We start from the raw sequence: 72,089 nt of genomic DNA, 5'->3' as shown, positions 1-72,089 counted from the left end.
CAGACCCCGCATGAATGCCAGGCCTCCACACACCATTCACACAGAAACACTCGTGCTTCCTGTTGTAATCAACAGCATTTAGTGATGGTGACCTGGAAGACACCTAGAGGTGCCATCTCAGCCCCCAGCAAACTGGGCAGCTGAATTTACCTGTGGGAAATCCATGACATCTTGTAACTTCATGTCACCTATGTCTACCACTGGTGCGATTTAATGGCCCACCCTGTCAGATACAAACAGTACCTGAGCATGTCCAAACCTCTGTGTCCTACTATGTGCAGACAGAAAGTCCTTCCTCCTCGGGATGCCACTGTGTGCTTAAAGTGGCAGGAGGCCCAGAGCCCTCTGGTCTACAGGAAGCCTGTGTATCCATCCTCCCTTTTCCTCCCTTGCCTTTGCCCCAACTGCAGCTTGAGGCGCAGATACAGACATTCCTCACACTTCATAGATAAGCTGGTGACTACCAAGGTAGTGTGGGGAGCCCAGCCTGTGGCTGCAGGAGACAGCGTTAGCACCGGGGTGCTCACACAGCTGACTTTGTGAGGTGCGAGGCTCCTCCACAGAATTAGCTTGGCTCTTCACTTGACCTGCTTCCCTCCCAGCTAGTTTCCTCTCACGTCCTCTTGTGAAGGCCTAATGGCATGAGCTTTGATGTCCCAGAGCAGAATCACGAAGGTCCCCAGCAGGTCAGAGGCCGCCTATGTGACTGACCCTGGCCAGCCCCTTCCTGCTCTTGATACTACCTTTGTGTCCTTGAGGTGACTTTCCTTTAGGCTTCTTTCAGACCGATACTGGGACCATGACAGGCAAAGCACACCCTGGCTTTGGATTGGTCCACTCAGACCTGCGATCCACCTCCAGCATGAGCCTTGGCACATTAGTGAACCCCAGGGCCTGAGTCTCTTTGACTGTGAAATGGTAGCAACACAAGTTCCCTGGGGACGGAAGAGAAAATGCGTCGGTAGCAGTCCTCCCTCCATGGCTGGCACACAGCAGCCACGTGGAGCTGTGGGTCCTGCTGGCTGTCCTCTTCCCAATCACAGGCATCAGCCAGCACTGCCAGCATCTGCCCCTTCTGCTATGAAAGGTCATTGTGTCAGCTTCACCCTAGAGCTCTGATTGCCTCTCTGGCACCTTCAGCCTCTCCTGCCCAGTTTCTCACTCTCTCGGACAGCTTAACAGCCTGGCATGTTATTTCATTATCTAATTCATCGTTAACTGCGGCCTGTGGAGGTTGGAGTCCCTGGAACATAAGGGCCTGAAGGGTCAGGCGTGAGAGCGTAACCATGTCCAACAATCAGTTTGCAGAGCAGGAGCTGCAGTTTGCAAAGAGCTTTAGACGGTTGGGGCCTCTACTGTGAAACAGCTCGGATGGTAGCAAAGGCCTGGTTGAGGGCTGCAGCAGATCATGGTGTTGACAGATTTCAGAGTGAAGTTGGAGGACAGGCAGGAGAAAAGCAGACATACAGTTTGTGTCGCATTCGTGCTCCAACAAATTATGGTGCTGCCCAGGGAAGACTGAAGCTATATCTGTTCATCACGCCAAGGCTCTCCAAGACACGGTAGGTGGGAAGACAATTAGGAAATGAAATCTTAGAGCACGCAGAGTACAGCTTTCTGTGCTGTGTGTGCTTCTTGGAAGGCTTGCATGCAGGCCCCTAGACTCGCATCTCTGGGAGCCCGGCCCTCAGGGCAGCAGTGACTCGCACGTCTCCACAGTGAGGCTGGGTGTGTGGCTGAGAGCTGTGGATCCTGAGTGCCCTGGTTGGTGTTCTCTGTGGGATGTAATTACAGCTCTCCCTCACACCGCATCTGTGTGTCACCCAGCTGCATGCTGGCCCGCTGCCCACCCTCCCCAGGGCTCTCACAGATCACCAAGACCTCATTTTCATCTGGATTTACTTCAGTGCTGAGTACTGCAAGGTCATTTCCAGGGCAGCACCATTTCTTTCTCTAAAATGTTCAGCTACAGTTTAATTTTCAGCCCTTAGCAGTAGACTTCATCACATGGCAAGAAACCTGCTGTAACTTGGCACCAAGTCGCTCTCCTCCTCTCTGAGTTGTTGCATGATGGGATGGTTTGGGTCACACTGCCCGGGTTTTGTGACCCCCATTTTCTTTTTAACTTAAATTGCGATTTTTTTTGAAAAGTTCATATGTATTTACATCTCTTCCACCATTTCCTCACATCCCCCAACTCTTCCCTCTCTGATTCATGAGAATTTTATTATTGTTGCTTATTCATTGTTACATGTATAAATGCTTCAAGTGTACACATGCATGCATGCATGCCACCTACTGAATCCATTTAGTGTCATTTGTGTGCACATGTGTTTATTGGTCACTATGGCTGGATAACCTGCCAAGGAACTTGTCCCTGGAGAAACCTGGTTTCTTCTCAGCAATCATCCATTGCATGTAGCCTTCTTTCTAGGGGTAGAGTCTCATAGAATTGTCCTCATCCACACTGGCAGGTCGACTGATAGTGCCATGGTACGGATCTTGCTTAGACAGCCATATTGTTGTGATTTCTTGGGTCCAGCCTCCCTATAATGACTAGAAAATACTACCTTGCAGCAGGCATCTTGCTGTTTGACTCCTACAGTCTTTCCAACCCCTTTTCTATGATCTTCCTTGAGCCCAGGGTTAGAGGTAGCATTGTAGATGTGCAGTGAATTGGGCGCTGCCGCAGAAGACTAGGGTGAGAAGTTATACTGGTTTAGGAAAGTTAGCAGGAGTCACTAGGTCTGTAGTACCAGGCGCGAATTCCCTCTGTAAGTAGTCCGTAAGTCCAAGTGGACAGTCAGGATGGCTGGCCAATCAATAAAAGAACCGACAACAACTGTTGATGAGGATGTGGAAATACAGACAGCCCTCATTCACCTCTGGCGGTGCTACAAACTGCTGCAGCCTCTGAGGAAATCAGTGCTGAATTCCTAAATAAACAAACAAAGCAGATGTGTCCCCGTAGGAAAGGACCAACACTCTACTCCAGACTCCTGCGCAGCCATGTTCACTTCCTCTCTAGTCACAGGAAATGGGAACATAAAGGTTGCTTCCGCTGAGCTAACAGGAATGTGGTGCACAGCGAGGCTATGACTTGGTTTGGTGTCCTGCCTTTCTGAAACTGCTACTCCTTTCCAGAGGCTTTCGGGTGGAGTCCTCGCTGCTCTCACTTCTGCTTTGTGTGTGACACTGATTTGGCAAGTCAGTTTCTCTGCCCGGCATCTCTGCACTGAATCTTCTTCCCCGTGGGGCTGTTTTCTGGCCTCTAGTTGGCTGTGCTGGTTTGTTTGATTCGCACTAGAAGTCAGTAAACAGCACGGTGTTCCTTGAAGCTCTCCTGACCTGAATGCCCATTGTCTCCCATTGCCCACATCCCCTGCATGGTAACTCTGCAAAGTAGAGTTTCACAGACAACAACGCAGACTGAGAAAAGCTAAATACCTCCAGAGCCTCATCCCTGCGGCCTGGGCACTGGGCGGGCTTCAACACTCCTTTTATTTCTAGGTCTCTGGTCACATTAGGAAGGGGCCACATGAGGCACATGATAGCGAACTGTGCGCACAGGCCTGGAGGCCAGCTGTGTACTCTACGTGCCAGCCCTGTGCGAGCTCTTGGAGCCCTGGGCACGGCTTTCCTTACTCCTTAGCCAGCCTGTGCTGGAAGCGCTGATCTCTGTGTTACTGAACGTCAAAATCACCCTATCTTATTTGGAGGCTAGTAATTGTTAAAGGCAGTTTCTCTTCCACACAGGGACTTAGCACAGACCTCTAGCCCAGGCCTCTGTAGTGGCACAGGCCTTGTTTGGTGATTTTTTTTTCCTGATGTTTAAAAATAACACTTTCTTCAAACTTAGTTAAGTAAAATAAAATTGATGGTTTGGCCAATACATAAGACAAACTCGCCCGAGACCATGGGGACCGCTACAAAGTGCAGTTGTAGAATCGACAGCTCGGAATGAGTCAGGAAGTGGGTTTTAGCAGGTGTTTATTGAACAGATTTTGGGGTAGGTGTGGTGACCCAGTCAGAGCCCCCCCTCTCTGCTGAACTGTTCTTTACTGATGGCTCAGGGGTGAGGGAAGCGCTGCCTTCACTGGCTCCTACCAGACTACACTTCTAATCCAGTGAGCATGCAGATGGCCCTGGCTGGACAAAACCAACCCAGAAGTCACAAACCTGGGGAAAGAACTAGTAAAGGTGAGAAGGGCGTGACAGGAATGGGAGGAGACAAAAGAGGATGTGTGGAAGAGAATCATCAGCTATACGCTAAGCGTGTCCTGTCACCCTCAGGACGCCATGAGGAGCCGTGTAGTCACCACCTGCTCAGCTGTCGAGGTGCATGTCTTCAAACACCACCCCATACCTGCTACCCCAAATCTGCTTTCATTACTAAAATGTTTTTTAAGAGCGTCTCACCGTGTGTCCCAGACTGGCCTAGAACAAAGTATCCTCCTGCCTTGGCCCCCACATTCTGAGATTTCCATTGGAATCAGCATTTAACAACATCCGCTGGGTCAGCAATCATGGAATGGACTTTACTTGAGATTTCTGCACTTCTGACTCAGCCAGCAAACTCCCAAGGGCAGGCCCTGGTGTATCCCTGCCCAGAATAGACCCACATGCTACCCAGTATTTCCCAAGGGTCAATGGTGCAGTTCTGTTTTTAGCAATAGCTTTCTCCTATCCTGTGGCGTGCCCTTCACTTTCCTAAAAGGATCTTAGTTGCCTCCAAAAGATAGCTGCCAGAATAAGACGAGTATATGAGAAAAATCTAGATTTTGGAAAAACTGCATGTTTATGAGAAATAATATGAAACCAAGTCAGTGTTTATGTCAGCTTATAGAAATAGCTGCCACCAAGTTCCTTCGTCACTGTTTCTCTGGCTGCAGACCTTTAGTCTAAACAGGTCTAAACCAGTCTGGCACACACGGCACACAGCTGCTCAGGAGGCAGAGGTGGGCCTAATGTATGTCTGAGGCCAATGTTGGCTTCACAGTGAGGCCTAGTTGAATGGAGGGGAGGAGTGGGTGAGGAAGGGAGGGAGGAAGGGAAAGGAAGGAAGGAAGAAGACAATTAGTAACAAAACTTAAGAGATGCCAGCGCCCAGCACAGCTTTTCTAATTACAGGGTCTGGGGAATCTCAGTAATGTTCAGACATGGCCAGCACCATCTGAAACACCCTCGTCTCCACTATCATTTTCTGTCATGATTCTCCACGAGACGTAGTTTCCTGAGATTTGATGCATGGCTTAACACCCCTCAAGGCCAAAGGCAGGTGTCTCCATTAGGGGACAGCGTTTCCTGCTCTTACTGCTCTGCCATGTGTTAATTTGACCTATGAAAGTCTCTTTTTATTATTATTTTTTATTGATTCTTAGTGAATTTTCCATCATGTACCCCAATCCCACTCATCTCCCCATCCCTCCATATCCACTCTCTGCCCTTGCAACCTCCCCCACAAATAAAAACAAAATAACTTAAATGAAGTTTAAAACTAAAAAAATCTAGTTGTGGAAGATGCAGTGTCACTGTGTGTCACACGGCACACCCTTTTGTCCACACGTCTTTGCTTGCCAAAGCTCATTGCAATGAGGTCTCATTCGAGGCCTCTGGCTTCTGCTACACTGTCAATACTGGATCCTCACTGGGGATCCTCGGATAACCTGGTGTCGCCCTGTGTCATGAGATCCTGAGCTTTGGGTCTGCAGGACTGGCCTTGGTCCCTTCGTGCGGCCAAGCAGTTCACAGATGGGGCAGATGTGGGTGTGGGCCTGGCTGCCCTGAACACACACTGGGGCCAGCTCTCCTGCGCGCCTTGAGGCTCCTTCTGCACTCTGTGTATCCCGACTCCTCACCACATACTTGCTCATCGTAGCGCCCTCCAGCGCTGAGGCGGGGTGCCTCTGGTGTCTTTTGCCTGTTCCTCTGCAGTCTTTTTAAGAGGCCTTCTGTCCCCGTGTTTCCCTGGGCCCTTCTGTTCAGTCTGCTTCCTGTGAACTCTCCTTCCTGAGCTCCCTGTGCTGCTTAGTGTTAACTTTCAGCTTGACTCCACCCAGAGTCTTGATGAAGAATTAATCTCAGTCTGTGGGCGTGTCTGTGGAGGCCTGTCTTCCTTGTTAACAGATATCAAGGGCCCTGCCCACTGTGGACTACACGGGTCCCTAACCCCCATACTCCCATCCCCTAACCCCCACCGCCAACAGTGGGTCCTGAGAAGAAAAAGCTAGTTTTAAGCCAGCAAGGATGATGTGTTTATGCTGTCTGCTCCTGACTGCTTCCTGCCTTGACTTAGATGAAGAAATGGACTGAAATTTAGATTGTAAACCTAATAGTTCTGCTCTAAGTAGCTTTCGTCAGGGTATTTGTCGCAGTAACAGAAATGAAACCAGAGCACCTTGTCACATGATAACCAGAGCTGGTGCTTTGTATGGGATGTGGCAGGGGTGTAGAGTGGTCAGTTCAGGACAAGTACCCCTCCCCCATCCCGCTATGCACTCTAACCCTGCCCTGCCCCCAGCCTGTGGCACTAGTGCTAACGGGATCTGAAAGCAGTGCTGGGTCAGACTTTGCAGTGGTTGTGTCCTAACAGTGATGACGTTTCCCTCTTGGACTTTGGTTTGAGCCTAGTTTGGTATATTTATCAGACCTTCTGATCTTAGGATCTCCTTCAGCATCTTATGAAGTCTGTCAGAAGTATCATGTTTCTTCTTCTCAATTAGCATTGAGGCCAACGGTTCTTAAAAAGTGTCCAGGCAGCTTTAACACTCTCAGGTTGTGGTGGACTCCTCCTACTGTCTGCAAGAACCAGTGAAGTGAGTGTAGCCACGTGAGAGGGCACCCAAGAGACCTTGCCTCACATCTGCTCTGTATTGCCTCAGAGTCACCACCTCAGTCAGCCTATTGTCAAGTGCATCAAGAACTGAGGTAGCCAGAAGCTAGACCAGCTGTGACATCTTGTTTGGGACCCTAGAAACCCAGGAGATCTGAGCCCTCTTCTCTTGGCTGCCGCTTTCTGGGGCTTCAAACTTCCTTTTCCTCCCGCTGGAAGACAGCCATGGCACCTGCGGGCCAGGCCAGCAAGGCGGGCAGCACAGTTTCCCTCCCTAGCCTGCTCCCTTATAGAACCCAAGACCACCAGCCCAGGGATGGCACAAGGAGCCCTACCCCCTGCATCACTGATTGAGAAAATGCCCCACAGCTGGATCTCACGGAAGCACTTCCCCAACGGAAGCTCCTTCCTCTGTGATAACTCCAGCCTGTGTCAAGTTGACACACAGAACCAGTACCTAGCCTGACTCAGCTGTTTCCTGAGGGCGGTGGAAATGTTAGGGAAGAAGCAGAGCCATTTCGAGAAGACAAATCCAACTTACAGAACTCTTAAAGGTTCTGAGTGTCATACTATCTAAAGGTCACACCAGGGTCAGCAAGATGCCTCCTTACTGGGTAAAGGCTGCCTCTGCCTCCCCAAACTGGGCTCCATCCTTAGAACTCACAGAGCAGAAAACGGACTCCTTTAAGCTGGCCTCTGACCTCCGTTCAGGCACAATGGCGTCCACACACACCCCTAATTCATGAATTACAGTTAATATCCTTCCTGGTGGGAGATGAATCTGCCAGGACCTTTCTTACAGAGTGCTTTGAGGACTTGGTGAGATGGCCCGCGGGTGGCACACAGCAGACAGGGCTCTGCTGTGCCGTTACATGCGGTTGTATCTGCGCTAGGCCTCAGGGCTTACCCTCTAGCTTACACGTGAAAACCAAGTACTTCAGCACCAGAGCTCTTCCGGTCACCCATGTGGGGTGGGTGTGTGTGTGTGTGTGAGTGTGTGTGTGTGTGTGTGTGTGTGTGTGAGAGAGAGAGAGAGAGAGAGAGAGAGAGAGAGAGAGAGAGAGACCCTTTTCCTTTCTGCCTAAGAGGTTCATAGTGCAAGGCAAGAACAGACAGTTTTTACTAGCCTTTGCACAGAACCTGACATAAACCTCTAACCAGTGGTGTCTCAAAGGCTTAGTTACAGCAGCTGGCATAACCGAGCTCTGCTGGTGGGAGGCAGAATATCATCTAACTTTAATGATCAGTGACCTCTCAAGGGTCACCTCCAGGGTCAGGGGAATGAAAGGACTCTCCAAGGTCATGTGGTGTGAGAGCTGGTGTTCAAATAACATGGCCCACTGCAGCACTGGCGGGATCCTCCATGGGGCAGGAGGGGAAGGTGCAACACGTCAGGGACCACTCACTCTTCAAACAGTGTAGACTGGTCTTTCAGCCAAAGTTATAACAAACAAGGACATGGCAAAGAAGGGGTCTCTGTGAGAGCCATCGAGTGATGAATATGGGGGTACAACAGCGAATGGACCAAAGGTCCTCTGAAGCCCTTGAGGGAGGCTTAGACATAATGATAGGGAAAGGTCCACTAATAGAGGATCCAGCTGGGAGGAGCAGCCAAGCAGGCCTTGGGGAGGCCAAAGCCAGATCTTCCAAATGCTCAAACAAATCCCCCAGTTGCCAGGGGCATCATTTTCTTCAGACGCATGAGGGAACTGCCAGGTCTTGCTTTATCCGTCCGTGTAAGGAAGGTCAGAGGCTGCTCAGGGACAGACATGTCATCATTAATCTGATCATTCTTCTATTCCCTAGGCAAACTCAGAACCTGTTCTGGACCCACAGCAAATGCAAGCCTTTGATCAGCTCTGCCGGCTCTACCGAGGAAGCTCTAGGGTAACGTTTGTGTGATTGATGTTTCCCATTGGGAATTTGCTGTTTGCGGAAGGCAGTGTCCTAGAGTCCTGCGTCCAGCCCTAGCTCAGAACGTGCCTGTCACACCTGTTCCACCACATGGCCCACAGGTCCTGGCCCCACAGCACTCAGAATGTGTCGAAAGGGTAATAGAAAGGGATTTATTACTTGCTGCCCCCCTCCACCGGGCTGTGAGGACCCAGAAGGCCCATGTCTGGCTGTCTCCACAGAGAGCAAGCCAGAAGCTGATTGCCTCCTTCAGGAGGCCATTAGATCCGTGACCACCTAGCTATCTGCAGTGTATACTGGGAGACTGGACATCTTTAAAACTGCGGGAGAAGGGTGCAGACTCGGAGCTACCAGTACTGCGTGGGCACCCCTGGCCAACCCAGGTGCTCCCTGGGCTCTGCCTGCCTCAAGAATGGATCATGCCCCAGCCAGTCATTGGGAGCACGGGCCCGGCAGCATCTTGGGCTCAGCCCTCATCCTGAGGAGGTCCTGGAAGCAGCTTTTCTGGACCCCTAGACAGTTTCCCTCCAGACTGCCTGTGCTCTGGGTAAGAGTTCCTCATTCCCACAGAGGCCACGCACGTCCCGCTGCTACGCTCCCTTCTTGTCTGTTCCGTTCTGTGTGGGCCACGCTGGCTCCCAGCCCCTTGAGGGAGGAAACGAGAACTTCCCAGCACCTGCACTCCAGGGCACACCCAGATCCCCAGCCCAGTGGTTTTCTGAGCTTGTCTAGCCCAGCCGTCTCTGGGCATGTCAGCCCTGCTCTCCCTGAAGCAGACACTGAGGGAAACCAGCACTTCCTCTTGAACCGTTGGCCTGGACAGAGGTTCTTCTGGAAACTTCCACAATATCCTAAGACCCTGCAGTTTAACTGAACTAACTGGTATCACTCGTCTCTTCCTGTTTGCTACCAAGTTCTGGCCAGGAACTGGCGACAGAGTCTCCATCTACTTCACGTTCTGAGCCTTACTCAGGGTCTGTGTCCTAGTCACTAAGTTCCAGGAGGAAGTACAGTAAGGATTTAAGAAGTAGAAGCCATGGCTTGTGGTTGGTCTCTCTGCCTTAGTGTTGGATGTAGACACCCTTGTATAGCATCAGGTTTCTGTTAGAAACCCCGGGCATGGTCTCCTCAGGCACTGGTCACAGGCTGACCGGATTACAGAGGTAGGAAGTCCAAGCTGAAGCGTCCCTTCCCTGCAGGGTGTGCTTGGAAGGAAGCCCAAGCCTTTGTGTGAGCCAGCCTCCACGCGCCACCTCAGGATGGAGGCTCACCCTCAGAGTGTAAGCATGCAGCTCTGGTGTGCTGTCAGCTGCACACCATGACCAAAAGCAATCAGGGAGGAAAGGGTTTACTATAGCCGCAGATTACAGTCCTCCTTCAGAGGAACTCAGGGCGGGACCCTCAGGCAGGACCTGAAGCAGAGACCAGAGAAGAGTGCTGCTTTCTGGTTTCCTCTGCCTCCCTTCTGTAGCCCAGGCTCACCTGCCTGCCGGTAGCACCAGGTATAGTTGGCTAGACCCACAGGATCCATTAACAAGAGGAAATGCCCCCCAGACCTCCCCAGAGGCCAGTCTGGCGGAGGCAGTTCTGTTGTGGCTCACCCTTCCCAGGTGACTGGCTGGCTGTCTCAGGGGGACAGCTGAGGCTGACCGGGACAGTGAGTGTGCATTTGACTGTGGCTGTGTTGCTGAGCCAGGGCTGGGGGCTTCCCTGGTTCTCCTGGTGTTGTGGCCAACGGTTCTGCTGTCAGCCAGCTGGCAAATGAACTCTGTCCATACTGCTCATGTGATGGGAGTGTCCTCACCAGAATCAGAGCAGAGAGGAGTCGGAGCAGGCAAGTGGGGCAGAGGTGATGGCCTGTGACCTCCAGAAGGCAGCTTGGCCGAACAGGGATTGCCACTTGGATCTGAGTTTGAATCCTACCCTAGCACTGGCAGCCAAGCGAGTCATTCTTGAAAAGCACCCAGCCTGTCTGGCCCTCAAAAGACTGTGGCCTGCAGACATTCCAGGACTGCCAGGAGACAGAAGCACACAGTCCCCTAAGGCACTCGAAGGCTTGCTTGCTACATCACCCTACAGAATACGGCCAGGCCATTGCCGTCCCATGAAGAGTAAGAGCAGGGCACCGTGCTGTGTCTCCAGGCCCCATCCACTGTGCCAGGAAGCTTGCATCTTGGCCCTGAGTTTGTGCTCAGCAGGCCGGAGGTCTGGGCTCCTGGATCTGTGCTCATCTCTTCTGCTTGTCGAGGGCATCTGACGCCGGCTGCCTGACAGGCTCCGACTTACAGAAAGCCAGCTGGGTGAGAGGGGGCACCTGAGGTACACGGCCAGGCTTCTCAGTGGGCCGGCAGGGATGCTTCCTCCTGGCAGACTTTCCAGAAGGAGACCACTGACTGGCTAGGGTGCTGGCAAAGCCACCGGCAGATAGATGGATGCCACTGCAGGTAGGGAGGGTGAGTTTGAGGAGAGGGGATCTGAGTGCTGTTCTGGAGCCCAGACTGCCAAAGACAACTCTGGCCTGGGCGCTCCAGAGAGAAGGCATGGCAGTTGTGCTAAGGACAGGGGTCTGCCTATAGGGAGGCTGTGCTCAGGGAGGGCAGCTGTGCCTGGTGGAGACCCCACCCAGGCAGCCCCTTCTCATGCCCAGGGGTGCACCCCTTTCCTGAGACATTCACTCCTCCCACAGGGTAGGCTCTCTTTCCCATGGCCAGAGGAACAGTACCCTCTTGGCATTTGTCCCCGCACAGGGCTGTGCCCTAAGCCCTCACGTATGCTCTCCTCTCCGCAGCTGGCTCTCCTAATGGAGCTCTCCCAGAGCCGAGGCGGCGACAGCTACAGGCCGTTCGCGGGCTCCCAGAGCGGGCCTGCTTTCCACAGCATCTTCCAGAACGAGAACTTCCAGCTGCAGCTTGCGCCTCCACCTGTGACGGAAGACTGAGGCCTCCCTGGAAGAGCTCGGGCTGAGGAGGCGGGCCACCCACTGCACAGGCTCCGTCTCTGCCTCCCACACTCCCGCACGCACGGAGGCCCAGGGCAGCCAGAGCTGGCCTGCCTTCTCCCCTCACAACGCAGTCTCCCGCGGACGAGCGGTTTCACTCAGAATATTACTTAGTTCTACCCAGCCCTCTAGAAAATAACATTTACCCAACCACATTGGGTGTAACAAGAGGTTTGGGGGAGCACATCAACTGTGAAAAAGGTTGGCCTGGGGAGAGCAGCAGTCTGGGAAGCAGGTATGTCTGTTGACATGTTTGTGTTAAAACCTGTGTAAACAGAAGACCTGCCTTTTGAAATAATAAATGTCTCAGTGTCTGAGTCCTGCATGCCTGCCTGTCTCCTGGTTGTCAGTCTGTCCAATCAAAGACCCTAACACTGTTCAGACAATAGCTCCAGCACAGGCTCCACGTGGGCCTCAACTCTCAGGTGTTCCTGTGGCCGGGAAGGGCAGTCAAGGAGCGTAGGGCCTGGGCCTGTTGGGTCCTGGACCTTGATGTCATCCTGTAGAAGACATGGCAACTCATTATACCAGAGACTCAGATGGCGCAAGCCATTGGTTCAGCCCTTCTGAACAGCTAAGCAAGCCCACGAGCAGTCAGTGTGCAGAGCAGAGGGGAGCCGCTCATGGGGTAGCACCTCCCAAGAGCCCTCTGTCTGCAGAAGAGGGTGTGGGGTGTCACTTCCCGCCTGAGGGATTGCATGGAGACTCACTGGCCAGTCAAGGCTGAGACAAGTGCTTTAACCAACAGACGTAGAGAAGAAACAGTAGGAGTAGGGTGGGCTTTCAAGCCCCTCCCCGGCTCATCTGGAGTGGGTGAGGTGTCCCCTCTGAGTGCCAGGCCCTAGTGTAGTAGGGTTGCAGCAAGCTGAGCTGAGGCCCCAGGCCCCACCTGGAAACCCGCCCCATCCCCTCTTCTAGCATTTAACCAGAGGCTCTACCAAGTGGTATCTTGAGGCTCCAATTCAAAATGTTGTGTGGGAGCCGGGAAGTGGTGGCACACGTCTTTAATCCCAGCACTTGGGAGGCAGAGGCAGGTGGATTTCTGAGTTTGAGGCCAGCCTGGTGTACAGAGTGAGTTCCAGGACAGCCAGGACTACACAGAGAAACCCTGTCTCAAAAAAAAAAAAAATGTTGTGTGGGGACTGATGCTGACGATACTGACATTGTGATGCTGGTATTCTAGGAGGGGAGAGGTGTGGGGCCCAGCTCAGAAGGTGGACCAACTCCCCAGGACCAGCTTCCAGCTGTCTGTCTCTCCTGTTTGTTTTCCTCTGTGCGCATGCCCAGGTTGCTCTCTGCTTTGCCTCAGGACAGATCTTCCCCTGAAGCAGAGCTCAGTGATTGGCTAAGCTCGCTGACAGGAGAGCTCCGAGGATCCATCCACCTGTCTCTGCCCCTCTCTGCCGGAGTTCCAGGCACGTGCAGTCGCACCAACCTGTTCTATAGGTCCTGGGGATGGAGACTCAGGCCCTCTCACGCACAGGACCGGCTCCCTACCCACCCCACAACCACATTTCTGGGTCCTATTGCTGCCCCATAGTCCCTTAAGAGGGAGAGATAGCCCAGAGACCCTTAAGCTACACTTTGAGGGACAGGCAGGCTAAGCCACACTGGCACCTGGGGTGGTGAGGGCATGCCACATGGTCAGAAACATCAGTGTGGCCACAGCTCTCGAGGGCAGAGACCAGAGAAAATGCTGCTGAAATGCTCCAAAGAGACAGGCCATAAGGGACAGCCCTGGGCTGCCAGCCAGGGGCTGGGCTCTAGGCTCAGCCCACACTGCCCCCTCAGCCACCCTTTTACAAAGGTGTGGCCCAATATGGCTGCCAGGAGGCAGGGAGAGGAGCACCAGCGCATCCGTGGAGAATGCTCTAGTGGATAAATAATTCAGGACTTTGGGGATCCATTTAGAACAGTGTTTCCTCCCAGCTTTGTCTGCAGAAAATGGTTCCCAAAGCTGCGGCTGCACCCAGAGCACAAGCAAGGCCTCCTGTTGTGTGGCCTTCCTGGTAAAGTCGGGGCCACTTCAGGGAAGGCCAGAGCACTACCGAGCTCCTGGGGCTGCCCTGCCCCCCGGAAGTGCTATCCTCTCCTCCCCAGCACACTCAGTCCCTCATTGTGCTCCAGGCTTCTCTGTACATCCTGTGAAGGCCTTCTCAGCCCCTCACCACTCCCACCCCAGGAAGACAGCGTCTGGCTCTCACCTTGTCAGTGCTCCAGGGAGCACTGCCCATGGTGCTGTTCATGGGCCTCTCTGCCTGCTTCCGCTCAGGACGGGGTGTGCTCTTGTTCTGTTGGCACAGTCAGTAGATTAAGAGTGCCAAGCACGTGCCAGGTTCTGCTTCAAGCAGGAGGTGCCACTATTATTTCCTAAAGTCACCGTGTTTTCTCAGGTGTAAACAGAAATGTTCACAAACTCTGTATCACAAGAACATATCAGCTCAAGCACGTAGAGGCAACCTGCAAGGCAGATTCTCCAGCCCAGGCCAACCAATATCCTGACTCCTAATAGCACGGATATTTGCATATCAGTGGGAATTATAAACAAGTTCTCTCTCTCTCTCTCTCTCTCTCTCTCTCTCTCTCTCTCACTCTCTCACTGTCTGTCTCTGTGTGTGTGTGCCCATGTCATACACCCTCACTCCTGAATAGCATCCCATTGTGACTAGACTAACTCATTCCACTTCCGGTGTGTTTGTGGGCCTCCCGGGCAGTAACGGCTGGCCTGTTGCCATTCTTGAGTCTGACTTTGTGAACATACATCTCTCCTAGTTATGAACTCAAGATCTTTTGCAGTGCCGAGGGGCAGGTTGGCGATGCTTAGTAACTTTCTGAATGTCCACATGAACTTACAGCCTCAGAACTGGGCAGATGGAAATAGCTCGCCTACCACCTACCCCAGACTTCTCTCCTGAGTTTACCTCTAAAAGCAAGGCTCTGTCATCGGACTCCTGTCCCCATCACAGCCACAGACTAGCTGGCAGGGTCCACCGTGAAGCCGCCACAGCTGGAGTGGAGAGCTGGGTGGGTGGGGTGAACAGTAGCTTCCCACTACAGCATTTCCTGTAACGGAGAAATTCTGCACATGCACACAGCATCCCTGGCATCTGCTCCCTTAGAACAGGAAAGTTGTGACTTGGTTCTAAGAGACTTAAAATGTCACATGGCAGCCCTCATAGGCCCTGGAAACCTTGTAGCCTGCCTAATCTGGACCTTCCTCTAGAAGGATGAGTGATCCCAGCACTTAGCACTCGGTGCCTACTTCAACTTTACCACATTGGCGGTTTCCAGCCAACTCCCAGCTGACCCCCCAGGGCTGCGGCAGACTGGGGTCCACATAGATTATCAGGGCAAACAGGACAGATCAAGCATTCATGACTTCTCAGTGACTCTTGGACATGTTGATTGTAGGGAGATAACAGCTTGCGGACTAGAATCAACCCCTCTTAGACTCCCAGCAGTCTGAAGGAACCACGGTAAATTCTAGTTGGACCCAGGTGACCTCTCCTGACCTCACAGTGATTTGTCTACAGATGCCCAGTGTTGGCTACATGTTCACCCAGGGTCCGAAGTTCCTTGAGAAACTCTATTCCATGCTGCCTCTAAATTATGCTGGGGTCATCTCATTATTCTAGATTCAGATATACTAGATGCCCCATAAAAATAATGCCCAGGCTTGCAGGCCTTGCTGAAATCATGTGGGTACCATGTGGCCTTGTTTTCCCGTGGGTTCTTGGGCTCTGTCCAGCCTCTTAGAGCAGCCTTACCGATACTGTTACAGCCTGCTATGAAGTAACCCCCAACGTCCACTTGTTGACAGCTTGCTTTCTGATGCAGGGACGTCCAAGGGCAGAGCTCAGGGAGCGCCTGGATCCCGAGGGCTCTGATCTCACCAGTAGGATAATTTCCCCGTTGATGACACCGTTGGGAGGTGGGGCATATCCTAGAAAGATACATCGAAGCCTAGGTCCTTCCATGTCTCTGCTTCCTGGCTGCCAACTTGAGCAGCTCTTCCCTCTGCCACACCCTCTGCCACACCCTCTGCCATGCTGCTCTGCCTCACTGCAGCCCTGGACTGAAACTGAGCGCTACTCCTGTGGTTGTATATTATATCACACGGGAGCTGACTAACACAGGCTGCAGTGGCTCCTACGGATGACTAGGGGGTGGACATTGGCTTTATGCACACTGGCAGCATGGTCTGCACAGGCAGATCCTAGACCCAGGGTAGAACCTCTGGGCTTCTGCTCAGGGCCAGGCTCCAGCAGGTGCTCAGAGCAGGCGAGCTGTCCCCTGGAGCATTCTAACACCTAGAGTGACCTGAGGTGTAGTGACACTGGGGAGTAAGCGGAGGGAAGGAAGCAGCTGGCCGCGGTAACCTGGTGAGGACAGAAGGGGCAAGTGGGAGCACCTGATGCCCAAAGCGCTGCGATTGAAGCCCAGCTCCCCAAAGTGGCTGTTAGATCACCCCGAAGAAGACGGAATCCAAGTCTTGAGAGAGACCAGACCCTGGTCAAAACAGCCTGGCAGGAAGCCTGCTACCTGGTAACAACCCTGGAGGCTGGGGGTGGTTCCTTCAACACCCCACACTCCTCCAAGGATGTTCTCTTCGGTGACCCAAGTGCGAGGCCACAGCAGCCGTGGGCCAGGCCTGAGTGAAGGGATGGGAACCTGCAGGGCCACAGTGAGGGCCGCACTGAGAATCCGGGCTCGGCCCGGCTGTCCCGCCATGTGAGCTCTGCATCTGACTTAAGTCTTGTGCTTCAGTCAATACACACACACACACACACACACAGAGAGAGAGAGAGAGAGACAGACAGACAGACAGAGACAGAGAGAGACAGAGAGAGACAGAGAGAGAGAGACACGAGAGAGAGAGAGAGAGAGAGAGAGAGAGAGAGTCTACAACCTGCAGCACTCCACAAGTCTACAACGCTAGCATTGGTCTTCATCTTACAGAGAACCAGATCTCTGTGCTGAGAGAGATTGGAGTTTCACACCAGGTGACAGGCTAGAGGCCAACACACTCAAACATTCCCCAAAGCCCAACCTTTCTAATCCTCCATCTCCAATCTCCAGCTGGAAACCAAGGAAGACCTTCCCCGGCCCACAGGGGTCCAACCATGATTGGAGCCCCTGGGAACAACTCATTCTTCAGCAGATGCTCCACGCTCCTAGCCATGCCCTAGATGCTCAACAGATACACAGTCATGTGGCCATTGCCTGGACACCCCCACTACCACCACAGACCCTGTGAAATGAGGGACCACCTGGACTCATTGGCTAGGACTTCCATTTACAAACTAAATGGTTTTTTAGCCAATGGAAATACAAGTTCATTTTAGAAAACTCAAAAAGGTAACAAAACCACCTGCATAACTCAGCATCCTCCTCCCCATGAGCAGTTCCAACATGTCTGCCTGGTTTCTAAGGACCTCCACCTGACCATCTCTCCTGGAACTCACTGCCAAGACACAGGCCCTATCGTACCCTCTTCATCCATCCTATGCTGTGCGGCACCATGAGAGTTAAGGGCATTGGTGGTTCCCAATGAGGACAAGATGCTAGCCTGGCTTACCGCAGAACAGCTGTAGGCAGTCAGCACTTGTAAGACTACAAACAGTAAGATGCCTTCCAGAATGTGGCAGCAAAATGCTGCAGAGTTAAATTACTGAGCCGTACATGCATGTGAGATCCACCGGAATTCCTAGGAAAAGCAGCTGGTGCTCTTGGAAGTAGAGCCAGCCTAGAGTGCAGGCCAAGGCGTGACCGAAATGGGAAAAGCAGTGGACCGATGATCTGAATGTGGAGCTGGAAGGAAACATGTGAGCACACATGCACCAGCAGAGAATCTGGTACACAGAAGGGGAGGCTAGACCACAGCCTTGTTCCAGCGCTTCTGTGGCTCTGAGGCTCCGGCAGTGGTCACTAGGTTGTAGGTAGCCATGGAGTAATACAAGAAAACAGCAATGAGTGTGGACTCCTGGGCCAGGGTGCTGGGTTCAGACGGGAACCTGACCAGTGAGTGGTGCTGCTGTAGCGCTTTCTGAGATGCCCTTGTCTCCTTGTGGGATGTTAGGAAGACCACATTGGAAACGGTAAGGCAGTGTCAAACTCATGAAGGCATGACTGTTGGTATGTTCAGCTGCGGTCCCTGGGGGCAGCTCTTCCATGGACCCAAGCCCAGAAGCTGACAGGCTGAATCAAACCAGAGTTTCTGGGGCCTCGTGCACAACTCTGGTTCCTCAGAGGACCCAGGTTCAAGTCCCAGCACCCATGTGGCCGCTCCACCTTGGGTTTGTCTTAGACCTGAGACAATTCCTCCTCCTCTTCCTCCTCCTTCCTCCTCTGTAACTCCAGCTCCAAGAGATCCAATACCCTCATACAGAAATCTATACAGGCAGGCAAAATAAAACAAAAGCACATAAAATAGAAAGAATTTAAAAAACAAAAAATTATTCAGGACTGGCCACACTGAAGCTTGACCCTGGGCCTTGGCGATCAAGTGACCCTGACCGCCATGGGGTAGCAGCCTCCTTCACTGAACCTGGATCTGCAGCTGTCTTACACAGCACTCAGGAACTGAAGCAGGGGCCTACATTGTTGTGGAAAAAATGTTATTTATAAGATCATGGTCTTTTACTTCATAAACATGATGGGAGCCAACACAAGGTTTTACATGCAGTTCCAGGAATTAACACAAGTGGCGAGACACACACGAAGATCTGGAAAATTTGAATGGGTGAGGAGTATGAATTGCTTATTCCCTAACACACAGTAAACACTCAATACAAAAAAACCCCAACAACAGTCTTGTTCTAGTACAAAAGAAAATCACGTTTATTGTACAGCAGTACTTTCCTAAAGTTGAGCTGTCTTAGGACAACGGTGTAATTTTAGGAAATTACAGAAGGGTCAACATTGTGCTTAACTTCAAAACAGATTTCAAAAGAACCCAGCACAGCAGGTGACGACTGCAAGGTACAGACAGCTTTAGCACACGAGCAAACACAGTGCCCTGGAGGTGCCATTCAAACTCCAGACAGGCTCCAACTGCCTTACCCTCGAGCAAACCGCTCCTCCCTGGACTGCGCCCGCTCTTCCAGGACATCCGTGTTCAGGCACCACAGTCACGACAAAGTGAGATTTAAAAACAAATTCATTCTGAGGAATGCCCTTGTATTTATACTGAGGTTTAAGATGGTGCTCTGGGCTGTGTGGTACAGAGAAAGGGCACAGTGACACCCTCCCCACAAAGCCCAGGTTACCTGGCCTCCACCCACAGTTCTAGTTCACAGCACCGCTGGACGAACAGGAAGGAAAGAGACCAGTTAGAATATTTTCCTCAAGTAAAAAGCCAAAACCACGGCAGTAAAGTTTTGCAAATAGGATTTGGGGACAATCAAGAGCAGATGACATAAATAGTATTTTATTTAAATTTGTGCTTTTTTTTTTTCCTTACATGGCAGTATCTACACTACCACGCATATATGGATATTTTGACTTTCTAAAGTGTCTGGTTGCAATCAATTTTGCATAAGAATAATTTGTTCTGATCAACCCTAGAAGAACAAGTTATTTCAACCAGGCAAGCAGGTGAGGTGAAGTCGTCGAGACAATCAGATTCTAGATCCTATCCTGAAACAGTCACGTGGTTGCTCTGGACTTGACGGCTCAGTGTTGTGTTGTCATTTTGCTATTATGCTGTGTTTGTGGCCTGTTGGGAACCGGCTCTGTAATACACTGTGTTGTGCTGTATTGGGTTTGGACACTGTGGCTCAGGTTTTAGTCTGTTCTGTATGTGTCACCTTGAGGCATGAGTCTTTTCTTCTAGGAAACCAACTTTTTCTTCAGGGTTGTCCTCAAATTCTCATTATTTCTTAAATGTTAAAGGCAAAAAACACCCAGGTTTTAAAGTTTGTTTGTTTGTTTGTTTTTAAGATATCAAATAGTTATCCCAAAAAGGACTTTAATTGCTTTGCCATTTCTCAAAAAAAAAAAAAAAAAAGTTATGGACACACTTGAAACTTAAAATCTTGGCTAGGTAAGAAAAGTGTACTCCACATTTAGTGGGATTACCCTGGTACCCAACAACCTTTCATAAGTGTTAACAGTGCCAGAATCCCACAGAAACTCATTCATGTGGCCCAAGCCTCGCTCCAGACAAGCATCCTGTAAGGTCCAGATGCAAGCTTTTGTCTCTCTCACTGTACAAGTGTTAGTTAGTCAAAAGCCTATTTAACACAACTGTGCTTACCGCCTATAGTGCATGTTGTGTCTAAGTATTTCTAAAGTGCCTATGAGTACGCATATACAAATCAGCACTATAATATCAGGATTATAGAGAAATTCTTTCAAAGAACAAAGAACAGAATAGACCTAGAATTGCAGTTATGCTATACATTTTCTATAGTCTTCAGCTGATTTCACAATGCAAGCATAGCGGAAGGATTCTGGCTTAATCATATTCCAGACAGTTACTGGTATGAACACCGTTAGAAGAAAATCAAAGACCTCTCGGCTGTGCTTATTTAGAAAAGGCTGTTTTGAGATCCAAGAACGCGAGGGAACGTGTCCAATTTTATAAAACGGCAAGTGAAGCTTAGTGAGTGGAATTATAAAGAGACTGTGCAAATATTTAACGTGATCATCAATTGTTATTAAATCCAAAATGTCCCATCACAATGGTGGTAAATCTGAGTGGCAGCTTCAGGGGTTTAGAAAACGGGACCCTAGACAAAAGTCACAGATGTTACTGAAAAGCAACCAAGGCCAAGACGCAGCTAACCTTCAGAACTTTGGCTATGACCACGGGTTTTCATGGCTTTGGAGCCCAGGTTCTAACCTCAGTTAGTTTAGTATTCGTGGCAGTGACCCTGTAGCAAAAAAAAGTAGATAGGAAAGGTGCAGGAGTAAGCCCTCTGCGTGCCTGCCTCTCCGCCTGGGGTCTGAGGAGCTTGCCCACGGCACGTTGGAGGATGGCGCCACTGCTGTCCACCACAGCCCTGCGTACAGGGTGAGGGATTTGTGGCTCATGGGTTTTCTTTCCATACAAGCGAGGCACCACGACCCTCAGGCAGGACCCCCCAGGTGTCACCAGACCATCCCAGGCCAGCAGAATGACCCACTAACCCAGACATGGCAGCTCCCACCTGCCCTCCCTGTCCCTGCTGGTCCTTGGTGTGAGTCCTCAAATTTAAGTATTTGGGGGGTGCGGGGCTACATTCTCATCTTGCACAGGACATTTTAACGAATGCTTTCCAGAGGAAGGCTTGTTTTCTGCCTCCTGAACACTATGGGTGTTTGGGGCTAGTCAGCCTAAAGATGGTTCTAGTAGTAACCACTGGGACTCCATATCCAATTGGGGAAGCAGAGTCTTCCTTGAGTACATAAAGAAGAACCCCCAACGAGGAGGCCTAGGGAGCACAGTCTCCTTGCCTGCAGTCCAGTGAGACAGAGGATGTACAGATGCTGACCAGACAGCAAGGCGTGCTCCCTGCTCAGACAGCCAGGGTCTAAGGTGGCGCCCCCTGCAGCTCTGGGACTCTTGTTTTATGACAGCATATGTTAAGACGTCCCAGATTTGTACTCTACCTCACAGATAGATTTTGGGAAATGGCAGATAATGAGATCACATGAGAATACACAGTTGATAGCAAATTAGGAACAGGGTTTTGAAGAAATCTACGTAAGAATTACTATTTTGTGTGTGAGAGAGAGAACACACAATGTGTGTGGATTCCAGTGTAGTAAAGTGTTACATAAAACATCTTCCTGACTCAGCAGTGAGCTATCTCAACTGGTTTTGCATTTGCATAAAATCCATGCATCGTACAAAATTCTAGTCCATTTCTCATCTAAGCCACTCTAATGCTTCATACAACCAAGCGAAGCAGAATCATCAAACCTATTAGATTCATTCCTAATCCCTAAAGGACTTCTTCTGTCTCTTAGCATTTTCATGCTAACTAAAACTATTGTGTACTTTTTTCTTAAAAGATGTCAGATGTGTTGCCTCCTAAATAAAATACCTACGAACACTAAGTGCTTCTCCCTGAACTGTAAGCCCATCAAGAAGGGCAGTGGACGCTGTAGGACCCAGCCGGGGCCAGCTCAGACACGAGCAACATTGTCAGCCAGCCCGGGCCAGTCCGCCTCTCCTTCCCCCATCCCAACATCCTCCTGGCGCAGCAAGCTGCTTCACCTGTGTCCTGAACTACAATGTGGCCCCTTCAAGGGGAGAACCAGGACTGAGTCCTCCCGAATCCCCGCTGCACGGGACACAAACTGGAGAGACCCTTTCAGTCACAGAGGCTGTGACACGGCCATCACCAGGAGTCAAAGGGCCTCCAAGGACCTTCTAGAAGTAGCAGAAGCTACTCTTGTCCTGAGCCAATGTGGGTGGCAACCAGAAGAGGAACCAGGAGTGGGGACCACACTGGTGCAACACTGTTTCCGGAAGTGAGCTGCTTCCCCACCCAGAAACCATGGCACCACGCCAAAGGGAAGCTGGACTGACTGAGCTAGAGCCTTCCTTCACAAAGGACAGGCCCCTGGCAAAGGACGGTTACTTCCACTCTGGGGAGCTCTTCCATGTGACCTATGATACGCTGTGGTCACCACCGCTCTCAAAGTTCTCAGTGAAATTAAGGCTGGGTCACAACGCATGACACCAGATGCTACATAGAAAGCAAGATACAAAAGGAAACAATGTCATTACAAGGTAATAGAAGGGGACGCCCCCGCAGACCGCTGGACTGCTAATGTTAGTAATAGGGCTTGGGAAATGCCAAGAGTATTGGAAAAGGACTCGTCAGATCAAAGAACAGAAGAAGCTCTGTGTGGATCCCAGCCGCAGTCCCCAGCTGCCTACACAGTGGTCTCCATCGTTTCAATCACTTCCAGATCAGACTGCGAAGGGGAGAGCAGGGTGCACTCATCCGGTTCCCAGCTGCTCTCAGGGCTGTAATCTTCCTCGGAACTCAGCTCCGCCCCTTCTTCTGTGTCCTCATCACAGGATTCCACATAGTGAGCCCCAATTGCGTTGATCCCCGAGTCCTCAGAACCGGAAGGGGAGGAGCAGTGACCCAGTTTCGGAGTGTCACTCTCTTTAGAAATTAAGGCATCGTGTGCAGAGACCTCCTCAGGGCTCAGCTTCTGGGAATGGGGCGCCTGCTGCTTCTGCACATAGCACATCTTCCCGTTAATACATTTAACCTGATAGTTGTCGATGAAGAGATCGGAAATCATACAGTACCTCGGCGAGTCAGGGGGAAGCGGAGGCTGGAAGACAGACGCAAATTTCAAAAAGTGTTCAGTGAGGGAGACGGAGATTTGAATGGTGTTGGTCGGCTCTCGCGGCCTTGCAGGGATCTCTGTGCTTGGGAGCCGCTCCACGGGGGTCATAGGCTGGTACACATATTTGCCTGTGGGACACATAAGACACAGCTGAAACCTAGACCCACTGCGCAAGCCGTATTAGCATAGCTGAGTAAACAGAACTCTACAGAGCATGTTCTCTATTTTGGTGACATCCAGATTGAACCGGTAACATCACCATCACTTGACACAGTCACGTCCACATTACTGGCACTTCAGATCCTGTGTGTCACCCAACATACAGTCTGAAATTTAACTTAAGTGATACTCTGAAAGAATGCCTACCCAGCATGTGTTGGGCCTTGGATTCAATCACCAATGCTTAAATATAAATAATAAATAAATAAATAAATAAATAAATCTGCTGCTGTGTGCATCTGGAGTGGGCAGATAATCCTGTAACCCCCATTTTAAACGAGTCACCCACCCACTGGACACAGTGCCCAGAAACAATATGGCAAACATAAGCTGAAAAGAAACCAAAAGACTACAGAACTGTAACTTCATTTTTAATTCTAGTAGTAGGTAAATCCATACTAATATGTTTAAAAACTAGAAGTACTTAAATGTATTACTAAAAATTATGGGGAACCTTCTTTCTAGGTTTTTGTGTTTTGTCCTTGGGGAGCAGCCACTGACCCTCACCGGAGGCCCTAGGTGGTAGGTTTCAGGCAGTGTGCACACATGTATGTAGCAGGTAACAGCCTACTGGACTGTCCTGACCACAGCATGGCTGGCTGAGGCGGAATCTGTCTAGAGACCCAAGTGGATCAATTGCTGTCTCCAGACGTGAATGCCGTGGCCATGTCAGAACGGAACCCCGACGGTGCACACTGGGCAACCCGGCCCTCTCTCATCGCTGTCTCTTCCCCTCTGCTCTCAGCCCTCAACTGTCTCTCAGAGTGAGAAATACGATGGAGTCATTCATAATGTATCCCTTTCCATGCTCCCTTTAGTTCTTTCTTACATCTAGAAAGTCTTTCAAGTGCCAACTGCTAAGGAAATATATAAAAAATTTGCAGTTTATAAGTCTAAAATAATAATAATAATATAATAATAATATAATAAAATAATAATAACAATAATAATAGTAATGTTATTATTATTAGAGACAGGGTCTTACAATGTGGCCCCAACTATCCTGGAACTTTCTATGTAGACCAGGCTGGGCTCAAACTCAGAGAGCCACCCACATCTACCTCCTGACTACCAGGATTAAAACTATTGCTACCATACTCAGCTTCTAAGTCTAAAATTATTTCATAATAAAAGAAATTGCAATACAACCTTCATGACCTAAGTTCAGTTTCCCAGAACCCATGTAAAAGCCAGGTGTGTGGCCTGTGTGTAATCCACACAACCTCAGGGAGAAGGGAGAGAGAGAGGAAGGGCTCCCAGGAGCTTAAGGTCAGCTAACCCGGGGTGCACAGAACAGCAGTAAACAAGGGAAGACCCTCCTTCAAACAGCTGGTGATGGACACCGGAGATTATCCTCTGACCTTCAACCACGGGTGGGTAACAGCACATACTATCTATCTATCTATCTATCTACCATCTAGCATCTACCTATCATCCATCTATCATGTACCAATTATCCACCTATTTATCAATCATCCATCATCCATAATCCATCCATCAATCATCCATCTATCATCCATCTATCATCCATCCATCATCCATCACCCATCTACCAATCATCCATCTATTTATCTATCATCCATCCATTTCCCTATCATATATATTTTAAGTGCAAAGGAAGAGGGAAGATTTGAAAACTCCAGAGCCAGGAGCCGCTCCTGTGGGCATCCTCTCGGATGACTGGGTTAAGTCAGGCTGGGTTTCATCCTTCACACACATTGTAGCTGCTTTTAAACCTTAGTACCTCTGGGATTTTACCAGATCATCCTTTCCTGGGGCTATCAAGGTGTACCACAAGAGGGTTAGCCTGTTCTCTTACCATTAATTGGACATAACAACTCCCCCTTAGACAATTAAAAAAGATGCTAAGCAAGAGTTAGGCGCAGTGGTTTAATCCTAGCACTCGGGAAAACAGAAGCAGATCTCTGAGTTTGAAGTCAGCTGGTCTACATCATGAGTTCCAGGCCAGCCAGGGCTCTAGAGTAAAACACTATTTCAGAAGGAAAGAAGGAAGGAAGGGAGAGAGGGAGGGAGGGAGGGAGGGAGGGAAGGAAGGGAAGGAGGGAGGAAGAAAGGGAAGGAAGGAAGGGAAAGAAAGAAGGAGGGAAGGAAGGAAAGAAGGAAGGAGGGAGAGAAGAAAAGAAGAGTAAAGAACACCATGCCAATAAGAACGCAGAGCAGGCCAGGTCTACCAGTTGGCCTGCACAGGATCCCAGTCTCCAAGTACTGTGGACAGAGAGGAAGCGGGACTTAAAGATGTCTTGGCCCATGATTGTTTCCTGTCTAGAAGGGAATGGGCAAAAGGGAATCCAGTTTTTAATTTTTTCTGCCTGACTCTTAAGCTTGGGCGGAAAATGCTCAAAAAACTCACTACAAGGAGTTGAGTTCACCCACATGACATCGGTTTAGTTACCACTTGGCACCACTGTAGGAGTGTGGCAGTTGATGCTTTCTTCTAGAACCATCCTCAGCCCCGCGGGGAGTGGATGCCTCTGCTTAGTTCAAAGATGAGGGAAGAGGTGAAGCAGCCATTCAGGGCTGTGATCTCTCTCCCAGCCTTGACACTCCCTTGTCCACTCTTCTCCCTTTCCCTTCTTTATGATCTTCATTATTTTTTATTTTCTCTCCTCTTGCCTGTTCGACCTTTCTTCCTCTAGTCCCCCTCTCGCCAAGCTGTTTTCCCTTCTTGAAGTATGGCGCCGGGGATGACTGCTGAGGCCCACATTCATGTATTAACGCCCTGATTACCAACCTGATGTTCACGAGTGATAAGTGGATCTACAGGAGATGGAAGCCCCCATGGGTTTCACGTCCTCAAAGAAGAGGAGAGCCCAGAGCCTCTCTCCCTTCCGCTTCTGTAGCCCGGATGGGTGAGTGTCCTCAACAGACAAGCATCCACTAAACTTTCATTAGACGTCCCAGCCGGGCTGACAAAACAGATGTCGGTTAAACCATCTAGTCCATGACAAGTGTGTGTGTTCATGTGTGTATGTGTGTGTTTTCATGGGATGTGTGTGTGTATGTGTGTGTGTGGTGCAAGGGGTGTTTGTGTAGTATATGTGTGTTTGCAGTGTGTATTGTGATCTGTGGGGTGGGATGTGGGTGTGTTGTGCCCCTGAGTAAGCAGGTATACACAGACAGAACAGTCTGCTGAGGGCCTTCTGCATCACTCTCTGACGTATGCTGTGGGACAGAATCTCTCACTAAAGCCGAAACTCAGTGTTAAGCGACTGGCTGGCAAGTGAGCTCTTAGGATCTTCCTGTCTTCACCCCCATCCCCCAATGCTGAGGGATCATGGGAACATCCAGCCATGCCCGGCTCTCCCACTCATGAGTCCTGGAGATTCAAACTTGGATGCTCATCTTGCATAGCAAGTGCTCAGTCTGTGGCCCTGGACTAAAGCAGTCTGAACTGACCTACCCATGCAGTGAAAGAAGCCAGCTGGGAGATGCATTGTGCTTCAGAGCGCAGCCCTGTCTCACTCTGGACTGGGCAAAGTCCGTGATCTGGGAACACAGATGCAAAGACAAAGGATGGGAAAGAGGCCACAGCTCCAAGACAAATTATCCCAGAACACTGCATCGTTTGATTTCTTCACAGAAATAGTGAAAAGTCCGACTGGAGGCGTGGCACGGTGGCAAATCGCCCGCTGAGAAGTCACATGATCCTGGGCTCCATCTCCAGCCCCACAATAAATAAGTTAAAAAAAGAAAATTAACTCATAGGAAAGCCCTGACTCAAAGAGGAGCAGAAGGAGAGTAAATTATCTCCAAATTTCACTTCTGGACACACACACAAAGGTACGAAAGACAGAGTCTCACAGAGCAATGTCTATACATCTCTGTACATACAGTGTTACCCACACTGTGTTTATCAACAGACAGATAAATAAAAGCACAAACATGCACGTGTAACAGAGCATTCAGCATGCCAAGCATGGCTCACTGGAGGACACTGTGCTGAGGGAGACAAGCCAGTCCCAGCAAGATATCATCTTATCTGATCATCCACCCGAGAGAAGCCCAGAGCAGTCCATTCACACAGACGGAAGGTAGGGTGTGTTTCCTGGGGGTGGGGAATAAGCAGGAACTATATCGAAAGTAATTTCAGTTTACAGGTCACAAAGTGCTGTGAAGACAGACGGTGGCGACAGCTGCTCAATATGAATGTCACTCAACACATACTCGGGAAAGTGCCCAGTGACATTCGTCACTGGAGACACAGATCAACAAGAATGGCTGTGATCAAGGGAGAAGGAGATGGCCAGCACTGGTGAGCATGTCAAAAAGCAAGGCTCTCCTGAACTCTTGAAAAGAAGGAAAGTTCAAACAATCATTACAACGGCAGCGGGAAGGTTACTCAAAACTGATGAAGGGCTGGCCCTTCCTTTAAGATACGCATGTCTGTGGGAGCATGCATACTCAGCTTGGGTGAGCCTGGGTCCAATCTCCAGCTAGCAGCAATGAAACACAACTAGGAACGAACCTCTCTTTTTGTATTCTGGGTTTTTTGTTTGTTTGGTTTTGGTTTTTGTTTTTGAGACAGAGTCCGCACTTTGTAGCCCTGGCTAGCCTGAAACTCACTATATAGACTAGGATGGCCTCAAACTCAGAGATGCCTGTGCCTGCCTCTGCCTCCCAAGTGTTGATTAGAGGTGTTACACCTCCATGCCTGGCAAAAATGAATTTCTATATGATCCAGCAATGGCTGCTGGCTACACACATCCCGTAGGCTGGGAACCAGGAGGCAGCAGCATGTAATTTAGCCATGAAAGTGTACAACGGGTGGTGTGACGTTGAATAAAATAAACCAGAAGACGGTATGGCAAAGGCTCTCTGGAATGTGGAGGATAAACAGTTGGTCTCACAGAAGCAGGGACTATTAATAGTAGCAGAGAATTGAAAAGCCAGACGGAGGGTGGCTAATGAGTGCTGCTGGGTAGCAGCGATTCCTGACGCTCAGAGCAGACTGACTGCAGTCGACAATCACTATTTCAAAATAGCTGATGGAATTCTCAGACCAAAAAAAACCATGTCTGAGGTGACTGACACATCCTGTGATGGTTTGTATATGCTTGGCCCAAGGAGTGGCACTATTAGGAGGTGTGGCCCTGTTGGAGTAGGTGGGTCACTGTGGGCGTGGGCTTTGAGACCCTCATCCTAGCTGCCTGGAAGCCAGTATTCTGCTAGCAGTCTTTAGATGAAGACGTAGAACTCTCTTCTACATCTCCTCCTGCACCAGGCCTGCCTGGATGCTGCCACGCTCCCTCCTTGATGACAATGGACTGAACCTCTGAGCCTGTAAGGCAGCCTGAAATAAATTCTGGCCTTTAAACCCTTCACAGAAGTAAAACCCTGACTAAGACAAGTCTGTCCTTCTAATCTGATTTAGCACACTGAAATTCCATAATTTTAAAATATATTTAAAAGGTAACCAGAAAATAAGAAATAATTGTATTAGTAATTTTTAAAATAAAAACTGCTATCCCTTTTAAATAATGAAACTAAAATTAAACACAGGACATGATTAAATGCACACACACACAAAAGCAATTGTTACCAACAGGTGAAAAATGTATTTCAGATACCTCACTTGTTTGGGAGGATCTCCTTCAACATTTTCCCAAAGATCAATCAAGTACCACTCAAGTACCTCAGTGAGTCTTCTGAATCTCTATTGATGACATGTCTGATTTGAGGAGCAGTAGCATTGTGGCCACTTGCCCACCAGACCTCAGACACACATGGAGGGATTCACGTTATCCTGCATAAACAGAAGCAGGGCAGTGTCACGCTGTCAGGCGAGGGTCTAGAGTGAGGTGGCAGCCCCTGTCCTTCTCCAGGGCTCACTGTAAGCCTGTGCAAGCCGTCGGCAGACCACGCCCTTCACCTGACACTCCACGTGTGGCACAGAGTGATTACACAGCAGAAACAGGTTTTTGAAGCTGTTTCATTTTCTTGGTTATGGAGCACAAAGTGGAGAAAACAAAACAAAAGTGCAATACCAAAATACCCAAATCAAGGAGGTCAGCCCATATATGTTTCCATGCCCTGGTAAGCCGCAGTGTGATCCTAGTTACCTGTTTTGCTTTATATAGAGCCATACATTTGATACTTAAAAAAAAAAAAAAAAAAAAAAAAAAACTTCTGAAAGAAATATAAGCGTTTTTTTCCTTTGCAGAGAAATTGATGTTTGTTAACTGTGTGTCTCCCTTAACACAGGAAATACCCTGCTCTCATGAATACAGAGCAACTTTAATATTAGCCCAAGCAAAAATTGATTAGAAAGGTAAATGTGCAGAGGAAAGGTGGTGGCCTGGGGCAGGCTGCGTGCCTGGCTCAGACACGTGATTTTCATCAAATCACAACTGTTTATGTTAGCTGGGGTACTCAATATCCTGAAAGAAATGCTATCCAGTGTGCATCTGTCACCGAGCTGAGAGGCAACTCACAATGAAAGTCAATGGAAACATTACTGAGGCAGAACTCCCCACCCAGCCCACAGAAGTCATCTGTATCCATTGTGTGCTCCAGGGGAATACAGAAGAGCACACACTTTACAGTGTGTTGAAGCCTATAGTTGTTAGAATATGCTTATCCCAGGGAGAGGCACGATTAGGAGGTGTAGCCATGTTGGAGTGGGTGTGTCACCATAGAGGTGGGCTATAAAACCCTCCTCCTAGCTGCCTGGAAGCCAGTCTTCTCCTAGCAGCCTTCAGATGAAGATGTAGATCTCTCAGCTCCTCCTGCACCAATGCCTGCCTGGACGCTGCCATGCTCCTGCCTTGATGATAATGGACTGAACCTCTGAACTTGTAAGTCATCCCTAATTAAATGTTGTCCTTGAAAGAGTTGCCTTGGTCATGGTGTCTGTTCACAGCAGTAAAACCCTAACTAAAACAAAGCCCTAATTAGAAATGTGAGCAACATCCTACTTTCTTACTTACAGCCCATGCCATCGTTAGATCTCATTCAATATGAAACAAGTCCCTGGTGTGACGGCCCAGCAAGCATATCTACTCCCTCCATGAGGACTTACTGAATGGCCACCGTGCGTACTCAGTCAAATGCCACAGGGGAAAGAAAACACTGTACAAGACGCGGGTGGTATTTCTGGGAGCAAGTGGGTTGGAGCCAAGTGTAAAGAAGCAAAACCACGTCAGGGCAATGTCAAGCACAGAAACACGCAGAATGATTCCGCACAGGCCGAGGACCGGCTCTGGGGGGCTCTGTCAAGGCTGGGCACACGGCAGCTGCGCAGCGGCAAGCAGATTATTCCAGACTAGTGTTAGAGCTAGGGTGAGTTCAGAGTGGGGTTCAGACAGCAGGCGTGTGGCTGGGTGGGTCCTGGAGCTCAAGGCCACAGCACCCACTAAGGGTACCACAGTGAACGGTGAAGAGCTCGGAGAGGCAGGGCAGGCAAGTGCAGAGAAAACAGGGTGTGCTGATGAACAAGGAAGAGATGGGAGTGAAGAAGAGGCTGTAAGAGATGCTGGACTATGAAGTTCTCATCTAAGCTGTGGAGAGAAAGGAAATAGGAGACACACTCCCAGGAAAGTAGCCAGCTGCAGGAGGTGATTGAAGACCGGACTGAAGACATCCCAGTGAGCCCCAAAATGTGCTCTTCCTCTGCTCGCAAATTTCACAACATAGTTAACATTCTTACAGTTGATGTTCCCTGGTGTACAAGTGATTAAGGTATTGACTTCAGACAGATGTTGAAGGACTCACCATGAAAATGTCTCCAAGCCTCAGCGTGGTGCCCAGAGCACCATAAGTTTCCACCCTTCTTGTTTATAGACCTTATCTGGCCACCATTTGGCCAGCCTCAGACCTCTGAGACTCTGCTATACCCCATATGCAGAGTCCTACAGTCGATGGTCTGACCCAGCGCTGTGACACCCCACTTTCTGCACTTGTGCCCACTTCTACTTTAATACTAATAGAGTGAACCTTAACTGTGTGCTGGGCACTGGGCACAGTTTAAACAACTGACCTCTGAGCCACTGTGTATGCAAATCAGGAAAGATCCCACTCAGCAACTCACCCCAGGAAAACACATAATTACAAACTATTAAGAGCGATGCCGGCAAAGTGAGAGGAGGGCAAAATCTGCCACGCGGAGCTGCACCTGTGCTGTTGCTCGGCCTGTGCAGCCAGGGATGACATCATTCAGTGCACATCACCTCAGGATAGGGGCAAAAGGGCAGAGGAGGCCTAAGGTGGCCGGATTAAAAGGGTGGTAGGGACCAGACACTGCAGCACTGAGGCGATGTTGGTAGCTAGAGGGCAGGTTCTAAGGAGAAAGCAGCCACACCTACCTTGGTCTTCTGCCTCCGCCTCCCTCACTAAAGGCCTCAGACAAATCTAACTAAAACCCCAGTCGGGTATCAACCATCAAACTACACCCTTCCCTAGGATCCAACTTAAATCTGGCTTCCAGTCAAACAGGTAAGAGATGGATGGGTAGTAAGGCTGTTCGTGGCCACAGGAGACTCAGCCGCTCTGCTGCTCTCCTTGCTTCTAAAAGCAAGCACCATAAAGCAACCTGTGTAGGGCAAGTCCTTTAACAATGGACTTCTGTAATCCCCACCACCGTGGGCCACACCTCAACCCCTCTAGAGCACAGCAACCAGTGGGGCCTGCGCATCGTGGAGGAGATGCCCAGCTCACTTAGGAATTGTTGGGTTTAGGGGAGAGCATCCATTCATTAACACAAACACCACACACACACACACACACACACACACACACTCACACACACACACACACACACACACACACTCACACACTGCAGGAGAGGGAAGCAAAGGACCTGGCTACAAACTATGCATAGTGTTCAGAGAAAAGCAAAGGCTGAAAGAGCTACAAAGGGCTCCACAGAAAGCACTGAGTACAAACTGGAGGGAAGCTAGGCCCTGAGGACAGAGGGGAGTGGCCTGCCTTATGCAGAAGCCCCAAGTGTGAGGGAGGGAGCTGGTACCCAAGGAATGGAGAGGGAAGCAGCAGAGAGGCAGACTCCCCTGTGGCCACGACAACCAGTCGTATTACCCAGATTACTGAAAAATAAGTGGCGTGCCCAAAAGCCACCCTGCTGCATAAACGGGCACCACAGAACCCTTTGACTACATGGGCGCTGGCAATTCCAGCTAGAATCCTAGTGCTATGTAAGTTCAGCTAAAACAGGCCACATACAGGTGGTGCAGAGCAAGAACTCTTCAGCGTCTATTTCCTTTTCAGTAGCCAGACAGGGTAGTTTTAACTGTCAACTTGACACAAGGGAAGAGAAGCGTTATTGAAGTATCTAGATCAAGTCAGCCAGCAGGGGATCACCTAGATTGACCCCGCCCACTATAGGTGGCGCCATTCCCTAGGCTGAGCTCTTAACTGTAGATAAGTGAAGAGAGCCGGCTGCGTGTGCAAGAAGGCACCATTAGGTTCTCTCTGCTCTTGACTGTGGATGTGATGTGAGTAGCTGCGTGAGATCCCGCCCCGACTTCCCTTCAATGACAGACTGTAACCTGGAATTGTGAACCAAATAATATTTTTCTTCCCTAAGTTGCTTTGGTTAAGATATTCTATCACAGTAAGAGAAATGAAGCCAGAGCAGTGGGCAAATCAGGGCTTTGTATAGTGGCTATGTCTACCTCTTTCATTTCCTCAGAAAGCCCTACTTGTCTGAAGAACTGATGGAGTAGAGTAGTGGTTATAGACCAGGGCTGAGTGAGTCCTTTCTGCAGGATTGGTCACTGGGGTTGGCAAGAAACAGGAAAACCACATGTTTAGAGAAAGGCTGTTTGCAGTGGAGGAAGATACGCTCAGAATGGCAGATGGTAGGAAAGAGGACTGAACAGGGTGGGAAAAGCTATGTGCACAACCTCAGGAACACTAAAACTGGTCAGCCCTATTGCCGATCTTCTACAATAGCATACCTCAACCTTACAGACATTTTTATAAGACCATTTCTGCCACTTACAGAGCCTGAGTCACCAAACTGGAGAGCAGATTTCTAAATCTGCAGTTTGGAAACTCCATTCATAAACAAAGAAATTTGATCCTTCAGTGGGGAGTACAGTGGAACTTGAGCCTGCCTGTCCTGAGCCTGGCTGTCCAGGATGGCTGTCTGTTCAGGGTGGCTGTCTGTCCAGGGTGGCCGTCTGTCATGCCACCAGCACAGGGCTGTAGACTTCTTCAGATCTCCAGGAATGTTACCCAGAGCCACTCATTTAACAGACAGGAACTACTGACAAACTAAAGCAAGGGAAACAGACATGAGACATCTACCATGCTTCTTTATTGTGCTGGGAAGTGCACAGATTCACGAGAAACGGACACTAACTCCACGGGCTGACTCAGGAGCAGTAAGATCTGGAGTGTCTGTGCTTAGCACGGCTCGGCAGGGCTCAGGAAATGTGTGCTGCACTTCGGATATAACTCTTAAAGGTTATTTTTTTTATATAGATGCCATGTCTGTTTATTATTCATGAAACTCATTTTGAAAAAAATACAAACTAATATAGTATTCCAGAACTTTATACTTTAAAAACCAGGGGCTGGAGAGATGGCTCAGCAGTTAGGAGCATTTTTTACCCTTGTAGAGGACCTGGGTTTTATTCCCAGTTTGCAGTTGATGGTCTCAACTATCTGTAATTCCAGTTCCATGCAAACCATGGCCTCTTCTGACCTCCTCAAGCATAAAGCATGCATGTTGTGCACATACATACATGTATGCAAAGTACTCATACATATAAAATAAAATGTATACATCTAATTTAAAAATGCTTAAATAAAGTACAATTTTAAATTAAAAAGTCATAATAATAAAACACTCTATCAGTGAGATATTTTTAAACCAAACTACTATCATTTATGGGCATGAATTATATAGTCCTTAACTAAAGAAAATATACTTATCATGCTGTTGTGTTTTTTCCTAACCAGATGTAATAATTACCTGTATTTTCTCTTACAACCTATAGTTAGGTTAGCTGATTTAAAAATTGATGCCACTGGAGACATCTCAAGAATTATGGGCAAGAAGTAACAGAGTTAGTAGTTACAAGATAACTAGTGTGTTTTCTTCACTGTCCATTTACCCACTGCCTGAGGAGAGAAGCCCAGACAGAGGCACCAAAAGCCGATGTGATTAGGCCTTTGTGCAAGGGCGTCCTCTCATGCAGCAGGAATGCTATGTAGTCACCTCACAGCCAATGCTGAACAAGAAAGACTGAGTACAGGGTCCAATGAGACTACAGATGCACTAGTTTTCAGTGTGTGGCCTTTCAACTCAAACTGTAAGACTTGGCCAGTCTTACCTTACTGGACCCCCTGAGTAGACCACTCGGAGACGGAAATCGATGCAAAATGCACAAGGAATTTTTATTAACAAAACTAGCATGCTAGGGCCGCTCTGCATAAGAAGAGAGAACGACCTCACGCCTAGTGTTGTGTGGGCTTTTATGCCCTCTTCAGGGCTGTCGCCATTAAGCCCAATGGCAGAGCAGTGTTACATATAAACTAATTGGTTGTCAGGTGATGGGGTAGGTGGCCAACGGTCAGGTCAGTCCTTCGGAATGTGTCCCCACCCCTAGGTCCGTGTCCCCACTCCTAGGTCCGTCTCTCCCTCCCCCTTGTGGTCTGAGGAATGCAACCCAGCCCCTGACCCTTTTGAAGTTCTTGAGTTAACTCTTTCCTTACACAAGTGCTCAGACAGAACTCTGAAGCCACTTCCTGTGACTTTACCCCAGTGTCCCCAGGAACCACAGATGCCTTCCTCATATACGCTAATCACTTCTTAGATCGCTGAATAGTTAGATGAAATAGTTAGACTGCTTTAGTTAGATGAAATGCCCTCTTTACTCAGTCTATGGTCTACGTTGCTCAATTGGAAACAAAATGGCTCGATAACCATGAAAGGGTGATGAGTCAGGCTGACTCCATGACAGGTTTCAAATTGACATTTCAGGAGACTAGGCCTAAAACTATGTTTCCAAGAACTGGGCAAGTCCAAGCAAGTCAGTCAGTGGAAAAGCGCATCAGGCAGCCAATCAGAAACTGCCCTGCCAGGAGAAGCTGCCCCACCACCTGGCCTGAGGCAAGGACAATGGGTCAACAGCAGTTTCCAGTCTTTCCTAGCAACAGTTTAAACCCCCCAAGCTCCAGCAATAGTTCTGTAATGTCCCTAGAGATAGAGCAAACAGATTAAGCTAAAGGTCACCTACCCCTCCCTGGAATTCCCCTAAGGTGCTTTAAATCAGGCCTGCAAGCTCCCTGGGCTACCTCCATCTTGGTAGACGGTGGACCCCAGCGCGCTGGACTTCTGCAGAATAAAATGCTCTTTGCTTTTGCGTGCTATTTGAGTCCGAGGTATCATTCTTAGGCAAATTATGCACCCTTAGAGGTGGGTAGCCATTTTCTGAGTGTCTACTGAGGAACCCAGCAGTTTAAGGTGGGAATGTGGCCCAGTGGTAGGACACTTGCCTGGCATATGTAACAAATCCCAGGATTCAAAACCAAACCAACAAAAAGAAACTGGCCAGTTTATATATTTGGAACGTATATTAATGAGGGAATGAACGCTATGTAATAGTACAAATAACATTCCAGAATTTAAGATAATGCATCCTACAATCTATTTCTTTTAAGAATATGACCTCTGTCGCTTGCGTATTTCTTTATCAACAATAGTGATCAAAAAATTAAGAAAACCAAAGAAATCTTTTATTGAATACACTTGGCTAGTCTCTCTCCCAAACAATGTCATGCAAAACTATAAATGCTTCTGTTAGCATTCTGTCTAAACTCTACCCCAAAGTTACCTGGCAACGGCCAGGTATGCTCCTCCCCACGGTTACCTGGCAACCACCAGGTAGGCCTGGTCCACTACAAACGGGGCTGCTTGCCCCTCCTCCCTCTCTTGTTCTCTAGCTTCTCTGTTGCCCTCTTGGGCTCTTCTTTTTCCCCCTCCCTTCCCCATTCCCTTCCCCCTCTCTCCACTTGTTCATGGCCGGCCTCTACTTCTCTACTTTCTCCCTCTCTGTCTTTCTCTGCCTCTAGTACCCTCTTAACTCCCTTCCCCATGCCCTGAGTAAACTCTATTCAGTCCCTCAATAAATTTGGTCCCTGAATAAACTACATTATATGGTCCTTCAGGGGGAAGGGATGCCTTGGCATGGGCCCACTGAGGCACCCACTTCCCCCACACCTCACCACATCCCCATAGAACATATCTCCTATCTCTTTATCTTTTTATAAACACATCAGCTTCCTGAACAAGTAAGATTCTGGGCTCATCCTTCAGAGCAGCTAAGCACATATTTATCTCTATTCCAGAATGAAAGGCATGATCGGCAGGATGTCCGAGTAATGTTGCACAGCACTTTGGATGGCAGCTAAGCACTGAGGCTGGCCCAAGGCTGCCAAGGCTCTTCTTCTCACAGGCTAGAACCCACCCAGGAAGGGACTGGGAGGACCTGCCTACACCACCCAAGGCCTACACAAAAGACTGCACCCTGACCAAAGCAGAGGGAGCAGCATTCAGTGAAGGGAAGGAGGCGGTTGGCCTGCAATGGGCTTGCAAGGCCCAGTCCACACTGGGCCTGTGAAAATGCTCAGCCACAGCAGTATTTGGAGAGTTTTAGTCTGTGGATACGCCAGAGATGTGGAAACATAACCACAGAGATATTCAAAGCCACATAAGATTCTTTTCTGTATGTGTGAAAATTATCACTTGAAAGGACAAGAGAAAGTAGCATTACTGGAACAAATGACCCTCACAGAGAGAGAAAGCCACAGGCCCCTCAGAAAGGACGTGCCAGCAGGCGCATTTGCTCAGGATGAGCCTGGGTTAATCCAAGCAAATCACACCGTGGCAGGGAGCAGTCTGTCTACAAATGAGGCCCTAAGCGGTCCCCCGCTGTTTCTGAAAGCACCAACTGAGGATTAAAAACTAAGTCACTAATGAAGAACCACACAGGCTTTCCTGAGTTCCTGCAGCCATGACTCTAGATGGCAGGTGAGACTACAGGATCTTTTCCAGCAAAGGGATTAATGAGGCTTTTGTTGTTTTGTTGGAAAAAGTGGACCTCATTCTACTCAAAACAATTATCTCATAGAGTCCACTGAGAAGGCTAATAACTCAGAAAAATCTATACCTTTGTCACAAAATCACAAAGGCTCACAAAATGTGATGAAAGCAGAAAAAACTTTCCCTCGATGTAAAGGCTCTTGGAAATCCAGCTAACCAGTCACATTGCTGCGTGGTAGGTGATGCTGGTTAATTTTATGTCAACTTGGAAAATGGTTTTGGACACAATTAACATTCAAGCCTGCAAGCTTTGGTAAGTAGACGGCCTTCTGCCTGAACAGGCTGAGTCTAATCTGCTTAAGAACAGAAGGGAAGCCCTGGCTCCCAGCACGGGGGAGACCGGCAGCCTGCACACCCTCCCCAGGCAGGCTCTCCTGGGCTCCCTGAGACCTCATACCTGTCAGTCTGCAGAATGCCATGGACCAATCTTTTCTCCCTCTTCTTCTTGTTTCCTGGAATACACCGCCTATCCTAGTCGCTATTGCTGTGATAAAACACCAGGACCAAAAAGCATTTCACCTTACAACTCTCAGGCCACAAATTCGAGGCAGGAGCTGAAGCAGAGCCCACAGAGGAGTGCTGCTTATTGGCTTGCCCTTCGTGGCTTGTGCAGGCTGCTTTCTTATAGAATCCAGGACCACCTTCCCAGCCTTGCACCATCCTTATACAGTGGACTGGGTCCTTATACATAAACCATCAATCCAAGAAAAAAAATGCCCTACAGGCTTGCATGTAGGCAAATCTTATGGTAGGGCAGTCTCTCAATTGAGTTTCCTTCCTCTAAGATGACTCTAGTTTAAATGTCAGGCTGACAAAAGAACCAGCCAGGATACTGGCCAATACAGTGGGGCCACCACAACCAGCAAAGATAATAAAATAGAATCAAATATGACCAACTTTGCTCTGGTCCACTTTGAGACACCTGAATGGGAGAGCTTCTATAAAGCCGTCCTTGTACGTAGCTGGAAGGGCAGCAGTAAGGGCCCAATGGTCTTCCCTTAAGAGCAAATACGCACTGAGTCTTCTAAACTGATGGATTTTAGTCCAGGTTCCCCGTGTGTGGAAGAGTTAATCTCTCCAGAAACTCCTGCTAGACCTCTGTGCGACGCGTATCCCTTTCTTCATGGACTAGGGGTTGAACCTGGGACCCTGTGCTTGCTACACACGGGCTCCCACTCAGCTAGATCTCTGGAGTCCTTCCCTTTCGCTTCAGTGTACTCAATTTTGATTTAGCACAGGCCCAATTGAAACAAGTGATTCCCCTGTTCCAGCTCTGAAAGCTATTTTGTGCTGACACAATTTGAAATCGGGTATTGCTCTATTTCCAGCATTATTTTCTTTGCATACAACTTTGTGGTTATTCTGAGTCAGTTTTGTTTCCATGCTAGTTTCAGAATTTTGGTGTTGCTCTCTGAGGAAGAGCATTGGAACTCTGATGGGGCTTGCATTGATTCTGTTGACTGATATGGGTAATGTGGTCAACTTAACAATATTATCCCTGCCAATCCACTGACCCTAGGAGGTCTTATCATCCAGAGTTTCTTCAGTTTCTTCCTCTGGTGGCCTAGCATTTTCATTGTAGAGATCTTTTACCTTGTTGGTTAGGTATATTCCTGGATAGTTTTTAAAGCTTATAATCATCAAAAGGATGTTTTTCCAGATTTCTTTCCTGGCAATATTATTACTGATATACACAAAAGTTACTGATTCTGATTTTGTATCTTGCTATTTTGCTGGAAGTGTTTACCAGAACTCCAAATTTTCTAGTGAGATATTAGGATCTTGCATGCCCAAGATCACATCATCTCTTCCTTCCTATCAGTGTTTCTGTTATTTCTTAATCTTGTCTTATTGAACAAGCCAAGTCTTCAAACACTATGCTGATAATAGCAGACTAGGCACCTTCCTCATCTTCCAGAGTTCAGTGCTCTCTCTCTCTCTCTCTCTCTCTCTCTCTCTCTCTGTGTGTGTGTGTGTGTGTGTGTGTGTGTGTGTGTGTCTGTCTGTCTGTTTCTCTGTGTATCTCTGTCTCTGTCTGTCTCTCTGTCTCTCTCACACAGTACACTGCCTATAGCATATAGCATTGTGTTGAGATTTAGGCATGTTATTATATACTCTGTAAAGATTATCTTTGTATTATTCAAATGTTGATTTCTCTGTCCACATATCTAGTTGCAATCCAGACATGACATTGTAATGCTTATTCTAAGTATTTCATTTATCTCAATTTTTTAGGGGAAAGGGGGTGTCCCAAAGACATCTTGCTCAAAGACAAGTCCTTCAGGAAATATTTAGAAAATACCATGTCCAGATTGCAACTAGATATGGGGGCAGAGAAACCAGCATTTGAGAATCACAAGGATAATCTTTCCATAGTGCACAATAACATTATGCCTACATTGAAATATTCTCCTTTGGTTCACATTTTCTTCAGCATTTTTATTATGAAGATGTGCTGAACTTTATCAAATGCCTTTTTTTATCTATTGAGATGATCATGTGATTTCTGTTCTCATGTCTATTTGTATGTTGTATTACATTTATTGATCTATGTATGTTGAACCACCTTGAATTCCTGGGGTAAAGTTTGGTCATGACCTTTGCAACACTTAATGTGTTCTTGAATCTGTTTTGCTTGCTTTTTTTTTTTTTTTTTTTTTGAGACAGGGTCTCTCTGTGTAGCCCTGGCTGGCCTTGAACTCAGAAATCCGCCTGCCTCTGCCTCCCAAGTGCTGGGATTAAAGGCATGCACCACCACTACCCAGTTCTGTTTTGCTTTTGTTTTTTTTTTGTTTTTTTGTTTTTTTTTGAGAATTTTTGCATCTATGTTCATCAGGGAAATTATAGCACACACATACTCTCTCAATTTAATTTTGGAAGGTTATACATGTTTTAAAATTATTCATTTCTATTTTTCAGCTTCTTTGAATTTATGTTTCAAAGTATTCCCTAGTATTCCTCAGGATTTAACTGCAACCTGTTGTAACAAACTCCTCTAATCATCTCTATTTTGGGTCCTGAGGTTGTTTGAATAAAATAGGCTTGTATAGCATCTTTGAATGTTTGATCCTCAGTTAGTGGAACTGTTTGGAAAGGATTAGGAGGTGTGGCCTTGTTGGAAGAGATATACCACTCACTGCACATGGGCTTTGAGGTTTCAAAAGCCCACACCATTCACAGTTAACTCCTCCCACACACCCCACACATGCTTGTGAATCAGATGTGAGCTCTCAGCTAGCTACAGCACCATGCCTGCTTGCCTGCTGCCATGCTCCCCACCATGATGGGCATGGACTCTCTAACCCTCTGAAACTGTTAGCCCCAGTAAACATTGTCTTTTATAAATTGCCTTGGTTATGGTGTCTCTTCCTAGAATTAGAAAAGTAAGTTAGGTCCCCTCTTTGGGTAGTTTGGCTAAAGATCTGTAACTTTGTTTTTATGTATAGCCAACTCTTTGTTTGATTATATTAGTTTTCTAGTGTTTAGTTCACTCATTTCTATGAGTCTTTATTACTTCCTTCCTCCTACCACCTTTGGCTTGACTTCTTGTTTTTCTGAAGATTTGAGGTGCATCCTAAGGCTACTTCCTATGATGTTTAATGCACGTAGCTGTAGCTATAAGCCTTTCTCCAAGAGCACATGGACGTAGCTATAAGCCCTTCTCTGAGAGCACAGGATAATAGATATAAGCCCCTCTCTGAAAGCACATGGATGCAGCTATAAGCTCTGCTCTGAGAGCATGGTTATAGCTATAAGCCCTTCTCTGAGAGCACAGTTGTAGCTATAAGCCCTTCTCTGAGCATGGTTGTAGCTATAAGCCCTTCTCTGAGAGCACAGTTGTTGCTATAAGCCCTTCTCTGAGAGCACAGTTGTTGCTATAAGCCCTTCTCTGAGAGCACAGTTGTAGCTATAAGCCCTTCTCTGAGCATGGTTGTAGCTATAAGCCCTCCTTTGAGAACAGTTTAGCTGTACCAGTGGATCTAGTTAGTTGTTCTTTCATTTTAATTTTATTTGAGGACATTGCCCATTTAAATGTGTATTGTTCAATACCCAAGTATTTGTGTCATCTCTGTGATTTCTCTTGCTGTTGATTACTAGTTTTATCCCACTATAAGTTGATAATACAAGAAATTGTTTCATGCCTAGTTGTAGGATGCGAAAGACACTCAGCAAGGGATTCCTTGGCATCTAAATTTTAAAATTTTTTAAAAAATATAACAATATGATTTAAATAATGTGCAAAAGGACATGCCTGAACAGGGACATGAACCCTGGACCCTCAGATCTGACACCCTCTCTGGTGTGTCTGAAGAGAGCTACAGTGTACTTATATATAATAAATTAATAAATCTTTAAGAGCTCATCCTAGATTGCCTAGACAAGACCCTTAAGGGAAGGCTACAAGAGATTTGTATCCCAGGCAGACTATAGGCCTTACATAGGAACAATTGGCCATACAATCATATTCTTTACATCATCAAAATAGTAATGGCTTGAGAATAATTTGATATTTTTAGAAAATATACACATCAAATTGTAAAGGCATGTTCTCAGTGTCCTCAACTTCTACCTGTACCACATAATAGTATTATTTCTAGAGGACTTAATCAATTACTACAGATAAATGGTATTCATATTTCTGATTTTAGAAAATTAAAATATGTACATGTAACTAATGATACCTTTTCAGGCTTTCTAGTTGCAACTGCTCTAACAGGAGAAGCAACTAAAAATGCTACGTTTATTTTCTATGCTTACACAGTCATTGCCTACGTTATCATCTATGCTTGGTGTTCCAACTTAGATTAATACAGATAATGAACTGGCTATTTATTACAGTCAAACATTTGAAACGTTTTGACAACAATTTAATAATTTAATCCTTTATAATTCTCAAGAACAAGGTATTGTGGAACTTTAAAACAATATCTTCTGAAAAAACAAAAGAGGGGAATTACATCTCCATGCACATTATTTAAATCATGCTTTTACATTTTTAAGAAAATTTTAAAATTTGAATGTCAAGGAACTCCTTGCTGAGTGTCTATCACATCCTACAACTAGGCATACTCATGCCTAGGTGAGATGGAAGGATCCACTTATTGGCATATTCCATGATCCTGATCAGTTATTTAATATGGGGAAGAGGACACGTTTTTTGTTTTTTCCACAGAATGCTGCAGAAGCATGCTAGCTGCTAGAGTGATTGGTGTGGCATGCTGAAGATAATGGCAACTGTGGGCTTGCTGAATGCCCTGACAATGGTGACCAGAAAGCTGTATTGGGTATATGTTCTTGACCCACATTTATTTGCCCTATGTCCCAGATTAGATAAACTGCCTTGCTTCAAGCTTTTAGACCTTGCGGTCTAAAAGAACATGGAGGCTGTTAAAACTGACTTAGAAAAATTAATCTAAAGGAGGATTTATAATGACTCCTATAATGTGATCAGTTATTCTGACTCAGTCATGGACTGGTCTAGAAATAAATCCAATATTGGAGATTCCAATTATGAAGATGGCTAATAATCTATATCAGCCAGCTGAGTTAATTTGGAATATTATCTCCACTCTTTCTGAGAAGTAACAGTTTTTCTGTTGATTCTCAAAGCCACTTCCCCCAGACCCAGAGGCCAGGCTTTGTGTCTGGTAGTTTCTAATTTGCAACTGAATTGGATACCTTGGGCCATCCAAAGGCAACTTAATCCTGTTTCCTTCCTAACTTCCGACCTTGTATTGTAAGTAGGCTGGTTGTTTCTACCCAGGCTCCCCTGGCTCAGCGACTCACCAAGTCAAGTTTTCATCACTGTGAAGAAATGCACTGAGTGCATATTTGTAGATCCTTTTGTGGCTTGGTCTGTATTGGAAAAAAACTGTGCTATGAAGGCCTGTAGTCAACGACTGGCAACTGAAATTCTATGACTTTTCCTCAACCTAAGACAGGAACTTGTGCCTATAGGCCGTGCTTATGTATAATAAATGCTAAAGGCCATGTTTGTGCAAATAAACACAAACAGTCGCACATGCATTTCCAAAGACCCACCATAACTCCCAGACAGGACTATGGAGCATAAGTAAATCTTTTGCCCCAGTCCAGTCAATTTTAATAAATCAAAAGGGAGGAATTGTGCCAGCCTTTGAGCGGGAATTTCAGACCTCAATGCTAGTCACTTGCTCTTCAAGGACCTGCAGTTTCCTGAGAGGGACCAGCCACCTGCTGAGCAACCAAACTACGGCCTTTGGGAGAAGAGTTCTCCCACCCTTATATTTGGAGCCCCCCACTAAACTTCAAGCCTTAATCAGAAAACGTGTCTTGGCTCCTTATTTCTCTCGCCTGCCCGTTCTATTTCAGCCCCAGCTTTCCTTCCAGGTGACCCTGGTTCCCTTAGCAACAGACGTTATTTTGTATCTATTGGGGCTTGCGCTGTGCTCCATAATGTGATCAATTTTAAAGGAGAGTCTTTGGGCCACTGAAAAGAATGTGTATTTCATACCTTTCAAATGAAGCACCGTGTCGGTATCTGTTAAGACTGATTGTAGGGTGCAGGACGTGGAGAAAAGGAGGGGAACCTGCGTCCCACCAGAGCTTGCTGGCACTGGACGGGCAGATGCAGGAGACTGTCTCCTGTCCCCATGGGCCACCGCGGGATAGTCGTAGTAGGGCCATGTGAGGTGGCCAGACCCCACTCCTCTAGATGCCACTGAAGAGCCGAGAAAGGGTGGGGGGGGGGCCCAGGTGGCAGTGGCCCCATGGCCAAAAGGAAAAAGGCAGGGGGAAGGGCGCTGGGCCGTTTCTACACGGGCGAGTCCACGGTCTGGTCTGGCGGCTGGTCTTGGTGGGGATCATGGCTGGAATGCAGAGAGGCTTCCCAGACACGACTCTTTAGGGGGTAGACCTATTCCATTGCTCCAGCTTGCCCAGTTCAGATGAAAGGAGACAGTCCATGGGTTTAGAGTTTTATTGGAGAGAGAGAGAGAGAGAGAGAGAGAGAGAGAGAGAGAGAGAGAGAGAGAGAAGAGGGGAGGGGAGGGGAGGGGAGGGGAGGGGAGGGGAGGGGAGGGGAGGGGAGGGGAGGGAGGGGAGGGGAGGGGAGAGGAGAGGAGAGGAGAGGAGAGGAGAGGAGAGGAGAGGAGAGGAGAGGAGAGGAGAGGAGAGGAGAGAAGAGAAGAGAAGAGAAGAGAAGAGAAGAGAAGAGAAGAGAAGAGAAGAGAAGAGAAGAGAAGAGGAGGCTGGCTATGGCCATGTAGAGGCCATGGCTTTGTGTAGAGAGGGAAAAGGGGAATGGGGAGAAAGGGGGTAGCAAGTAAACAGGAGACAAGAAAGTAAGAGAGTAAGAGAGAGAGGAGGTGACTGTGGGGGAGCGGCACACCTGGCTATTGCCAGGTGACTGTGGGGGTGGAATCCAGCCAGAATACTAAGGGCTTGGGGTCACAGCCCTACATGACTGATGGCCACAGAATTATGGAGAGCTGAAGTCTCGTGTCAGGAGCCTAAGTGTATGGGAGCATGGGCAAACAAACCTTCAGTCCCTTGTAGAATTCTCTGCTGGGTGGCCAGGGTTTAAACCTAGCTCAACCAGAACAGAGACTGCCTTTTACCGTCCAACATTGATCTATATGATAGTTTAGCTCTGAGTTTTAGTTTGGAATGCCTATCTAAAGATGACAGTGTAGCACTGAAGTCTACCACTAATATCAGGACCTGTCTGATACATTTCATGCATTTTAGTGTTTAACTTATAATATTTAGGAGCCCCAACATGCAGTAAACATATATTTACAATAATTTCTCTTCCTCTTCATCCTCTTCCTTCTCCTCTTCCTCCTCTTTCTCCTCTTCTTTTTTGAGACTATGTCTCTCTATTATGTAGCTCTGGCTGTCCTGGAACTTACTATGTAGACCAGGCTGGCCTTGAACTCATAGATCTACCTACCTGGGATTAAAGGAATGCTCCACCATGCCCAGTCTTATTAATATCTTCTGGATAAATGGTTCCCTTTATTAATATATGGTAGCCTGCTTTGTCTCTTATTCTTTTTATGAAGCTAGTGCTATGAGATCAAGAACATGCTAATGAGGTTTTAATAATCATACCGCTTGAATATAGACGGTTTCTCAATTATATAATCAAGAGACTACCCTCTTCCTACTTTATACCTTTCTTTTAAATAGAACAAAATGAAATCTGTGTGGTAAAGAGGAATGGCAGCTGCAGGAACTGCTCAAGTCATGTCAATAGGGACTAAAATAAAAGCAGCTCGCTCCTCCAAACAAATCTAAGGAGATAACGGACAGCCAGGTCACTTAGGGTTTTTTTTGTGGGGGGTGGGGGGGGGTGGGGGTGTATTTTTGTTTTGCTTAACAACAAAAAGTTTATTATAACAAATTTTTGCACAGTTTTTTTCCTATACCTGTTCTGGTTGCTAGGGTAAAATATTATAATAATCTGTCATCCATCTCATGACATAAGATTGTAGCAATGTCCTTTGAATGTCCTACAGGTCCAGATCTCACTCCTATAATTTCACAGGTTTCATTACATTCCCTCTTAACTGCTCTGCTCTCCCATCAGATAGGCCTTAATTCTATTTGAAATCGTGTCTTTCAGAGACCAGTCTTTTTGCTGATGCTTTTGCTTTGAACATTCCCATACCCTGGTGGCAATCCCACACTCCTTTCAGCCTCCCATGGGACACACTTCTAACTCCTCTTCTTGTTCTACAAGCTCCTTAAGCACAGTATGATCTCTTCATAGGCACCTTGCCTGGCCACCCTATCTAGAAAAGGCCCTTCTTATTTGTAGCAGAATCATGCTTATTTCCTTAGTTATAACCGCAATCTTTAGTCATGATGTGAGAATATCTACAAAGGCAAGACCCAATAGTATACTCTCTCTTAGAAACCCACCTTAAGCCGGGCAGTGGTGGTGCACACCTGTAATCCCAGCACTCTGGGAGGTAGAGGCATGCGGATTTCTGAGATTGAGGCCAGCCTGGTCTACAGAGTGAGTTCCAGGCCAGCCAGGGCTATACAGAGAAACCCTGTCTTAAAAAAAACAAATCCAAAAAACCAAAAAAAAAAAAAAAAAAAAAAGGAAAGAAAGAAAGAAAGAAAGAAAGAAAGAAAGAAAGAAAGAAAGAAAGAAAGAAAGAAAAAAGAAACCCACCTTAAATATAAAGACACCAATTGTGGAGAAGAAAAGCTATCAAGGAAATGAAACAGAGAGACATTATTCCAAAGAATGATGGAGTTACCAAATTAATATAAAACTAGTTTTAGTGCAAAGACATTATCCAGGAATAAAAAACATTCTGCAGTTATGAGGGTCAAATGACGAGGAGATATACCACATAAAATCTAACAACAGAGCTCCAAGGTACTTAAATGAAAGGCAGATCTCCACCAAATGATCTACAGACTCAACACAAACTAAAACCAAATCACAAAGCTAGAATATTATTCCAGCATGCACATGGAAGGCAGAGGGACCTCAGTTAAAACAACTCTGAAAAGAACAAGGAAAGCCATGTGTTCTTGTTGGATGTTTCTTCATTGGGATAGCTCCTAACACCAATCAGACAGGGGCCGGTTACCTCCAAAACAATGACACTATGTCACCCGGGAATACTTTACTGCAGCTCACTGTGCTCAGAGCTGAGTGCAGAACTCCCAGACTGGTGAGCTCCCCCAGCAGCGCCTTCCGATACCATGCCTGCTGGCCAGTATAGAGTGAGCACTCTACTCAGCATCCACTTGCTTTCTCCATGTCCTATGACCACAGTGTATGGTATTTTCAGCAATGGGATCTTACCAGCAACCAAGAGCTGTTCTGTTTGCTCTCACTGTAGGCCTGGGTGAGAACAGTGAACAGTAACCATGACAGCCTGAATGCTATCCTGACTTGAAAATTCCTCCACTAATCACATTAGTACATTACCTTTAAATTTAATCTCACCAAAGTTCTCAAGATATAAGGAGGATCGAGCCAGATTCTTTCTTTGTCAAAATATAACAGGAATGGCTCTAGTCCAGTCCTTACAGGAGTCTTTTTTTCTCCTCTGAAACCTCAAGATCTTGGCCTCCATTGTCCCCATTTCTCTTGGCATTAGTCTTCCAAAACTCCCATCACAATGGCCCAGTAAGCTCTGCTTACATTTTTCCAGCTCAAAGTTCCAAACTCAACTACATGTTTCATGCAACTACATGTCTCATGCAGTTCTATAGTTCTACAAACCACATGGCCAGGTTTATCCTAGCAAATAGCCTTACTTCTCAGTATCAATTTTTCTAAATTACTTTCTCATTGCTGCAACTAGATTTCTGACCTTAACCCAAGCAATGGCACTACAGTTTAGAAAGATTCTTCCACCTCAATTAAATCAATGTTGATAATCACTCAGATATGCCTAGAGATTTGTTGCTATAGTGATTCCAAATCCTGTTGTCAAGTTGATAATCAAGATTAGCCATCACAGGACTCATAACAGCCTTCCAGGCATGCTTGCAATGATTCAAAGACTTCCTGCTACACCATACTTGTGAAAGGTCACACTAAGACGGTAATACACAAGCCTTTGACAGACACTTAAGACCCAAACAACAGGCAAAGTTTACCAAGAGATTCTAACTGGTGACAGCGGATCTCACACTTCTATGACATCTATAAGCTACTGTAAGAATTGAAGAGCCGGGGAGGTGGCTCAGGCAGTAAATCTACTGCTATGCAAGGACGATGGCATGAGTTCAATTTCTAGAACCTACATTTATAAAAGGGGGTGGGGGTAAGCAGATGTGTGCACTCTAACACACATCTAAAATCTCAGAGCTGGGGAGGCAGAGACAGTAGGATCCCTAGAGTTTCCATAACAGCAAATCTGGATGAACTGGTTGGCTCTAGGGTCAGTGGAGAGACTCTGCCTCAAAAACTAAGATACAATGGCCAGCCAGATGGTGCAGTGGATAAAAGTACCCCCTGTGTCTCTGGTAACTGGAGTTTAGGTCACAGAACCTAGGTACAAGTGGAAGAAGAGAACTTGTCCCCCAGTTTCCATGTGCATGTCACCGCATGTGCACCCACATACATCATGTGTATGTGTGCCAACACATGCGTGTGCACACAAACAATAATGAAGTTTTAATTAAAAGATAAAATACAGTAGAAAGCACTCAATATCTACCTCCTAGCCTCCACGTGCTCCCCCTCCCGCAGAAGATAACAGTTTCTAGAAGTTAGCCAGAGATGCATCTTAAATTACATTTTGTTGTAAATAAATTATTTTTACACGTGAATCTGTTCTGCTTAGTTTTGTCAAAACCCAAGAGAGTTCATGAAGAAATTATGTCAATTTTTACATCAAGAAGGGCCGTTAAACCCACAAATGACATATCTATCTCTACCTTAAGAATTATTTAATGAACAAAATAAATTGTCACTAAGGTTTTATGTTCAAGAACTTTTTCTTTGAGGCAGAGTTTGCAAAGTCCAGGCTGCCTAAAACTCACGTATCCAAGGATGACCTTGAACCCTCTTCCTCTTCCTCCACCTCTCAGGTGCTGGGATTGCAGACCTGTGATAGATTTGAACCCTTGCATGTCAATCAAACATTCTATTAACAACCTTCCTCATTTTCAATATCTTAGAAATAAGCAGAAGTCATTGTCGTTGTTGACACATAACCTGCTATGTGCTGAGTAGTGAATGAGTTCCGCAGGGTGACACCCTAACATCTGCCATACATAGATAACAGTTCAGTCACCCGAATATCTGTAGATCACAGCTCACAGTCTGTGCAAATGGGAGTTGAACCTGGGATGGAGTGATGTCTCCCCCTTTCCGTCAATCTCTTCTAACACATGGGACAAAGCAGTGCCAGAGAAACACTCTTTCCCTCCCACACTGGCTGTCGCTCCTTCTTGTGACCAGAGGAGTAAATGATGCTTTTCATTTATATGATGTCCCAGGTGTTCGCGTTTGTAATCTTCTCTTTCTATTCCTGCTATATCTCTATGGGTAAGGCGATACCTAATATTCTAATATTAGAAGCTGAGATCAATTGCTAAGCTTTTATTGTTAAGTCTTAATTGCTAGGAGTTTGGTTTATCAAGGCTACAAAGACAATTATGATCAAGGTAGTTGGTAATACTACAATGTATTATATCTAATTCTCATAATTGTACCATATATTACTACCAGGTGGTAAATTAATAAACCAGACAGCTGAAAAGTTTTACTAGGTGGTAGAACATTTGCCTAGCAAAGAGGAGACCCTGAATTTGACCCCCAGTGTCACCAACTGGATGAAGATCCTTTAGTGACTCTTAGAAATCATGACCATGCCGAGCGGCTCTCTGGGTGCTGGGAGCCCCACACATGGAAAAGCAATAGCCTTCAATTCTTAGCAGTTACAACTCCAGACTTCGGAGTGCCTCAGCACTAGTGTTACTGCACACGCGGAGCGCCAGCACCTTGGCTCCAGCCATTCCTACAGACCCTTCAGCAGATGGTGGTGGGAACTCTCAGCAGCTCTTTGGGTTTGACTTCTTCCAGCAGCTGGGGCCTGCAGCGATTCCATAATCCTGGCCTTCCTCAGTCTCAGGTCTCTGCAGTTCTTCCCCTTTCAACAGTCTCTGCTCCCAGCCACTCTGTGGAAATCTTCAAACCCCGTGAGTTGTGCTTAGAGCTAGCAGCCTCTCCTGTCATGCAACCGTCTTGGTCTACACTGCCTAGAAGACCGCCAGGTATGCAATAGCCGTGGCAGTCAGCTCTATCGAAGCTATGCTGCAGCATAGCGGGTGGTGCATAGGTCTCTTGGATTACCTGAGCAGACTTAGAAGATGGATGCTTAGGCAGCCAGGCGCGCATGCGCACAGCCTCCATGGCTTGCCTAGTTAACGTACTCGGCAAAGATGCGCTGAGCCTGCTTGTCCTTGGGGTCTTGGGTAAGGAGGGTTTCTTTCTAGGCTGTGGTGTAACTCCTGCAATAGCTGGAGACATATGGAAAGGCTGTGGGGTAGGATCATCAAAGGTTGTCATCAATGGCACATCCTCCAGAGCCACAGCAGGGTGTATCTACAGGGAAAATGGCTGAAAAACTTCTCAGGCAGTACTTATTAAAATGGTGGCCTCTGGGACAGAGGCAGCAGTCATGACAACTGCAGAGGTCTCTGTGGCTTCAGTGAAGTCTCCTTGGGGCTCCCATAATTGGAGTAAAGTCTCCTCAGGGCATTTACAGATGAAAGACAGCTTCCCTGAGCAGTTGTTTGGCATTTAAAGCAAGCAACTCACTACATCAGGAAAAATCTGGGCTCCTGACTGACAGTTCCTACGCCCTCTTCACAAACAAGAGTTGCTACTGACTCTGATGGGACTTCAGGTAGAAATGTTACTCAGCCTAGCCAGACTCAGGGACTGTGAAGTGATGAATAACACTCCAATCCAGCCTCAGTCTCTGTCCATCCTGGGCCACATCTGACAGCTATCAATCTAGGAGCTGAGCTGGTCACTTGGACCAACCTTGACAGCTTCTGTCTATTAAAAAGAAATAAAAAACATCAAGAAGTGCTTGAAACTAAGAGTGACATAAATTAACATATTCTGCAGGGAACCCTGTCCGGCACCGCAATGGGAAGCGTATCCTCGGGTGTGCCCAGCTGGGTGTGCCTAGCTAGGTGTGCCTAGCTGGGTGTGCCTAGCTGGGTGTGCCTAGCTGGGTTGCTAGTGGGTCTGTGTCCTCAGCTCATGAGTTCAAAGAGTGCCGAGCAAGTATTAGAACAGTTTTATTCTTATAGAAGGAAGAAAGATGAAAGGCGTGCAGCAGAAAGCAGAGCTCCAGAGAGATTAGTAAAACTCCGGAGGGGGCTCTGAGAGAGGAGGAAACTTGTGAAGCTGGCTGTGTAGGATTTCAAACAGGACTTAAGGAAGGAACTGGACACAGTCATTTCTAATGAGACTGCTCAGTTCTCTGAGCAGTTCACAAGTTGACCCAGTGGAGGGTCTGCATGGTCTACGCATGTCACCGTAGCCAACGCAGGGAGACGTTCGTGTTCTGTCCATTCAATTCGGGAGCTTTGAAACCTGCAGGGGTGGAGGATGCCCCGAGAGAATGACGTCCACAGTGAACCTGTATTTTGATCTTGGCATGTTGTGAGTCAGCTGACCCACAGAACAATGTGGCAGAGCAGATACCCATATGGACCAGGCCCAAGAGGGATGGCAAAACTTCCCCCAGGAGTGCAAGGAAGAATATTTATGTCACAAAGACGAGCAACTATAGCCTCCTCCTCCCAGACTGCTCTCCTAAAGAGATCTCCTACCCAGAGTAGCTAGCCCCTCCCCCTGTGTTATACAAATAAACATTGGGAGGTTCCAAATTTTTGTAGTAGCCACAGGGATAGTAGGACTCTACTCAATCCCGGATTCACTGTGTTGTGTATATGTCCTGCCCTTTCTTCATTTCCTGGATGCCCCTAGCCAGCATTCTAGGAAACCCCTTCTGTCCACATTCTGGCATGCCTCTCTGGCTGTTAATCCAAGCCATCTAGTTTTTCTAACCTTACCGATGTCTCTGGTCCTAGCTCTTATCAGGGTCTATTCCTATTAACAGGACTATGCTGTCTTTGATCTCATGTTTGCATGACCAGTTTGTAGCTTACTATACCAGGGAACCTACTCTATCACAGCTACCAAAAGACAACAGGTCTTTCTTAACTAATACTTAGATCCTTGTCCATGGGATGCTCTGGGTGATCTCCTTTCTGAAACAGGTAGAAGCTTCTGGTTAGAAACCACCACTATTGACAACTAAATCTGTTACTTTTAGTGACATTAGATGTAAAAATATGTAAAAAGTGGAACAGTGACTTGTACATTGTCTTCCCAGAGCCTTGTACTTCTCACCTGGTTATTCACCTGTATCTGGTTAGCTCACACCTAGCTGCACCTGGTGAGCTCACACCCAGCTGCACCAGGTTAGCTCACACCCAGCTGCACCAGGTTAGCTCACACCCAGCTGCACCAGGTTAGCTCACACCCAGCTGCACCTGGTGAGCTCACACCCAGCTGCACCAGGTTAGCTCACACCCTGCTGCACCTGATAGTTCACACCCAGCTGCACCAGGTTAGCTCACACCTAGCTGTACCAGGTTAGCTCACACCTAGCTGCACCAGGTTAGCTCACACCCAGCTGCACCAGGTTAGCTCACACCCAGCTGCACCCGATAGTTCATACCCACCTGCACCTGGTAGCTCACACCCAGCTGCAAGCTCTTTATGCTTTTATCACTAACATCCTCCCCTAAGATGCATTCACATTACATCAGTGCTTAACCCTCCACCTGAATGCCTTACTGGAAAAAAATCCATATGTCTTTCAGGAGAGGCAAGCCCCTCTTAATCTGTCACCTTCCCCCTACACCTACACACACACACACACACACACACCTACACACATACACACACACACACCTACACACACACACACACACACACACACAGGTTCCAGAGAGATTTCTGCTCATTTTATTTACCAAACACTATAATCAGTGAGTCTGAGCTCTCCATCCTGTTTCTGAAATTGAATGAATTCCCTGAAGGACACAGGCTCATCACAACTTTCCTTTGTGTGTAAAACAGATACAGAGATTCCTCACTGAAAGCAGTGACGGGGTCCAGAACAGGTTACTGAACCCTGCCGGGTAGCCACTAACAGCACAGAAAAAGGCAACATCTTTCTTTTTCGAATGTCCAGAGACACTGGTGGGTTATTTCTGTCACAGATGAATCTGTGAGGTTAAAAATCACACTGTCCATGCAACAGTAGCTAACATATAACAAAGTGACAAAACCAACCTATTTTTTTATGACTATCCTTGTTGAAAAACAAGACACAAATTCTGGGACACATCTGAATGTGCACGGTTTGATCACGTAATTGCCAACAATTTTGCCTGAGTTAGAACTCAGTGCACTAGAATCTAGTTCATGGATCACAGCTTTTGAATTCGGGTCTCTGCTTGTCACTAACAGACCATTTCTGAGTATGTAACTGGACCCTTAATTTACATTTTGAGGGCCTTGCAATATTAAATGGTGATAGCAAACGAAATCACATTCACACTCATATCCAGGCAAAACCAGAAAGAGAGAACCTTTTGAGGAGGCTCATATATGAATTTGTTACAGCAAACCCAAAGTTAAATGAAGAAACTAACTCTACTGATCACAGCTTTAAAAAAAAATTCAAGCATTAAAGTGTGTAGCTTTAATTTACAAAGTCAGTATGAAATATACATTGATTCTAAAGCACAGCTCCACGCCCTACTGAGAAATGACACCAGCGATTCTTTGTTATTCAAATGATGTTTTATATTACTAAGTGAGGTTTGTAACGAAAACACTTCACAAAGGTACAATGAGCTGGAACAGAGATGGTCCTTACTTTGACTGTGTCCGTGTCAATGGGCAAAGGAACAAAAGGTGTCTCTGTGTTATTTCTCATGACCCCATGTGAAACTATCACTACCTTCAAATGAAAATTTAAACCATATCTGCAAAATTTGATGCGAAATGAACGAATGTAGCTGTTAGCCATACAGAGAAGAGCATTTTCGGGACCATCTGAGTTTAGCGCTGCAACCATCCGGCACCCTGTGACAAACATGCTCAACAATGTTTGAGCTTCAGCGCTGGATTGCTGGTGGTTTCACTGATGCTAAAGGATGTGTACTGCAGCTCACAAAGGAAGAGATAACTGTGTGCAGGAAGCCAGAGCACTCTAACGGAGAAAGGAGACCCAAGCATGCAACGAGGAAATCACACACACACACACACACACACACACACACACCAAAGCAACTCAAGACAGGCATGTTCTCCAATAAATAACTAATGATCCACCTTAACACCTTAAACAAAATGAGAACATGGGGCTGGTGAAATGGCTCAGCGGTTAAGAGCACTAACTGCTCTTCCGAAGGTCCTGAGTTCAAATCCCAGCAACCACATGGTGGCTTACAACCATCTGTAACGAGATCTGACTCCCTCTTCTGGAGTGTTTGAAGACAGCTACAGTGTACTCACACATATAATAAATAAATAAATCTTTGAAAAAAAATGAGAACAGGCAATCCCAAAAATGATAGATGGAAATAAAAATTGAAAGGAACCAATGACATGATGATTTTATTCTTTGTAACAACAGGCAGGACTGAGAGATCATTTACACAATATCTTTCCACAAACCCAGCTCTGCAAAGAATAATAGGAGGAAAACTCCAATACAAGGAGGGAAACTACACCCTGGAAAAAGCAAGATAGTTACCTTCCTTCATCAAACCCAAAAGAAGATAACCACTCAAATATAAAAAGAACATCAAAAATGACAGGAAGTAATAATCACTATTCCCTAATATCTCTTAACATCAATGGTCTCAATTCCCCAATAAAAAGAAATAGACTAACAGACTGGATAAGGAAACAGGACCCTACAATTTGCTGTATACAGGAGACACACCTCAGTGTCAAAGATAAAAACTACCTTAGAGTAAAAGGCTGGAAGACAATCTTATAAGCCAATGGTCACAGGAAACGAGCAAGAGTAGCCATTCTAATATCAGATAAAATTGACTTTCAACCTAAAGTAATCAAAAGAGACACAGAAGGACATTTCTTGCTGGTCAAAGGAAAAATCCACCTAGAAGAACTTTCAATTCTGAACATCTATGCACCAAATGCAAGGGCACCCTCATTCGTAAAAGAAACTTTACTAAAGCTCAAAGCACACATTGCACCTAACACAATAATTGTGGGGGACTTCAACACTCCACTTTCCTCAATGGACCGATGGGGAAAACAGAAACTAAACAGGGACACAGTAAAACTAATTGAAGCTTTGGACCAATTGGATTTGACTGATATTTATAGAACATTTCACCCTAAAGCAAAAGAATATACCTTTTTCTCAGCACCTCATGGTACCTTCTCCAAAATCGACCATATAATTGGACACAAGGCAGACCTCAACAAATATAAGAAGATCAAACTAATCCCATGCCTCCTAATCCTGAGTGCCTCCAAAAAGAAAATGGAGAGAGCATACATTACCAGCTTAATGACACACCTGAAAGCTCTGGAACAAAAAGAAGCTATTTCACCCAGGAGGAGTAGAAGGCAGGAAATCATCAAACTCAGGGCCGAAATCAATCAAGAAGAAACAAAGAGAACCATACAAAAAATCAATAAAACCAGGAGCTGGTTCTTTGAGAAAATCAACAAAATAGGTAAACCCTTAGCCAGACTGACCAAAGGGCACAGAGAAAGTATCCAAATTAACAAACTTAGAAATGAAAAGGGAGATATAACAACGGAAACTGAGGAAATCCAAAAAATCATCAGATCCTACTACAAGAGACTGTACTCAACACAACTGGAAAATCTGGAGGAAATGGACAATTTCCTTGACAGATACCAAATACCAAAATTAAATCAGGACCAACTAGACCATCTAAACAGTCCTATAATTCCTAAAGAAATAGAAGGAGTCATAGAAAGTCTTCCAACCAAAAAAAGCACAGGACCAGATGGTTTCAGTGCAGAATTCTATCAGACCTTCAAAGAAGAGTTAACACCAATACTCTTCAAACTATTCCACAAAATAGAAACAGAAGGAACACTACCCAATTCCTTCTACGAAGCCACAATTACGCTGATACCAAAGCCACACAAAGATCCAACAAAGAAAGAGAACTTCAGACCAATTTCCCTTATGAACATCGATGCAAAAATACTCAATAAAATTCTGGCCAACCGAATCCAAGAACACATCAAAACGATCATCCACCATGATCAAGTAGGCTTTATCCCGGGAATGCAGGGTTGGTTCAATATACAGAAATCCATCAATGCAATCTACTACATAAACAAACTCAAAGAACAAAACCACATGGTCATTTCATTGGATGCTGAAAAAGCATTTGACAAAATTCAGCATCCTTTCATGCTTAAAGTCTTGGAGAGAACAGGAATTCAAGGCCCATACCTAAACATAGTAAAAGCAATATACAGCAAACCGGTAGCCAGCATCAAACTAAATGGAGAGAAACTTGAAGCAATCCCACTGAAATCAGGGACCAGACAAGGCTGCCCCCTTTCTCCTTATCTTTTCAATATTGTACTTGAGGTACTAGCTCAGGCAATTCGACAACATAAGGAGGTCAAAGGGATACAAATTGGAAAGGAAGAAGTCAAACTATCATTATTTGCAGACGACATGATAGTCTACCTAAGTGACCCAAAAAACTCCACTAGAGAGCTCCTACAGCTGATAAACAACTTCAGCAAAGTGGCAGGTTATAAAATCAACACAAGCAAATCAGTGGCCTTCCTATACTCAAAGGACAAGCAGGCTGAGAAAGAAATTAGGGAAATAACCCCCTTCACAATAGCCACAAACAGTATAAAGTATCTTGGGGTGACTCTTACCAAACATGTGAAAGATCTGTATGACAAGAACTTCAAGACTCTGAAGAAGGAAATGGAAGAAGACCTCAAAAAATGGGAAAACCTCCCATGCTCATGGATCGGTAGAATCAATATAGTTAAAATGGCCATTTTGCCAAAAGCACTATACAGATTCAATGCAATACCCATCAAAATCCCAACTCAATTCTTCACAGAGTTAGAAAGAGCAATTATCAAATTCATCTGGAACAACAAAAAACCCAGGATAGCTAAAACTATTCTCAGCAACAAAAGAAAATCTGGGGGAATCAGTATCCCTGACCTCAAGCAATACTACAGAGCAATAGTGTTAAAAACTGCATGGTATTGGTACATTGACAGGCAGGAGGATCAATGGAACAGGATTGAAGATCCAGAAATGAACCCACACACCTATGGCCACTTGATCCTCGACAAAGAGGCTGAAAACATCCAATGGAAAAAAGATAGCCTTTTCAACAAATGGTGCTGGTTCAACTGGAGGTCAGCATGCAGAAGAATGCAAATTGATCCATCCTTGTCTCCTTGTACTAAGCTCAAATCCAAATGGATCAAGGACCTCCACATAAAGCCAGACACTCTGAAGCTAATAGAAAAGAAACTGGGGAAGACCCTTGAGGACATCGGTACAGGGAGAAAGTTTCTGAACAGAACACCAATAGCGTATGCTCTAAGAGCAAGAATTGACAAATGGGACCTCATAAAATTACAAAGTTTCTGTAAGGCAAAGGACACCATCAAGAGGACAAATCGGCAACCAACAAATTGGGAAAAGATCTTCACCAATCCTACATCAGATAGAGGGCTAATATCCAATATATATAAAGAACTCAAGAAGTTAGACTCCAGAAAACCAAACAACCCTATTAAAAATGGGGTACAGAGTTAAACAAAGAATTCTCACCTGAAGAACTTCGGATGGCGGAGAAGCATCTTAAAAAATGCTCAACTTCATTAGTCATTAGGGAAATGCAAATCAAAACAACCCTGAGATTTCACCTTACACCAGTCAGAATGGCTAAGATTAAAAATTCAGGAGACAGCAGGTGTTGGAGAAGGTGTGGAGAAAGAGGAACACTCCTCCACTGCTGGTGGGGTTGCAAATTGGTACAACCACTCTGGAAATCAGTCTGGCGGTTCCTCCGAAAACTGAGCACCTCACTTCCAGAAGATCCTGCTATACCACTCCTGGGCATATACCCAGAGGATTCCCCACCATGTAATAAGGATACATGCTCTACTATGTTCATAGCAGCCCTATTTATAATTGCCAGATGCTGGAAAGAACCCAGGTATCCCTCAACAGAAGAGTGGATGCAAAAAATGTGGTATATCTACACAATGGAGTACTATTCAGCCATTAGAAACAATGAATTCATGAAATTCTTAGGCAAATGGATGGAGCTAGAGAATATCGTACTAAGTGAGGTAACCCAGACTCAAAAGGTGAATCATGGTATGCACTCACTAATAAGTGGATATTAACCTAGAAAACTGGAATACCCAAAACATAATCCACACATCAAATGAGGTACAAGAAGAAAGGAAGAGTGGCCCCTGGTTCTGGAAAGACTCAGTGAAGCAGTATTCGACAAAACCAGAACAGGGAAGTGGGAAGGGGTGGGTGGGAGGACAGGGGAAGAGAAGGGGGCTTACGGGACTTTCAGGGAGTGGGGGGCTAGAAAAGGGGAAATCATTTGAAATGTAAATAAATTATATCGAATAAAAAAAAAAGAAAAGAAAAACCAAAAAAAAAAAAAAAAAGAAAGATGACATGAAATAAGGGACCTAAATTAATAAAACCAGAGATTAAAGGGGAGACATTAAAATGTGTGTCAATTAAATTCAGAATACCAAGACATATTGTTAAAAGCTATATTCTACCAAACTGGAAAATAGATGAATTTTTAAGATGCACCATGACCTAGCAAAATTAAACAAAAAAAATGGGACAAGTAACCTACACAGATCTATAACAAGCAACAATACTGAAACATAGTATGAGCCTACAAGGAGAAATCCCCGATCAGATGAACTAACTGAAGAACTCAGTCATATCTGCAAATAAAAAGCTAACATCAACAATTCTGTAATGGAGCCATAGAACAAGGAAAAAGGGAACACTTAAAAATCCTTCTACAAAGCCAGTATTGCCTTCATACCAAAGCCAAGCAAAAATAGATAAATAAATAAATAAATAAATAAATAAATAAATAAATAAACCAAGAAAACAGAAAAGCCTCCCTGATGAATATAGATGCAATATTTCTCAATAAAATATTTTCTATCTGAATTTGAAAAGGAAAAAAAGATCACTCAGTATTATCAAGTAGGCTTCATTCCAGGGATACAGGATTGGCTCAACATATGCCATCCGTCACATAAATAGACTCAAAGACAGACATAATGTGATCATCTCAACAGACATAGGAAAGCATCTGACAAAATTAAACATGTCTTATAGTGGAAGCTCTGGAGAGACTATGGATGGAGGGAACCTCTCTCCACATAATAAAGTCTGTGTGTGACTGAGAAGACAGAGTCAGCCAGCCAGAGCCAGGCAACAAACTGTCTGTTTAGGAAACTAGGCCTAAGCTTCCCTTTCCCAGAACTGGAAAAGTACAAAACAAGTCAGTTCCAGGAAAAATCACCCCTCATGGGCAGCCAGTCAGAAGCTGTAAAAGCTGCCCCACCACCTAGCTTGAACAAGTATAGTTAATCAGCCAAAGTCCCCCAAGTTCCCCAGAGCCTTAACCAATCACAAATGCACCCATACCCCTGGAGATAGAACCAACCAATCAAGGGAAAGAAAGGTAAAAATCACTCCCTCCTACCCTAACAGGCTTTAAATTGACTCTGCAAAGTCTACATTGTTAGTCTTCCATGCCTTCCATGTCTTCAGGTATGGAGGACCCCTACCTGAAGGCTCTCTGCAGAATAAACACTATTAGTTGTTACATACTATCTGGGTTATCATTCTTCAAGAATCACGGACATGACAAACCTATAGCTAAAACTGTGCTTAACAAATTTTAAGACAAAATTGTTTGGGAGACAAAACAAACAAACAAACAAACAAACAAAAAACCCAACTCAAAACATTTAAGATCAGGAGCAAGACAAGGAAGGGTGTTCCTTTTTCCTGCTCCTGGTCAACACAGTGATTGGAGTCTTAGCTACATCAGGAAAACAGAAGAAAGAAGTACAAAGAAAGACGAAAGACAGAGGAAGCATCCTCATTTCCTGATAATAGATTCCATACATAAGAAACCCTGAAAATGCCATCAGAAAACTCTTGGAACTGATAAAAGCTTTCAGCAAAGAGCAGGAGACAGGATAGAACATTAACATACAAAAGTCCCCTACCATCAACAGACACACTGGGGAAGAGAAAATAAACCCATTCACAATATCCTCAGAAAAGAGATAATAGCATGTCTTTGATAAACCTATATAAAAATAGTGAAACCCCTATACAAAAAAAACGTTAAAATTCCAAAGAAAGAAATTAAGGAAGACACTTAAAGATGGAAGCCCTTCCATACCCATGAACTGGAAGAAATCACATTGTGAAAACAGCTACCTATTGAAAGCAATCTACAGAGTCAGTGCAATCCCAATCAAAGTTCCAGTGACTGAAGACAAGGTGCAGGAAATAAATACTGTAGTGACAATTCTGGAATTTTGGTTTCTTTACAAAACACAGAAATATTATAAGAATGTGCTTTGCTTTAATCCCACGTGTGGGGACATGGGCTCCTTTAGATGGTCTGCAGCAGCTGGCTAAGATTTGCCTCGTGTGGTTTCACCTCTAGCAGAGGTGTGGTTTCACAAGCTGCAGATAGTTTCTACGATTGTGTGATGTTTGTAATGCTAAGAACTTTTCAGAAGATATATACATGCTAGGGCCCCAAGAGACAGGTTTGGTGGCTGGTGGTTGTTCAAGGGGGTTGGTTGGTTGTGGTTTGTTAGTAGTCATGCTCAAAAGGACACAAAAGGAAAGAAATTAGAATCCCACCACCTCTCTGCCTCTAGACTTCTTTCTCCCAGGTCTAGTGATAAAGGTCTCCCTCTTGGGGGCGAGGCGGTAAAAGGTGGGAAAAAGAAGAACCCACAAAAGGCTGGAGAGATGCCTCAGTGGTTAAGAGCACCGACTGTTCTCCCAGAGGTCCTGAGTTCAATTCCCAGCAAGCAACAGCATGGTGGCTCACAACCATCTGTAATAAGATCTGATGCCCTCTTCTGGTGTGTCTGAAGAGAACAACAGTGTACTCACATACATTAAATAAATAAACAAACAAACCCACAAAGTAGCAAAGACCAGCTACAGGATACCTCCATCAAAGAAAATGTTAAATCAAAAAACAAAACAAAGCAAACAAACAAAAATCTCTAAGCACAAACTATCCAGGAAATCTAGGGCACTACAAAAAGACCAAATCTATGAATAATAGGAAGAGATAAAAAGAGAAGAAACACAGGTCAACAGCACAGAAAATATGTTCAATAAAATCATAAAAAGCAATTTCCCTAACCTAAGGGAGAAGCTTATCAAGGTACAAGAAGCACACAGAACACCAAAATAGATTGGATCAGAAAAGAAAGTCCTCTCAGCACATAGTAATCAAAACACTAAATACAGAACAACAACAAAAGAATATTAGAAGCTGCAAGGGAATAATACTAAATATCTATAAAGATTTGCACTTGAGTCCTCAGTGGAGACTCTAAAAGCTAGAATTTGCCTGGACAGATGTTCTACAAAATCTAAGAGACCATAGATGCCAGCCCAGACTATTATACGCCACAAAACTTTCAATCTCAATAGAGGAGAAAGAAAGATATCCACAGATAAAGCTATCTTTGAGCAGTATATCTACAAATCCATACAAATTATATCTATAAATAATAAAACTCATGAAACTGAGATACTTCAGCACAGCAAAGGACACCGTAATTCAGACAAAGTGGCAGCCCTCAGAATCAGAAAAGATATTTTACCAACAACACCTCCAACAGAGGGCTAGTATCCAAAACATAAAGAACTGAAAAATCTGGATATTATTAAGACAAACAATCCAATCTTAAAATGAGGTACAAATCTAAACAGTTAATCCTCAAAAGAGGAAACTCAGATGCCTGAAACGAACTTAAAGAAAAGTTCAACATCCTAATCATTAGGGAAACGCAAATCAAAGCACTTTGAGATTTCATCTCAAGCCTGTCAAAATAAACAACACAAGACAGCTCTTGCTGGCAAGGGTGTGGGTTAAGGGGAAACACTCATCTCTTGCTGGCGGGGGTGCAATCTCGTACAGCCACTATGGACTTCTGTCTGGCAGTTCCTCAGAGAGATGGGAATCAATCTACCTCAAGTTACAGCCACACCACTCTTAGGCACGAGCGTAAGGGATGATGCTTCATCCTACCACAGAGACACTTGCTTGGCCTTGTTCTCTTGCTCTACTCATCATATCCAGAAATTGAAACCAACCTAGGACTGCTACCTACCCAACTAGCTACTGCTGCAGAAGATAGAGATCCTAGAGCACAACCCACTACTGCCACTTTCATAGACCAATACGATTTATGGCTACATTCTAAGCAGTAACCCTCACACCCACACATTACTAGAGATCTCCCCCATCATCAAAGAAGTTTTGTTTGCAGCGGACAGATTACAACTGGTCAAGATGTAGAAAATATGTGACAGTGATGTCCCCTGTGGAACATCTACAATGCAATCCCTACCCTTAAAGCTCAAGGAACATCACAGAAGATGGAGCAGAGACTTGACGAGCCAGAGAACCAGAAAACCTGAAGCTGTGTAGTGTCTTGTAGACAAGGCAGGGATTCTGCACACATGAAATCTCAACAATATGGTTCTCTAAACAAGATCTACACGATAGCACACCAGTCAGTATGCCAATGCGGACAGGGGAGATTTCATAAGGCCTCACTCCCGGATGAGGAGCTAGCAGCAATGGCCTCTGGGACAGGAAGATCAATGTTCTTCAGGTACAAGCCACCTAATAAATTATCCAATCCCAATCGGTCATCCCATGAGAACACCACAAAATGGACAAAGTAGATTTGGGGGCCTTTTTTTTGTTTGGTTTTGGGTATGTGTAATTATAGAAGAGGTCGTTGATTTGAGATGCAGCAGGAGACATGTTAGACGCTGGAGTTGGGAGAGGAGGAGGTGAAAGCTATGTGAACACATTATTTGTGTATTCTCCAAAGCGCTTTAAGTTGAATAAAGAAATCAAATGATAGCAAATGCTGGAAAGGATGTGGTGAAAGGGGAATCCTTATTCACTGTTGGCAGGAGTGTAAACTTGTGTAGCCACTATGGAAAGCAGTGTGGAAGTTTCTCAAAAGCTAAAAATAGACCTCCCCCATGACTCAGCTATACCACTCCTGAGACTGTGCCTAAAGGATCCCACTTCCGACTGCAGAGACACTCACACATCTTGATCAATGCTGCTCTGCTCAAAATAGCTGTGAAATGGAATCAAGCTGGATGTCACCAACTGGCAAGGGGATAATGAGTGTGTGGAACATGAAACCAATTATGAAATTTGCAGGAAAACGGACGGAACTGAAAATATCATCCTGTCTGAGGTCACACAGCGCGGAAAGACAAAGTCCATGTTTTCACTTAGATGCAGACCCTAGATTTCAATTTTTAGATTTGTATGTTTACCTTGAAGTGACCTTAAGGCCAAGAAGCTAGAAAGGGAAGGCTGTTGGGCACTAGGGAAGGACGCCTCAAGGGAGAGGGACCAGCAGAACACATGTGGTACACGGTACAGGGAAGGAATTCTGAGACAAGAAATAATGAAGTTGGTATAGACATGGGAGTATGGGAAAGAAGAGAGATTGGGAGAATTTGCCAAAATAAATATGTGTGAGAAACTCACACAGAAACTTATTCTGTTTTGTTTTGGTTTTGTTTGTTTGTTTGGTTGGTTGGTTTTTTTGGATTTGGTTTTTTTCGAGACAGGGTTTCTCTGTATAGCCCTGGCTGTCCTGGAATTCACTCGGTAGACCAGGCTGGCCTCGAACTCAGAAATCCGCCTGCCTCTGCCTCCCAGAGTGCTGGGATTACAGGCGGGCGCCACCACCGCCTGGCCAGAAACTTATTCTGAAAATTAATTTAAAAATACAATTTAAAGCCAATTGTGGTGAGTTTGCAGCCAGCGCTTTCTGCATAGCAAGTTCCAGAACAACCACAGCTATATAGTGAGATCCTGTCCAGTACACAAACAAAAATTGCAACTAAAAAAGTTTAAATGGAAGTACACAGCATGGATAGATAATGCTTCTCCCAAAAGTCCTGAGTTACCACTGCCCAGTGATAATAGTTCCCTATAGAGGATCAGTTATGGCGTCCCAAGAGGTCTCCAAAACAATGAGGGTTATTGCTAATGCTCATTTGCCCATGAGAACTTGATGGTGAGATCATATTGCTGAAGGCACCACACATCTTGGCTATAGGACATAGATAAATCACACTGGAAATGAGATGGAAGCTTCAGCCCTGATAGCTAGCTTTCAAATTGCCAGAAGGTTCTTCATAGGCTGCTGTCAGTGAAAAGCCATCAATGGCCTGACCCAGTTGTGAAACCTATATATTAAAATATTGACCTGCCAGGCCAGATGTGCTTGCCTATACAATAACAGCACAACAGTTATAGAGTAACTAACCACATTATAATTGAATTAGAGGCCCATGGGAGGCAATGCATACCTCATACTGTGTTATATTAATTTTCGACTTGGCAGACTCTAGCATCATCTGGGAGATGGCCCTTTGGACATGCCTGTTGGGGATTATTTTGGTTACAGTAATTGATGTAGGAAGACTCACTTTAACTGTGAATGGGAACACTGTTTGGTGAGTAGATTCTGGACTATGTAAATTTGAGAAACCGAGCCAAACACAACATGCATTCATTGTTCTTTTTTCCTTATTTTAGATGTAATCTGAACAGCTGTTCAAATCCTTGTCCCTTTGGCTTTCCTGCCGTGATGGACTATGCCGTGAACTGGGAGCTAAAATTAATTTTTCCTGCCTCAGTTGCTTTCTGAAAGTGAGTTAGAACTTTCTTTGGCTGTGAAGCCAGATGACAAAGACAACTTATAAAATAAAATAAAGCATGCCATTGGACAAATGGCGCCAGAAGGTTAGTGTCTACGATGGTTGAGAAATGGCACGGTAGCAGGAACAGCTCAGAGATCACATCTCGAAGCACAAACAGGAAGTTCAGAACGCTAACTCAAAATGGCAAGGGTTTTTTGAAACCTCAAAGCCCAGTCCCCAGTAACATACTTCCTGATACTCCCCGCAACTACCAGCCACCAACTGGGAACCAAGTATTCAAATGCCTGAGATTTACAGGTGACACCTCATTCAAACCACCACACTTTTGTCAGAGTATTTTATCACGCAATATATTATAAGCCTGGTCAGAATGCGCAGACGTCATAGGCCCTAAGGAAGGACCGCTTTGTGTTGTTTTACTAACTGGACATGGTATCAAACTGTCTGCGAAATAGTCTCAGCATTGCTCAGTCCGCACTGTTTGCAGGGAGTGAGTTAGCACAGAGACTCATGCAGAAAGACCTCAGCATGTGCAGATAAGCATCCCATCTTATGCTGTTGGTAGGGGCGACACATTCCTGAGCACAAGTCTGATGTGAGGGTACCTATCAACTTCCTCCAGCTCTGACAACTCAAAATGGACTCGCCCAGAACATCAGTCCACGTCTCCCCTAAACACGTGGGCTTTTCTTCTTCAACCACCAGCCAAGGTCAGGACCTTGAATCGTACAAAGAAATAAAAATTAGAAGCTGACTGTTCTACCCTCTTCTCTGGCTACATTTTGCTATCACCTTGAATATATTCCCTGTAGCTATAGTAACAAGTGTGACAGAGCTATCCTTTAGGAGAAGCAGCTGGGCATTGCCTGGGGACATTAAAAAGCTACTGTTTGAGATTCCTAGAGAAGTGGGCAAAGACTAGACTAACACAAAGACTACAATGCCAACTCACTAACACAGCATATTTGCCCTGAAGTTTTAACAGCCGATTCTCCAATCAGCTCTTTCTCTGTGTGTAGAAAACTGACACATAGGAACTAAACTATATCCAAGTGCTTCAGATAACCAGGCTAGAAGACCAGGCTTCCCACCCATTAGTCAGGGTCCTGAAAAACACTCCCAGCCCAGCCTCTCTGTCTCCATCCTTCTCCTAGACAATCTTTCTTTAGATATGCTAATACCATCTTAGGTGACATCAAGTGCCACTCAACCTGAACGGAGCAGACATCTGCTGAGATGCATTCTGCAGGAAATGGAGCTCATCTATTGTGTGACTTTAGGAAGCCAACTCTGGGTTCTGCTGGTGTGGCACCTACATCACATCACGTACACCCACTCAACCCCGCCCGACACTTTCCCATCTCTTTCTCTTTCATAACCCTTCGCTTGAATCTTATTCTCCAAATCCAGTGACCTCTTTATAGCTCTCAGACTTCTGGATTTCATTACTGTAACTGACACTCTGCCCGTTCCTAAAACACTTTCTCCATTGCTGGCGCCAATGGACCTGAGAGCTGTTGGTTCTGCTCATTAACTTTAAGTCCCTCTGCTTCAGTTCTGAGTCAATATTCCAGCATCAGGCACACCTGGATCCAGACAGAGTTCTATTGCTATATATAGCTATATGCCTGTGGGGGAAGTTCCTTGATTTTGCTAGGTCTTCTTTGTCAGCTTTAAAATGGACATGATGGCATTAAGAGTCAAAAATATGCTCAACGTAGTCCGTTTAGTCAGTCACAAAGTGATCACTGAACCAATGTGAACAATCACCCCTGTGTCCCAGTGCTTAGCTCCTGGGATGCTGCTGTCCTTTTCCCTTGAAGAATCCATCTCAAATTGCTTTGACTGATACTTCAGCATACTCTCAAAGTAACAATTCCAAGGCTAAAGATTTCATCCTCTTCTTCAGCAGAAGAGAAATCACGAGTATGTCTAAGAACAACCTGACGAATACTGGCTTCTCCTTACAGTTCCTGGCCCTGCACTCGCTGCCCTGCCCGGGCCCCCAGCACGCTACTCTGAAGATGTTTCTTCTTCCCTCATCTCGGACTCTCTAGCAGCTTCTCCTCACACACTGACTCTCAAGGCTTTTCTTTCTTCCTCGGGATGTCCTCTTGTTCTTGGTGATATCACATCACGGCTCCACAGGCAACCTGGAAGTAAACAGAAAGCTTCCATACAACCTCCGGCCCAAACCTCTCCCTCTGGGCTCCTGAGTGCTGTGAGCGACAGCTTACTGTTGTTCTCCTAGGATGACTAAGACAGCATGCACTCAGCCAAAACTCAAAACTCAAAACTCCTCAAAAACTAGCCATTACCCAGACACTAATTATGCAAGAATGCATCCACAAGGATAGATCGTACATGTCTCCTGTAAACATGTACATATTTCAGTTTTTTCCCCATTTGATATGGTTATGAATGTCAGTTTTGATATCCATCATGTATACTGAACTTGCTTAATTGTTCTGAATCTCTAAAGTATTATGGGATAACCGCCATTTCTGCTTTCTCAGCTGCAATAAGCAAAAGCAACGGTCCCCTCTTCCACATCTCACGTGACTTTCAAGGGATTACAGAAACAAACACTGCACAGACCGTGCCCTTAGACGCTGTTAGAGGGCGGGACACAGCTTCACTCCTATTGTACTCCATTTCTGCAACATCTCAGGAACAGAAAAATATATAAGCTATATACTTATATTACTTATATACTTAGCTACATTCTTATAAGAATCTTGCCAGAAAATAAGGTTTTCAAATATATTAACGGATTCTACTCAAGCTTAAAAAAATATATTTTGGTAAAAAGGTGGTAAGAATTGGTACCCGACCAAGTTAGGAGACAGAAATAGCACACCTGGCAGCTTTGAGCGCCGCGGCAGCTCATGAATGAGACCCTTGAAGCAATGCCAGTGCAGGAAGCAGGGGCAGCAGTGGGAGCCTGGCACGGCGAGGAAGAGCAGAAGTCAGCAAGCAAGGCTCTCGCCATGCACACGAGAAGACCCAAGTTCGGATCTGCAGACCGCACATAAAAGCCAAGCGTGCATGCCTGCAGCTGCAGCCTTAATATTCCTACCCTGAGACAGACCAGCCAGTCTGCAGACGACAGAGAGTCTGACCCAAACAAGGTAGAAAGTGGAAGACAGACCCAGGTACTCACACGCACCCTTACTCACATACCAACACACACATATGTACAGGCATAAACATTGTGTATATATATATATATATATATATATATATATATATACATACACACACCACACATACACCATCACATATCCACATGTATGAACACACACAAAAAGACACTACACACACATACCCTCACTCACATACAAGCACACACTGTGCACATATACATTACACATACATATGGACACTGCACACATACATATACACACATATACACACATGTAAACACAGACACTATATATATATATATATATATATACCATCACTCACATACAAATACACACAAATGTACAGATATTACATACATGTATGTACACATACAGATACCACAGAGAGAGAAAGAGAGAGAGAGAAAGAGAGAGATCATAAAGACCTACCAACATCAGTATATTTGACAATCCTTTCCTAAATTCAGATTATTTAAGGACAGTCAGTCCCTAATCTCTTAGAGAAGAAAACAGTAAGCATTGTGTCACCAATCTGAGTTATCTGAGCTCAATTTAATTCCTTTTTTAAAAGAGGATTGCACATCGCCAGAGCCCAGATCAAGAGGCAGCAGCGATGCCTGTGCTAGTGGGACTGCAGCAATGTTGGCCATGTTCTCATTTACCCAGAGGAACATGACAACACAAGATGGAAAACATGAGGCAACCAGGTGACTGAGGAACAGCCTTTACAAGTGTTCCTTAGTGAAGTTCCATCAGTTTCCAGGGCAGGGCCATATGCAGGCTTCAGGGCTCTGTGGTCTTCTCCTTACATTACACTTTATCAATAACTAGAGTGAAGGGATGGACATTTAGTACAGGCACAATGACATGAACACAGGAGGAATAATATACACATGAAAATATACAGAACCTATGCAAACCCAATAAGAGTACCAAGACTAAAATCACAGTGACTCAGAAAAACAGACCCATTCTCCTCAAATAAAAGGTAACAGGAAGCCATCCCTAAGAGATCAGTACCTTTCTCCAAAGCCACACATACAGCTTTGAGAAGAGCAGGCCGTGGATCAACTGTCACAGTTTTTACAGCTTACTTGGTGGCTTTCGCAGACAGCAAGCTCAGTTTGAGGGGGCAGCAGTGAGCTTGGTGTGATGCGGTGTCTTGCTCCACACTGGCCAGCCCAGAACTCAGCGGTTTCTCACCTAGGCCCAGCACATGTGTTCAGAACAAAACAACCTGGATGGTTGGTACATGGGTGCTATCCTGTAAGCGGAAGGACAGAGGGCAGTGGCAGCTCAGAAACAGGACAAACAACAGCCTCAGAGGAAAATGGCGGCCACCTCTACTCAGCCATTCAATGCACATCAAGTTCAAGCCTGTTTTAGAAAACCTACTTCTCTCAAGAATAGCCAGGGATTCAGAGAAAGAATGTCCATATGCAAGAAATCCTTAGTATGTTTAAATATGCATATCTGAAGAGTTGAGGCAGTCATAATTTGGCTGGAAGATTAAACTGTTGTATAAGATATAGTAAGAAGAGACATAGCAAGACGGTTTCGTGAGATGAAGAAGGCATTTGCCCCGTAAGCTTGGCAACCCAAGTTAGGTTCCCCAAATTATACAAAGTTGTCCTCTGATCTCCACATGTGAATCATGGCGCATGTGCACGTGCATGCACTTGCGTACCCACCCACAAACACACTCATTTCCTGAGGTACATGTAAGGACAGAGGAAGGAATGCAGTAAGTTTGTGTTCATCTCCTTGTAAGGAAGACATTGTGAGAATCAAGGTTCATTAATGAGGAACAGTCAGTCTGTCTGACAAGATGCAAGCTTCCCAGGAGTCAACTCTACCTGGAGAGGGAAAGGGCTGGGGCCCTCTTAACTCCTCCTCCGCACCCCACAGTAAGAACAGGACCTCTGCAGGGGCAGGCGCCTATTAAACCCATCCGACTGTGTACTTTAGCTCCCATATTTCCTACTTTGAAGCCACACTTTCGGTGAGAAGCAAGAACATTCTGTTTGGCCTCATCAGCAAAGGGAACAGCAAAATCAATATCCGTTCTCCGTGTACCTTGAATTTATAAGGAAAAAGCAAGAATTTTCTATCCTTTAATTTATAAATTCAACTAAGACATTCAAATAGTCTCAATTAAAAGCAAATAAATATTTGTTGCATATTGTATCTCTCCTTGTAAACCAGTTCCTCCTAAATAACAGAAAACAAAAAGTCTGATTGACGATCACTTGGAAACCGTGTCTTAAGCATTCCAAAGCCCTCCAAATCTAAGATTATGTGGAAACGGACTTTAGAATGTTTCTAAAAAGAAATGATCCAGCAGTCGGATTAAGCTTAATGCCACGAAGTAATCAAATTGTGGAATTCTGATTAAACGGCTACTTAAGTTTAATCTATTTAAAACTCTCAGGATAAATACAAAGGACCTAGGACTAGTCCTGGCTTGGCTCAAACGCTATAACTGGGTGTCTAAGGAGTTTGCTCTTCAAACAGTTCCTTTTAACTTCTTAGAAGCCATTCTTCATACTTTGGTTCTTTCTCAGTCTGAATACGATAAATAAACAGGCATCGCTAGGACCTCGGACTCTTTCTGTTCAATAGCAGCCAGAAAGAACAGGCAAGAAAGTGAAAGGGGCATTGTCCGTGCCACCCCCACTGCTGAATAGACTACCCTGCAGGCGCGCATTCGCTCTGGCGGCTCTACCACCTCTAAGCAAGTATATAAAAGAAAGGCAAAGAAAGCCAGACCCAGGCTCCCGTGGGTGGGAAGGTCCCCTTTTGTGACTACAGCTAGGCTCCCCGGGGATTGCCTCCCGTCGTCCCGGCAGCGCCGGGCCGCAGGCGGGCGACCGCAGGCCGCCGTGGCTCCACTTACAGTGACACCATCCCAGGTGACAGCACCAGTGCAGCTTGAAGCACTTGCCGTGGCTGTGCGTGGCACAGATGGACAGCCCGTCGCACGGCTGGAAGTCGGGTCTGCGGGCGGCGCAGCTCCGCGCCAGGGCCTGCGCCTCGTCCACTTTCTCGCTCTTCCAGCCGCGCTCGGGCGCCGTGGCCGCACTCATCTCTCCCGGTGACGAGCGGGGCTCGGAGCCCGGGACAGAGGAGAGGCGCGGGCCGGGCAGGGCGCGGGCGGGCTGCGGGCTGGAGGCGCGGCGAGCACCCGCTGGCCGAGGAGCCACCCGGGGAGGGAGCAGCGACCGGGCCGGGCCTGCTGCCTCCCCGCGCCCTGGTCCCTTCTGCGCCCTGCTCCCTCCTCCCTTCTTTCTCCTCTCCTCTCCTCCCTCCTCTCTGCTCCCTCCTCCAGTCTCTCTCTTTCGTCCTCCCTGCTCCCTCCTCCCCACTCGGGCCGCCACGCCTGCACGCGCACGCGCACACTTAGACCGCCGCGCCCCTCTGCGAGCCCATCCCCTCGCGGTGGCGCTGCGCGCGTCGCCTCTGCCCCCCGCCAGCGGGTCGCACACGCCCCCTAGGACGGTCAGCACCCGTCCCGCACGCCCTCGGGTTGGGAGGGCGTAGCTCTGGCTACTGCCTGGCCTTCCCCAACAGTCTTTAGGCACAGGGTCTAGCCTGGCCCTTGACTAGACTCCCTCCCCGTCGCGCCTTGGTATCCTGCTGGGCACACACTCGCCCCGCGGCGATCGTGGTGCCGCTGGGTGGTAGCCGGCGGTGACCTCGCAGGTTCTTCCCTGAGCCAGCCGCCCGGAACTAGTCCTGGGTGCAGGGCGCCGGACTGCCAGGGTGGGAAGATGTGTTAGGTGTCTGTCTTGATACGTGAGGGGTGTAGGGATGCACTGAGCAGCTTGCAATGTTTGTGTGACCATAGACGTTACATGCTAGTCGTGTGTGTGTCTGTGTGTGTGTTTGCATTGTGAGTGTGTACGCCCTAGTGTGTGAGCGCGATTAACTGCATCGGTTGAACTATGTGTGTGTGTCGGTATGGTGGGCTGGAATGGCGAAGTGAGTTTATGCA

General features: G+C 46.4%; 2 protein-coding genes across 2 annotated transcripts in view; one reads left to right on the top strand and one right to left on the bottom strand.

Moving 5' to 3' along the window:
- Positions 1-12,073, top strand: part of Vps8 (VPS8 subunit of CORVET complex) — a 197,273-nt gene extending 185,200 nt beyond the window's left edge. The window contains 2 exon segments of the mRNA XM_052157994.1: positions 8,639-8,719; positions 11,535-12,073. Coding sequence (XP_052013954.1) covers positions 8,639-8,719; positions 11,535-11,684 — 231 coding nt within the window. The 3' untranslated portion in view covers positions 11,685-12,073.
- Positions 12,074-18,557: 6,484 nt separating this feature from the next.
- Positions 18,558-71,477, bottom strand: C15H3orf70 (chromosome 15 C3orf70 homolog). The gene is made up of 2 exons (XM_052158482.1): positions 70,992-71,477; positions 18,558-23,170 (listed from the first exon to the last, which is right to left on the bottom strand). The coding sequence occupies exons 1-2, from the start codon at positions 71,179-71,181 to the stop codon at positions 22,614-22,616; spliced, it is 747 nt and encodes a 248-aa protein (XP_052014442.1). The 5' UTR covers positions 71,182-71,477; the 3' UTR covers positions 18,558-22,613.
- Positions 71,478-72,089: the final 612 nt, after the last annotated feature.

Source organism: Apodemus sylvaticus, chromosome 15, assembly GCF_947179515.1.
Source record: "Apodemus sylvaticus chromosome 15, mApoSyl1.1, whole genome shotgun sequence".
NCBI classification, from domain to species: Eukaryota; Metazoa; Chordata; class Mammalia; order Rodentia; family Muridae; genus Apodemus; species Apodemus sylvaticus.
This window is presented reverse-complemented; position numbering and strand designations above follow the sequence as displayed.

Excerpts from the sequence above, each read along its gene's own strand:
- C15H3orf70 (XM_052158482.1), bottom strand. The coding sequence starts at position 71,181 with ATGAGTGCGGCCACGGCGCCCGAGCGCGGCTGGAAGAGCGAGAAAGTG. Across the intron at positions 23,171-70,991 it reads TCACCTGGGATGGTGTCACT|GCAAATATGTGTACCAGCCT; the intron begins GTAAGTGGAGCC and ends TGTGTCCCACAG.